The sequence below is a fragment of the Oryctolagus cuniculus genome, chromosome 1, assembly GCF_051225735.1.
Source record: "Oryctolagus cuniculus isolate XC-2025 breed Fujian yellow rabbit chromosome 1, ASM5122573v1, whole genome shotgun sequence".
Taxonomy (NCBI): domain Eukaryota; kingdom Metazoa; phylum Chordata; class Mammalia; order Lagomorpha; family Leporidae; genus Oryctolagus; species Oryctolagus cuniculus.
The window spans coordinates 211,375,238-211,446,140 of NC_142867.1; the positions used below are offsets into that span (position 1 = coordinate 211,375,238).

General features: G+C 48.8%; 1 protein-coding gene and 1 long non-coding RNA gene across 2 annotated transcripts; one reads left to right on the forward strand and one right to left on the reverse strand.

The window, feature by feature from the left end:
* Positions 1-20,891: 20,891 nt before the first annotated feature.
* On the reverse strand, positions 20,892-25,584 carry KLF4 (KLF transcription factor 4). The gene is made up of 5 exons (XM_051855992.2): positions 24,978-25,584; positions 24,750-24,870; positions 23,145-24,135; positions 22,881-23,045; positions 20,892-21,972 (listed from the first exon to the last, which is right to left on the reverse strand). The coding sequence occupies exons 1-5, from the start codon at positions 24,980-24,982 to the stop codon at positions 21,797-21,799; spliced, it is 1,458 nt and encodes a 485-aa protein (XP_051711952.1). The 5' UTR covers positions 24,983-25,584; the 3' UTR covers positions 20,892-21,796.
* Positions 25,585-38,521: 12,937 nt separating this feature from the next.
* LOC149128847 (uncharacterized) lies at positions 38,522-42,880 on the forward strand. The gene is made up of 3 exons (XR_016224751.1): positions 38,522-38,817; positions 38,969-39,109; positions 42,688-42,880. It is a non-coding gene; the product is annotated as an uncharacterized LOC149128847 (long non-coding RNA).
* The last annotated feature ends 28,023 nt before the right edge of the window (positions 42,881-70,903 follow it).

Consider the following 70,903-nt stretch of genomic DNA (forward strand, 5'->3'; position numbering starts at 1 on the left):
CAAATAAATGGGAAGGCATTCTGTGGCCATGAATTGCAAGACACATACTGTCCAAAGGTATTCAGATTCAGTCATGTTCCTATCAAAATCCCAATAACATTTTTTAAATAAGCAGCCAAAAAGTACTACAATTCATATGGAACCACAAAAAAACAACAACAACAACAAAAAAAAAAAAACAGAAGAACCAAAATGATATTGAGTTGGAGGTATCACACCTACTGATTTCAAAATATACCACTGTAACTCAGCAGGTTAAGCCACCACCTGCAAAGCTGACATCCCATAATAACACTGCTTTGAGTCCCAGCTGCTCTACTTCTAATCCAGCTGCCTGCTGATAAGCCTCTGAAGGCAGTGGAAGATGTTCCAAGTGCTTGGGCCCCTGTATGAGACCTGGATGGGGTTCCAGGTTCCTGGCTTCAGTCTGGCCCAGCTTCGACCATTGCAGCTATTTGAGGAATGAACCAGTGGATGGAAGATCTGTTTCTCTCTTCCCTTCTCTCTGTAACTCTAACTTTAAAAAGACAAAATATACTGGTATTACAAAGCTACAATAATTAAAATAGCAAAGTGCTGACATAAAGACAGATATATAAACCAACAGAACAGAAAAGACAGTTCAGAAAAGAATCTACTTGGTGCTGGCACTGTGGCACAGCAGGTGGCTTTGCCATAGCTTGTGACAACATCCCATATGAGCATCGGTTTGCGCTCCAGCTGTTCCACTTCCCATCCAGTATTCCTGCTAATGCGCTTAGGGAGGCAGAGATGATGGTCTAAGTGCTTGGGTCCTTTGCATCCACATGGGAGACCCAGATGGAGTTCCCGGCTCCTGGCTTTGGCCTGGACCAACCTTGGACATTATGGCCATTTAAGGAGTGAACAGCAGATGAAAGATTTCTCTCTCTCTCTCTCTCTGTCACTCTGCCTTTCAAATAAATAAATAAATATTTTAAAAAAAGAATCCATGCCTATATGGTTCACTGATCTTCAATAAGGGGAACCTTAAATACACAAAGAGGAAAAGATAGTCTCTAATCAATGATGTTGGAAAACTGCACACCCACGCACAGAAGAATGAACTTGGTCTCCATTTTATACCATCCATGAAAATCAGCTCCAAATGGAGTAAGTGTAAGTGTAAGGCCTGAAACCTTAAAACTGCTAGGAAAAAATATGTAGAAAACCTTATTAATATTGGACTTGGCAATTATTTCTTGGACATGGCACCAAAATCCCAGAAAATAAAAGTATATCAGTGATATTGCATTAACTAGAAAGCTTCTACATAGCAAAGGAAATGATGAACAGAGTGAAAAGGTGTTCTTCAGAAGTGGAGAAAATATTTACAAACCAACTGACAAAGGGTTAACGTTTAAAATATGTAAAATTTCTACAACTTAAAAAATGGGCTCTGGGGCCAGCACTGTGGCATAGTAGGCTAAGCTTCCGCCTGCAGCACCAGCATCCCAAACAGGCTGCTGCTCCTCTTAAATCCACCTCTTTGCTTATGGCCTGGGAAAGCAGTGGAGGATGGCTCAACTGCTTGGGTCCCTGCACCCACATGGGAGACCCGGAGGAAGCTCCTTGTTCCTGGCTCCTGGCTTCAGATCCACTAGCTCTGCCATTGTGGCCATTTGGGAGGAGTAAACCAGAGGATGGAAGGCCTTTCTCTTTCTCTCTCTCTCAAATAAATAAATAAAATCTTTTTTTTTTTTTTTTTTTTTTTACAGGCAGAGTGGACAGTGAGAGAGAGAGACAGAGAGAGAAAGGTCTTCCTTTGCCGCTGGTTCACCCTCCAATGGCCGCCGCTGCAGCCGGCGCACCGCGCTGATCCTGCCAGGAGCCAGGAGCCAGGTGCTTTTCCTGGTCTCCCATGGGGTGCAGGGCCCAAGCACCTGGGCCATCCTCCACTGCACTCCCTGGCCATAGCAGAGAGCTGGCCTGGAAGAGGGGCAACCGGGACAGAATCCGGTGCCCCAACCGGGACTAGAACCCGGTGTGCCGGCGCCGCAAGGTGGAGGATTAGCCTATTGAGCCACGGCGCCGGCTCATAAAATCTTTTCTTAAAAAATGGGCTTCATTAAAAAATGGGCAAAGGGCTTAAATAGGTATTTCTCCAAAGAAAATATATAAGTAGCTATGAAGAAGTACTCAATATGACTAATCATCGGGGAAATGCAAATCAAAACAGTCTCACCTCATAGCTGTCATGATAGCCATTACTAACACAGCAAAAGAAAACAAGACAAGGATGTGAGAAACTGCATCCCTTATAAATTGTTGGTGGAAAAAGGAGTTCCAAGCACCCAGTCATAAAATAATGTCAAAGAAGGGGAAGTGTTGATTAACAATTTTATCAGCATACATTGCATACACATATTGAAATGTCACATTGTAGCCCATAAGGATGTGCAAATATTGCTAATACCAAACTTAAAATGTTGGGGCCAGCACTGTGATGTAGCAGGCAAAGCCACCTCCTGCAGCGCTGGCATCCCATATGGGTACTGGATGAGTCTCAGCTGCTCCACTTCAGATCCAGCTCCCTGCTAATGGCCTGGGAAAGCAGTGGAGGATGGTCCAAGTGCTTGGGCCCCTGCACTCATGTGGGGGACCTCGAAGAAGCTCCTGGCTTCTGGCTTCAGCCTGGACCAGCCCCGGATGTTGTGGCCATTTGGGGAGTGAACCAGCAGTTGGAAGACCTCTCTCTCTCTCTGTATTCCGCCTTTCAAATATATAAAATAAATCTTTAAAATAAATAAATAAGTAAAATAAAAAGGCTTAATGCTAATCCCACAAACCACACACACACACATCCAGGGACACAGGAAGCATTTGGAGGTGATGGAGATGGTCGTGACGTTGACTGTGGTGATGGAACCATGGATGCATCTCTTGTTCAAACTCACCAAATTGCATGCTTTTTCCAGGCAGTTTTTTGGTTATACAAGTAAAGCTGATTTAAACAAAAAACAAAACAAAACAAAAACAAGAACAAACCTGGGCCAGGTATTTGGTGATTTGGTGCAATGGTTAGGACACCATTTGCAATGCCACATCCTGTATCTGAGTGCTGGGTTCGAGTCCCGGCTCTGCTTCTGATCCCAGCTTCCTGCTGATGTGCATGCTGGGAGACAGCAGATGACAGCTGAAGAGCATGGATCCCTGCCACTCACATGGAGAGCCAGGTTGAGTTACTCATTCCCAGGACACACACACACACACACACACACACACATTAAAAAAAAGAAACCTGCTGGGGCCGGCGCTGTGGTGTAGCAGGTTGAGATGCTGCCTGCAGTGCCAACATTCCATATGGGCACCGGTTTGAAACCCGGCTGCTCCACTTCCGATCCAGGTCTCTGCTATGGTCTGGGAAAGCAGAAGATGGCCCAAGTCCTTGGGTCCCTGTACCTGCGGAGGAGACCTGGATGAAGCTCCTGGCTCCTAGCTTTGGATCGGTGCAGCTCCAGCTGTTGCGGCCAACTGGGGAGTGAACCAGTGGATGGAAGACCTCTCTCTCTCTGTAACTCTGACTTTCAAATAAATAAATAAATCTTTTTAAAAAAATAAATAAAAGGCAGCACTGAGTCCCATGGCTTTGAAAGAGGAATTATATAGTTACTCGAACTTCCTGACTAATGATATGGACAGCTCAAACCTGAATTCAGATCCTGGCTACATTGTGAACCAACAAACCTCTTCCTCTCTCCAAGCCTCAGTTTATTCTCTGGAAAATGAGGCTTAAGCAATCCCCACCTATTGACAGCCTGTGTTGAATCAGGCTCTTAGCAATTGCTCCTTCTCACTGATGTGTCCATGGCCAGTCTCCCAGGCACCCATGAAGTGGGCACCGTGGCTGTCCCCACGTCACAGATGAGGTGACCACTTGGATACACTCATATCACACTGTGAGCCAACCGGGCAGCAAGCACAGAACCTGGCACACCATCACTATTTAGCAAATGCTTGGCGAACAGATGAAACCAACCAAGTAGGTGTGACCCACAGAAAAGCTAACATTTTCAACAGCCTGGTGCTCACCGGTTTAAAGAGTGGAGCCGGCTGACCTCTGCCTGAGGGTGACAAACCTTTGCCTTTTTTTTTTTTTTTTTTTTTTTTTTTTTTGACAGGCAGAGTTAGACAGTGAGAGAGAGACAGAGAGAAAGGTCTTCCTTCCATTGGTTCACCCCCGAAATAGCCGCCACGGCTGGCGTGCTGCGCCGATCCGAAGCCAGGAGCCAGGTTGCTTCCTCCTCGTCTCCCATGCGGGTACAGGGCCCAAGAACTTGGGCCTTCCTCCACTGCCTTCCTGGCCCACAGCAGAGAGCTGAACTGGAAGAGGAGCAACCGGGACAGAACCGGCGCCCCAACCGGGACTAGAACACGCAGTACCAGCCCCGCAGGCAGAGGATTAGCCTATTGAGCTGCGGCGCCGGCCAAACCTTTGCATTTTTAACCATGGTCATCACCTGATAGTAGCTTATTTTTGCTTCCTGTGAGTCAGACAGCAAGAGGCACTGCCTCCAAGCCACCAGGGCAACTTTTAAACAAACGGCCCTATAATGAATAGTTTCGGCGGAGTAGCAGCTGTCGCCTCCCTTGTCATAATACAGGAAAGCTCTCTAATTTGTTCAGTGCTGTGTGTTAATAAACTCTGTGTCCTATCATTTCTAAAGAGTCTCCAGGAACGCTTGTTCCATGCCCAGGGACGAGTCCTACGTCACTGCCTGGGAGAACAGAACCTTGTCCAGCAGAATGGAAGTGCGGCATGTGGCAGGACTGAGAGCTAACTGTATGTCGTGCGTGGGACAGCTATGTCCAAAAGGACTTGGCTTCACTGAGCTACCTCCAGAAAGCCAGCTAGGCTGACAACTGCAAGGATACACAGAAGTGCACCATGGCCCCTAAGGCCATGTGTACAAATATCGGATACTGGTTTGGTTTCTTTTTCTGATCTCCCCACTGATTCACTTCCCAAATGGCCAGGGCTGGGTCAGGCAGAAGCCAGGAGCCAGGAGCTTCATCTGGGTCTCCCACAGGAGTGTGGGGGCCCAAGGACTTGGACATCTTCCTCTGCTTTCCCAGATGCATCAGCAGGAAGCAGGATCGGAAGTGGAGCAGCCAGGATTTGAACCGGCACCCATATGGGATGCTTTCACAATGCTGACTCTTTCAAGATTACTTTTTTAAAAAGCTTTTTTAAATATTTATTTATTGAAAGACAGAGTTACAAAGAGAAGCAGATACAGAGAGAGAAAGATCCTCTTGTTCACTCTCCAAATGGCCACAATGGCTGGAGCTGAGCCAATCCAAAGCCAGGAGCCAGGAGCCTCTTCCAGGTCTCTCACATGGGTGCAGGGGCCCAAGGACTTGGGCCATCCTCCAGTGCCTTCCCAGGCACATTGGCAGGGAGCTGGATTGGTAGTGGAAAAGCTGGGACTTGAACCTGTGACCATATGGGATGCCAGCACTGCAGGTTGGTACTTTAACCTGCTGCGTCACAGTGCTGGCCCCCAGGATTACTTTTAAATAGCAAACCCCTCCACACTCACCCAAAAGGTGTCACCCCTACCAAAGCCACAACCACTTTTATCTGTTAGGAATTTTGGAACTAAGTATCACGGAACAGGATTTAGAGGAGGAATATTAGGCCTTTCTCCATGGAAAGACCCATCCCTCTTCCTACATGCCAAGTATCAACCTTCAGGGAGAAGGTGGCAGTGGCAAGTCTCAGGACACACCGCTGGATGAAGCCAAGGACAGGGAGAATTCCAGGCAAGAGCTCCTAAAGGTGCAGACCTCTGAGAAGTGGGAGGGGCCATCCAATGCAAAACACAATCATAAGGGCATCTGGTTTGTGCTTGGAAAGGCATCTACGGGAGAGGTATTGGGGGGGAGGGGGAAGAAGGGTCCCAGAAATTACAGCCCCTGCAGCCCAAGCTGGCTGCTTACGGTTGGGACTGCCAGAGGTGCCCAAACTCTGCTGATTGCTGGGAGTAGGCAGGGCGTGCACAGAGCACCTACTATGTGTTGTAAGGAGAAATGGGGCCGGTGCTATGGCACAGCGGGTTAAGCTGCTGCCTGAGACACGGGCATCCAACCTGAGCACCGCTTCAGGCCCGTTTGCTTCACTTCTGATCCAGCTCCCTGCTAATGCGCCTGGGAAAGCAGAAGATGGCCCTAGTGCTTGGGCCCCTGCCACTCACGTGGGAGACCTACATGCAGCGCCTGGCTCCTGGCTTTGGTCTGGCTCAGCCTTAGCTGTTGTGGCCATTTGGGGAGTGAACCAACTGATGGAAGACTCTCTCTTTCTCTTGTAACTCTGCCTTTCAAGTAAATAAAGCAATCAGAAGGAGGAGGAGGAGGAGCAGGAGGAAAAGAAAGCCTCTAGGCCTGCTGCATACCATGTGTAGGGGCAAGAGTCTCCCACTGTACCTACTGTGCGCTCCAGGTACAGGTGCTGCCAGCCAGTACCTGGTTGCTGCTAATAGGGGGAGGTCTGCCCTGAGCCAGGAGCTCTGCATTTCTTGTCTTGTAGTAACTCTGAGTGGGGAATGATTGCAGCAAGAATACTAGCACCGAGGGGGTGACAGCCGAGTCCACAGCCATTGAAGTTAGTGGTGCTGAAAGGCTGGATCCTAGTTGGGTGCTTGGGTTCCTCATGCACCTGGAATGAAAGGCAAAGACCACTCCCCCCCCCCAATCTTCCTTCCTTGAAAACCACAGAGAAGCAGAGACCCCACTGAGAACCCCCACCCAAAGCCTGGCCAGCTAGAAATCAGAATCATACATAAATCATGATAATACATGCCTTTTACTATTACGGATTTAGTCAGCTTGTTGCATGCTCTCATTTAATTATTGCGGTGACCTTGTCCCGGATTTTTACCCACCTCCGCCAAAAGGAGGTCTCCAAGTCCAGAGATCCCAAGAGCCCGAAGTGACAGAGCCAGGATGAGGATCCGGTGTTTGCTAACCAGGGCAAGCTGACGGGCGCAGTCTCCCGCCGGCAGCCGACGCGCGGCGCCCGGCCGTCCGGCTGGGGTCGCTGCAGACCGCGCGGCGCTGCACCCGCCTCCAGCTCCGGGCGCCGAGAGCCGGCCGCGCCCTCCTGCACTGCCCGCGTCCCACTCCCCAAGGCCTCCCCGCGGGGATGTGGGACCCTGGCCCAACGGGACACTCTGCGGGTTGGTTGGGGCGCTGACGGGGTTCGCTGTACAAGGGGGTGGGTGCCGTGCGCTCCGCGCCGCGCCGCGCCCAGCCCTGCGAGATCCCACGAACGCCTGCACTGAGGGCTGCCGGGACGGGACAAGCTCTGGCGGGGTGGGGGTGGGGGTGGGGGGCCCGGCCCTGGGCCCCACTGGGAATTTGAGGACCTGGGCTCGTTTGACTCCTAACCCGGCGGGATCCAAGAAATCCTCCCCGAGAGCCAGGGCTGCGGGACGCTCCGGGTGCGCGTTCGAATGCCGGTGCGCTGCTTTTCCTTCCTGGGCTTCGGCGCCGAGGACCCATCCCCGCACCAGGCCGCTCACCTGATTTGTGACTTTGAAGCCCGAAGCGGGCAGGCGTGCGCTGGGCGCGGCCGCAACGCAGCAAGGCGCTGTGGCCTTCGCGGAAGCCGCCGCACTCCGGCACCACCGTCTCCGGGAAGACGACCCCAGCGGGGACCCACCGAGGCGAGGTCACGCGTCCTAAAGTTTCTCTTGGGCTACGTGAGCCGTGCCCGCTGACCTTGACCTCCCCGTTTTGTTAGTCGCCTGGGACCCTGGCATAAGGTGGGCGAGTTTAATGAGGTGCAAACGAAGTGAAAATGGCCCGGTGGCCTGTTGAGTTTGAAGCCCGGGTTGAGGCTTGCTTTAGAAAGCGGATTTTATGAATGGATGACTCTCCTGGAATTCTGTTAACAGCAGTGACCCCTGAATGTTAATTGGTCATAATTACCTTATTAGAAGTCCGTCGGCCATTCCAAGTTCTAAGAACATAAGAGCAAAGAATGTTTCTGAAATTTGCAAATGGGAGGGAAACATGGGATTACTTTCAGCATTAGGTTATTCATTAGCATACTTGTTGAACTGAATTTTCCGCTTTCGCTTTTTAATATCTTTCCAATTCTCAACTGCTCTCTGGAAATTTTAAAAGGGGCCGTGGGGAGGCTTGGTGCTGTGTATGCCACAGATGGAGGTGGAAGTGCTGCCCAGAACATGTTGACATTTATAAAAAAAGTTAACATCCCCACACACTTTAATACTGCAATATTAGGAACAGCGTAGAATGGCAAAAGTTACTCGCGGAACATCTGTTCTTCCAACGGGAGGGTTTCTTCCCTGCCAAGAATTTATGAATTTTATATAGGAGTTTGGTGCTGTTCGGGGAGGAAGAAGGAAGCTGGCAAAGCAGCTCTCTGGCTGCGAGGCACGCGGGGATCCTCTCTCCTGGCTTTGGGGCGGCTCTGGAAGCTGCTGATAGAGAAGCTGAGAATGAGAAGCATCTCAAACGACTACCCGTTGGGTTTAGCGTGCCTGGAACAGTGCAAACAAAGGCCAAGGCCATCCTGTTGCCTGTTTAGAGGCGGGAAGGAGAGGGTTTCTTACGGGAACCAAACCCAAACAACTCTTTATCAGCGCACTTCAAATGTCCCATTCATCTGCACGTTGGCTAGATAGGTGGCCATTCATTTGTCTCAAAAACTTCAACCCAGTCGTCCACAGTCAATTGTTTTGCAGTTACTCCTTTGAGCCTGGTGACTGGAAGGTTTATCTTCTAAAACCATCAGGAGGGTACTCAGAAAAGCCATTTAGGTGAATAGGACACTAAGTGGATTAGCAGTGGAACCATTAATGATTGCCTTTTGACTCAAAGCAAGTTTATCTAAGCAACTGAAAGACCTCTCCTGTTGCAGAAAAAGACAAAGCCCAGGAAAGGGGACATCGCTGTGAGGCAGTTTTTAAAGTTTTACTTATTTATTTGAAAGGCAGAATGAGAGAGAGAGAGAGAGAAAGAGAGAGAGAGATCCAGCCACTGGTTCACTCCCCAACTGCCGGGCTCAGCCGACGCTGAGCGAGGTAGAATCCAGGAGCCAAGAACTCCTGGTGGCAGGGACCCAAGTACTTGAGTCATCGCCTCCCAGGGGACTCAAACCCAGGGATGTCAGCATCCCAAGTCACGGTGTCTTAATGACACTGCCAAATGCCTGCCTCACCTTTTTGCAATTAAAAAAAAAAAAAAGATTTATTTATTTTAGTTGAAAGGCAGAGTGAAGGGGTCGGGAGAGAGAGCTTTCATCCACTGGTTCACTCCTCCAGTAACTGCAACGCCCCAGGCTGTTGAAGGCGCTGAAGCCAGGAGCCAGCAGCTTCATCCTGAGTTTCCCACATAGGTGGCAGGAACCCAGGCACTTGGGCTGTCTGTCATTCACGGCTTCCCAGGCACGTTAGCAGGAAGCCAGATTGGAGGCATTGAGCAGTCTGGACTCAGACCAGGACCTCTGACATGGGTTGATATTGGATGCGGGCGTTCCAGCTTAGCCTCCTGCTCCACTGCCCCCGGCCTCACATTTTAAAGTAGACCATTTTTAAGTTCTTGACCCCTAAGTGGATGGACAAGATTTTTTTTATTTGATGTTTTCACATGATGTAAGGGAGAAAAAATTCTAATCTATGTATGTATGAAGAATATAAATTGTGGGTTTGGTGTTGCGGGATAGCAGGTTAAGCTGTTGCCTGTGATGCCAGCACAAGTTCGAGTCCCGGCTGCTCTGCTTCTGATCCAGCTCCCTGCTAATGGCCTGGGAAAGCAGTGGAAAATGCCCCAAGTGCTTGGGCCCCTGCACCCACGTGGGAGACCTGGAAGAAGCTCCTGACTCCTAGCTCCTGGTTTTGGCCTGACCCAGCCCTGACCATTGTGGCCCTCTGGGGAGTGAACCAGAGGATGGAAGCTCGCTCTCTCTCTCGCTCTCTCTCTCTCTCTCTCTCTGTCTTTCCCTCTAACTCTGACTTTCAAATAAATAAATAAATCTTTTTTAAAAAAATCAAAATTGCTCCTGTTTAACAGTGAGACAGGGAAAACAACCACCAGCAACATTCGGGGTTCGGTGGATTCTTTGAAGTCAGTGAGTATTTACTGAGCACCTACTCATGCCAGGCACCCTGTTGGGCTTCTTGCTCCCTTCCTCCTAAGGGGAGCCAGGCAATACATACACCTGTGTGTTACCTGTCATGTGATGACAGGTGCTGGTGAAAGAGATAAAAGATAATGAGCAGGATGGGCTAGCTCTTTGACATTGAGAGGGCCTTCCAGAATTTCCCCAATGCAAATGTACCCCAAAGACATAAACACAGATATATTTCACCAAGGCGGATCAGAGCATATTAGCCCTCCCCCATTAACTTAGGAACATTCTCTAAAGAGTATGTAGCTCAAAAGAAGAGGTCTGGGTAGCATCAGGTTTGAATCCAAGCCTCATTGCTAGTTTTGAGATTCAAGGCAGGTTACCTAAGCTCATGTAGCCTCAGACTCCTCAACCATAAAACGGGTACCTCCTGGGGTAGGCATCTAGTCCCCTCTGGGGGATTAGTAAGAAGGCAGAAATGTGCTGAGTATAGGGACACCATGGGGTGAACCTTAATATGTGTGAGTCCTTTGTTGTCCATTCTAGGGATTTCTGAGCACGTCTTCCATAGTCAGTGCTCTCCTGGTGGACAGAAACAATAGGATTTAAACCCAATGGATTGGGGTCGGCGCTGTGGCGCAGCAGGTTAAAGCCCTGGCCCGAAGTGCCTGTATCCCACATGGGCGCCGGTTCTGGTCCCAGCTGCTCCTCTTCCGATCCCGCTCTCTGCTGTGGCCTGGGAAAGCAGTAGAAGATGGACCAAGTCCTTGGGCCCCTGCACCCACGTGGGAGACCTGGAGGAAGCTCCTGGCTCCTGGCTTTGGATCGGCGCAGTTCCAGCCATTGCGACCATCTGGGGAGTGAACCAGCAGATGGAAGACCTCTCTCTCTCTCTGTCTCTACCTCTCTCTGTAACTCTGTCTTTGAAATAAATAAAATAAATCTTTAAAAAAAAAAAAAAACAACAACCAATGGACCCTGTAAGTGAGTGAAAGCAAGGAAGGAAAACAGGAAGCCGACACGGACAAAATCGCTGTGAGAAGATTCCAGATCCACACGTGTTCTAGGAGAGACTCGTTGGTTTTTTTGGTTTTTTTTTTGTTGTTGTTGTTTTTTTGTGTGTGTGTGTGTGTACAATCCTTGGTGCTGGGCACGCCCACTTACACACCTACCACCTGGGTCTCACCGGGGCGCCTTCTGGGTCTGGCTTAGCGAGGCCGAGGCCAGGGAGTCCCAGGCTGTGAGATGGGTCTGCAGCAGCGTAACCCCGGGGGGCTCGTGGGCTCAGCTTTCTCTCGTGCGAAAAAGCACACATTGGGCGAGATGTCCAACCCTGGCCTCTGCTTGCCCCCAGCCCCTGCTGCCGTGCCTCGAAGCGCTGTCCTTGTCCTGGAGATCTGAAATGGCTCTCTGAGTCATTTGTTCATGCCCGGTGGCCCGTGCCCAGATCTATTTTCGGTTGAGATCCTGGTTAGGGGAAAAGGGATTATCTTCAGATATTGAGACCACGAGGAGAATGTGGGCATCGCATTTTTGGAAGATGGGCAAACGAGTGGGAGTGTTTCCCAAGGGCCCTGGCTGAGAATGTGGGCTCAAAGCACAACCTGCGAACGTGCAGCTCCCGCGGGCTGGCCTCCCCTTCCACACTGTGCCGTGAAGGGGGCCTCGGAATGTGTGACCTTCAGCAAGACTTCCTTAGGCTTCTCTCCAATAGGCCCCACGATGAAAAGGGCGCTGGGCCTTGCTCTAATTGATTGAGTACACGTGTAAAATGCTTTGAAATCTGTGAATGAAATACCCAGGCAGAAAGGCCTGGGGCTTCTTGACTCCTGGTGAATTTGTAGAGGTTTTTGGGGGGCTAGGAGGCAGAAAGGGATTGCCTTTTCTTCAGTCATTGTCCCAGCTCCAGCCTGCAGGAATGTGGTGGATTTTTCATAGGGTGACTGATAAGATTACTTGTCTCCATTAGAAAAAGGGGATAGGTCAGGCCAATCTTGCCCGGGTAGCTTCTTGTGCACCAAACATCTCCACTGTTTAGATTTAAAACAAGCAAGCATTCCAAGGAAGAGAGCAGTTGATAACCCCCCCCCAAATGAAGTTAGCGTTGCTTTATCTGGAAGATGGGGTGAGGAGGCAGTTGGAACCTGGGCTTCTGAGTCAGGATTCTGGTCACAGCTGTGTGATCTTGGGCCACTCACTTGATGCCTCTGGGCCTCAGTCTTCTGCCCTATAAAAGGGGAACAAAAGCAAACTCCTAGGCAATGGACAAAGCTCTTGGCATACCATAGGTGTTCTCATCTATCTCTAGCTCATTCAACTGACAACTCCCAGTCCATTCATCCCGATATGGAAGAAATGTTTTCCTGTGGTCCATGACAAAGGAGAGAGCCACTGAAGAGTTAAAAAGAAAACAAACAAACAAGTGAACCACATGACCTAAAGCCACAATCTGAGAAACTGTCCCTCACACAGGTTCTCTTCCAGGTCTTATGTTGCTCCCCTGGGAACTCTGTCAAAGCAAATGTTAGTTAAAAATTGTTTACCAAAGGACAGGTAGTTAAATAACGTGTGCAGATGAGACTATTGTCGTGGCAAACCTCAAATAATTTTTCTCAAACTTTTATTTATAACAGAAGGCATTGAACAGAGTGTTCACGTATCCCCCGAGGCGGTCACAGGGTTTTTCCTTCGAGTTCCTTCTGCAGATCCACTCTGCTTGCTGTTTCCAACAGTGTGCTCTGCATTCTAATTAAGGAAATCAATGACATGTGCAGGTCTCTACCTATGAGTTATTTGTCAGTTGCCAAATAGATTGCTGGCTCAGTATTGCTGGAGCCCAGGTAGACTCAGCATGCAAGAAGAAAACCAACCTATCACATATCCTTAATCAGAGTAAACACTCAGCCAAGCAGCTTTATCAATTTTTTTAAGAGTATCAACTGTGTATCCCCACCAGAAAACACAAATAAAAAGAGAACTAAACCTTGAAGAGGTCACCTGTTTCCAAATGCAAATTGAGATCCAAACATTTAACAATGAGGATCTTCTAATCCTTTCACAAAGGCACAAATTGCAAAGCAGACTCCCCAGCCAGAGTAGCTTTGCCTAACAAAGTATTTAATGCAAAGTCTCTTCTGTTCCTTCGGGCTTTGACACCACAGGAGTCCTGTAAAGTCAGGTGTGCTCCCTGGCTATAAAGCTAATTGTGCTTAAAACACAATCGGGTTGTTCCCTCGGTGGTCTGGGTATGCAATCCACAAGTCGTGGAAACCCCAAAAGTGTCTTGGTTAGACACCCAAGAAAGCGTAGGCTCCATTCTGCGGAAATCGTTCATTCCAATAAGAGGCTTGTGAGATTTTGTTGAATAAGGCCCCAAACCTTCACGTTGAACCTGACTAACGTGTTTTAACGTGACTTAACATGCACCTGATAAACAAGTTGGGTGTATCTAAAATAATAAGCAATCAAGAAAATTGTAGAGGGAAAAATGGTGCACACGGGTGCAGGGAATGTGGTTGAATCTCTCAAGGAACCAACCTAACATTTTCCAAGAGGTAGCAACCTATACTGTGGTGAGGGTGCCGATTTTCATTGAATTTACTCCCGATGCTCCCTTGTGGTGCAGCAGTGCTAGGGAAAAAAGTATCCGTAGCCATGCATATTTACATATCCTTATTCATCTCTGCTTCTCCCTCCCTTTGCACAATGGCGATAAGGTAGGCCCTGGAGTAGATTGCATGTGTTTGAATGGAATTACATGGAAAGAGAAAGCAGGACAAAGCCAGGGGATATTGTAACTTTGAGGTACTAGCTTTTAGGCTCTCTCTAGAGGGCCCCCAGTGATGACAAATGAATAGTACCCCCCTTAGCTGGCTGGTAGCAGAGCACTGTAGAAAAAGTACGAGCACCATGAAATACTCGTCTAACACTGGATTTAGAACTTGGTTTTCAAAATCGGAATTTTTGCATGGTGTTTTTAATTTTTTTAAAATTGTATTTGAGAAGTATAGGGACAGAGACAGATAAAGCTTCTAGCTACTGGCTCGACCCCCTCAAATGTCTACAACAGCTGAGGCTGGGCCAGGATTACCCAGGGCTAGGGCCCGGGATCAGGGCCTGAGAGCATTATTGAACCCCACACACTCCCATGTGGGATATGACCTTAACCACTAGGTTAAATGCCTGCTCCTGTGTGTTTTTAATCCTCTCTTCCCCCTTGAAGCTTCCCTTGGGTGTCAGGATGGCGCCATCAGCTGTTGGCCCATTCGGCCAGATTAAGGCATGGGTTTGGGCTTAGATCCCAACTGGATGCAAATCGAGCAAGTCCAGTCCTTCATCGTTCATCAGAGCCTCCGTGTCCTTGCACGATGGCCTCAGAGAGCCTTTCCGGCCCGCACAGCCAGCCTGTGTCATTTGACAGCCTCAGTCCTTGCAGTGTGGCCGGTTCCTCCGTGGGGCAGTAACCGTGCTTCAGAGGCAGGGGCCTTTAGCAGTTCCACGGGCTGGTTTCTAGAGGTACTGTACTGAAACGTGCTCAGAAGTCTGCCAACCGACAGCCAAGCGGTGTGGTTGCTCTCGGGCTGCACGGGGAGCAGAAGCAGGTGGATGAACTTCGCAACCACCACCAACAGCTGACCCTTCCCCGGCAGACTCAGTGGCCTAGATTGGAGAGTGCTTTCTTTCAGCTCTTAAAGTTCAAGGTTTTTTTTTTTTTTTTTTTTGAACCTTCATTGTCATATGTTCATAGTACACATACTGTTTCCCTTGAAGGAAACACAAAAAGGATCAAATATCCCCTCTCCCCGAATTCTGGCATCCTGGAAGACACACCCATCTGCCTCCCCCAGCACAGAACGGATTCCCCACATGAACAAAACTCTCTCCAGAATCAGTGCAGAGAGGTCACGTGGCAAGGAAGTGCCTTCTAAAAAGAGGCATCTGGCTTTTGGCTAAATATGCAATAAGTGATTAGTTTTATTCAGTTGAGGCCGGTAGCTGTGGATATTCAAGGGCACACAAGGAGAGCTCCCCCGGACCTTCTGAAGTTCATCCGTGATGGGAGTGCAGACCCACAAAGCCTTGTAACATAGAAGCATAAGTGTTTTACAAAAGATCTAAAGTGAGAACAGTGGAGGCTTTTTAAGAGCAGGACTTTGAGGGTTCTGTAGGCACTTGGCAGGGGAATTGTGCATCTCCAGAGAAGCACACCAAGGCTCAAAGGCTGGAGTGGGCCTGGTGAGTGGAGGAAGTGAGAGTATGCAGCATGGCCAGTTACCATGGAATGACCAGAGAGGATGCTGGGAAAGCATCTGGGGTGACTATATTCACAAGACACTGGGGATCATGGGAAATGAAGGAATGGGAGGGACTCAGTAGGCTCTGGCTGGCCACAGGTGAGGCCAGAAAGAAGAGCTTTCTCTTTCCTCTCGTAACTAAAAGCACAGATGGTGTGCTCATGGCTGAGTGACCTGCGCACAACAGCTGTAGTGGAGCCAGCCTTTATCTAAGCTGTTATCCCACATGGGCGTACCTGGGTTCATTACCAGGCTCCACTCCGGGTCAAGTGTCATGCTAATGCAGGTGCTGAGGGGCAACAGTGATGACTCAGGTAATTGGGCTCCTATCTTAAACTTGGGATACCTGCACTGAGTTCCTAGCTTCTGGTTTCAGCCCCAGCCAGGGAGCACTGAGATGCACTTCAGGGAGTGAAAAAGCTTTCTCTCTACCTCTCAAATAAATAAATAAAAAGTTAAAACACAAGAAAAGAAAACAACTGCAGGACACTCCGACTTCCCCATCGAGCTTCCTTGAAAAAGGAAATGGCACATGGGTTGGATGACAGAAAGTCTGGGGCTTTTGACTCAGGTTTACTGGAGGAAGCTGGATGTTAGCAAATCTTCTTGAATTAGGGTGTATCCATGTTGCCTGCATTCTTATCTGTGCAATAGAGTGAAGACAAAAGCGTTTGAAGTGCTTTGGGTATGTCAGCAAGAATGAGAAACGAAAACAAAATGCCATCCTCTGAAAGAAACCTTAGTTTCTTCATCTATGTAATGGGAGAGAGAAATCCCACCCATAGCTCTCATGATGAGGATCAGTTGAGGTGATGGAGGGTGTTAATACGTATGGACATCACAGAGCTATACTGAAGTAAGGGAAATGGAATTAAAACACATTTTTCTATGATTTCTTTTAATCCCTGGTCTACCAGTCAAAGGTGACCTAGATCAGACAAAAGGGATATTTGTCCCTACAGATAAGATGCTCCCAGTGGCCAGATCTACAAGTCTGCTTTCATGGCTTGCCCCAGTTTACTTATCCTCTGGGCTTCCAGCAGGTGAAACCAGGACCCCTTCATTCCTGGGTGAAGTTGTTGGCCACTTTAGCTCTCAAGTGGGTATGCAGCTGTAGCAACTGAGTGCACTGGTTTTGCAGTATGGAGATCGGGGCAGTATTTAGCAATGTGTTGATCTAGTGACAGTTCGTACAAATATACATAAGAACAGAATTCTATAACCCCACTAGACCTCCCGACCACAGGTATAGTGGACTGGCCACATTTGATTGTCCTGAGTTGATTTAACTAGAGAATTGTCAAGCCACCCCACCAAGGTCTTTATTCTACTTACTATCTACCTATTTCTCCACAAAGCTACTTTTCTTGCTTTTTGCTCTAGTTACCTGATAACACACAACCTAGACTTGAATGATCCCAACACTCCTAGACGTCACTGTAATTATCTTGTTGTATCAAAGAAAACAACTTTGTTAGGATGAGCTGTTGAAGGTTTGCTCTGAGTGTGAATTGACTGCTGGCTGTTGGTAAAGTGGGTTTCTATGTATTTCCTCCTTTTCCTTTAAGAACAAGTGGAGGAGGACATTTGGGCGGACCAGTTGCAACATGCTGACTCATCCAGGGTGTCGAGAAGACCAAGCAAGTCAAAAAAGTGTAAAGTGTTATTATATCAAGGGCATCGCAGACAACAATGGGGAAGATGGATTCCAGATGTTAGTGATTCCAGAGAAGCAGTCTCGCTGAAGTTCCTTCTCCTCTCCAGCCCCAGCTAGGTTCTCTGGCCATGGCAGCCTTGACAGAGACTCAGAGGTTTTCTGCTTATGCTGACGTCCCAGCAGTAGGTTTCCCCATTTTGGCCATGCCCAGAGCACTGAAGATCCAAGTGTTTCAAAAGGATTTAAGAATATATTCGTTTTTCAGAGGTGGTGAGAAATTTACTTTCAGATTGCCTCTTGTGTGTAAAGGAAAGGCTTCCAAAAGGTGTTTATTTACAACTTTCATTGTAGTTTTACTTTAGAAAGACTTCATTTAAAAAAATTTTTTTTAATTTATTTATATTGAGAATTAGAGTTACAGAGAGAGAGAGACAGAGAGAGGTCTTTCATCCTCTGGTTCACTCCTGAAATGGCTGCAATGGTCAGAGCTGGGCCAATTAGAAGCCAGAAGCCAGGAGTTTCTTTTGGGTCTCCCCTGCAGGTGTAGGGGCCCGATAATTTGGGCCACCATCTGCTGTTTTTCCAGACCATAGCAGAGAGCTGGATCAGAAGAGGAGCAGCTGGGACTCGAACCGGTGCCCATGTGGGATTTGTTGGTGCCACAGGCGGAGGCTTAGCCTACTACACCACAGTGCTGACACCAAGAGAGATTTTTAAAGTATTTCCACACAGCATTCTGATAGGGACAGTTTGTTAGTTTTTCCCGGGTAGCACATTCCATGAACTATTCCACAGCCTGAATTACGCAGACCGATCTTGGTGGCTTTATATGAAATAATATTGAATGACTCTGTGTGTGAACAATGAACGATAGTTTCATAAACAACCTTTAGGAGGCAGACATAGCTTCAGCTTAGCACTATAAAACCATGTTATTATACAAAAGCCTGTAGAAGGTGCTAAGAAAATACAAAGGAATAAAGCAAATACATAAAATGTAATGCATAATTAACAATAAATAAAAGGATAAATACATGACATAAAAGGGTTTTGTGGGACTGAGTGGTGTTTGTGTATGAGAGGGATAGGAAGGTGTAAGAATTTCTAGGCTACCAATCCATCAGTGCATGTGTGTTGTGTTGAACGGGAGTTTTAGAAGCTAGAACACAGAACAGGTGGCTGACACAGGCTGCTAAATTTAGATACACCCATATATCAAAGTCGACCAGGTACCACCACTGCTTGTTTTAATAATTTCCCCATGGCTTGCTTCCATAGCATACCAACTAAACGCCTCACCTGGACTTGCCTCCACCTAGGTAAAGAGTGTATGTCAAAGTTTTTCTTTTAGCTATGAAATGCCATTCCTATCTCCAAAAATTGGAACACTAGAATTATTTCCCCGGACCATCCTATTTGAGACGGTGAAGGCACCTGTTTTGGTTTTTACAAATCAAGACAGGATTGCAAAGATCCAGTACAGGTCCAAGTCCAAAGAACATTTTGCCAGGAAAGACATTTTGGTGGGAAGGAATGGAAGGGAAACATGTTGCTGTGTAGGAAACACTATTGTCAATCCTTTGTATATACACAATCCTTTGTGTATACACAAGTTAAAACCTAGGACGCATAAAATTAAATGTCGGCGCTCAGCCCTCTGCCTCTATGCTGAGTTGCCCGCCTGGTCTGGCCAGGTGTAATCTCTCCACCCAACCATGTAACCTCGCTCCTTCCCCCCACTCCCAGTCCGAGCTACTGGGCACTCTCTCTCAGGCTCTGTCTGGAGAGGTGCCCATCCATCCTTACAGATGTCCCTTCCCTAATAAACCTTGCTATTTTACCTCCCACAAAAAAAAAAAAAAAAAAAAAAAAAATTAAATGTCATGAGGAAAATATAAGCAGGCATCTCAATTATTAGGTACTCTTTATTATACGGTATATGTGGCTCTAACACCATAATGACAGTACACCTAGGAAGCCAGAACTGATAGGTACTAAAGCAAATAGCTTAGTTATCTGTGTGTGTTGAATAGTGTTTTGTCCTGTTACATTCTGGGCAAATCGTCCTCATTCGTTAGCTAGCTATCTTTCCTAGGTTAGAAACAGCTAATGAACAGTGATATTTCCTTACAGCATCAGAAACATTTAAATGAATTTAGAATATCTTGATAGTTTAAGCATGTTTCTTCTAATTTAGATAACAGGCACTTAGCCAAGAAGATGGCCACAATCATTCAATAGGCCTTTTCATATAACAAGTGTGTGCCCAAAGGTTGAGAGCTGTTCTAAGACCCACCACAATGGATGCAAAGACAAAATGTGCTAGGATGAGAGTTTTTAGTTTAAATAAGTTTGTTTTTTTTTAAATACTATTTTTACCTTCATTCTTAGTTTCTTCATAGTTATTATACTTGTTTCAGAATACATTGAAACTGCAAAAAAGAAAATTTCAACTGAGAAAATCAGTATTGAGTTTCCTTCCAGCCTTTTCTCTTAATTTTCTTCTTACCCCCCTCTCTCCTTCAACACGCACACACATTTAGAGGACACAACTGGAACCATACTGTTTATCGTCTTATTCCTGCTTTTTCCACTTAACATACCATAAGCATTTTTCCATGTCATTAAATACGTTTTGAGTATGTTCTTGGCCACATAAAATTCCATCCTATTGATGCACCTGTTTTCTTTTAAGCAAAGACACATGCCATGTTTTCCAGTCATGCTGGACTCTGAACAGCCAAAGAAAATACTTTGTGTTGATCCACCAACGAACCTCTTAGGAATTCCTATTTTTTATTCCGTTTATAAAATGCACCCATGATACAAACACACCTGTGGACTCTAGACATAATAGACAGTTAATAAGCACTCAAGAAAATGCCAGTCAGCTCCCGTCCCCTTGATGATGTGAAATATTAGTCACCCACATCATCATTACACAAAGTGTCAACAAGTGTTGCAAAGGCTTTTTCCATTTTGTGACAGCCACAAATGAACCTCAAGGCCTTGGGCTTCCCCCTCAAAACACTTGTGACTATAATAGTGCAGTTTAAGACTTTTAACTCCAGACATATAAATGCTACCAACTTAAAAAAAATTACACATTTCAGACTTACAGTTAGTTCGGTTCCTTTGAGTAATTTTTAATGACTGTGTCTCAGGGGGACCGATGAGGTTTAAAACCCACCTTCCAGTTCTGACTTCCTTACCTACACCAATAGAAACAATGTATCTGCAACACACACACACACACACTCACTCACTCACACATAGGAATAAACCTTTCTAATCCTCAGGAGGGCACTGTGGAACTACGCTCCTAGGCTGCCTGCCCTGGGAAGAAGCTTCTTTTCTTTTGTTACTCCAATTCTCTAGTGCAAGGCCAGGCCTCCGCTGGGAGGACTTTTCTATTTTCACTTGCTTTTAATTGAAGACACCTTACAAACGTCTTCTAGAATGGGAAACTGGAATGTCTGTCCGGCTGACTACCTTTATGTTAATTAAACTCAGCAAAGTGAAGGGTAATTGACTTCCTTCCACCGGGAAAACCACTCAGGTAAGGAAACTGCTTTTGTGTAGCTTTATGTCCGTTTGTCAGAAGGCTAGACTGACTGGTTAACTTTATAATTTCCAATACTCAGAGCTTTCGCCCGACGGCACCTACATACATTTGCTGTGACTAAGCAGCTTAGGCAAGTCTTTGAACCTCTGCTAAGGGAAGCTGGCTTTTAAAGTGTGCTGCTCTCATGTCCCACCTTCCCAGATGTTCCAGCTGAACCCTGTTACATGCTTTTCCAGGACAAAAACGAGGATACCATTGTTCAGATAAAATATTATAGGTTTATTTAAAACTTAATTCTCACCTTGAGTATGCAAAATACAAACTCCACAAAATGTTCATTTTACTTTGTAGTTTACAAATATACAAAATAGAAGTTTGCTTAAATTTATATTACATATTTATTAAGGCAAGGAACTATATAGAAAAAACATTTGTTCTGCTTAAGGCATCCTTGGGAATAAAACCATTGTACAAATTATTGCACATCTGAAACCACAGTGCATAACAGACTGTCTGCATCAAAATGTTAAAGTTAAACCAGGTCTATTTACCTGACTTAGGTCATACATGTAGATCGGAAGACAAAAATAGATTTTCCTTGTCAAAGTATGCAGCAGTTCGAGAACTTTGGCTTCCTCGTTTGGTACCTTTACAACCAACACTCACCAAGCACCATCGTTTAGGCTATGAACACACGTTTTCTGTACCTGAATTTCTTCCCTCTTCTAACATGGTAATAATGGCTTTTAGAAGGCAAATAGAATACAAGGTGATCTTTATACTTATATTGCATCAAAACACAATTCAAGGGAATTCTGGTCTTCCCTCCCCACCCCCCCCAACTCATGGATCTAATCGATACCCTGATATCCACAACTTCCAGTCACCCCCCTGGGTGTTCCTCGTTAAGTCCAGGAATATTCAAGTTGGATTTGGAATTGGAATGGTAGAAGATCCAGTCACAGACCCGAAATGTCCTTTGATTTTTGTCTTCTGGATTCCTCTTTCCTCCTGATTATCCGCTCACAAGCTGACTCGCGGGGAACTTGACCATGACTGTAGTGCTTTCCGGCTGCGCTCCCCCCTCCTCGGGAAGACAGTGTGAAAGGCGACAAATACTGAACTCGCTTCTGGCAGTGTGGGTCCTGTCCACCGTGTGGGGTTTAAAAGTGCCTCTTCATGTGTAAGGCGAGGTGGTCCGACCTGGAGAAGGCCCGGTCGCACTTCTGGCACTGGAACGGGCGGTGCCCGGTGTGTTTGCGGTAGTGCCTGGTCAGTTCGTCGGAGCGGGCAAACTTCCACCCACAGCCGTCCCAGTCACAGTGGTAGGGCTTCTCACCTGGAGAGAGAAAGGAGAATGCCACTGGGGCCGCTGCTTTAACCCAGGCCCTTTTCAAAACCGGAGGCCCGATAGGAAACCATCTCCCCACCTGCCCCCCACTCGGAAAAGCATCCAGGAACTTGGGTCGCTATGCCACTGGAAGGCCGTGTCCAATTTCTGGTCATAAGCAGCAATAATACACCGCGTCTTATGCATTTGCTCTTGTGTTCTCCAATGGCTAATGCTTTCATTTTTTTTTTTTTTTTGAGCCAAGATTATCAGTGGTGGAAATGAAATTTGGAAAATGATTGGTGATGTCTCCTGCCCAAACCCAACGGTGTGAGATCTTATCTGAAAGGCCACAGGTGGCTTTGTTTTTTCCCCCTGTCCTTTTCATAAAGGCTGAAAGACCTCATGTATGGACTTGGAGATTAAGGGACCATCTTAAAGCAGAAGCTCCCAGCAATGACAAACATTACTGAGGTCTTGGAATTAATTATTTAATCGTGACCAAGAGTAGAACTAAACAGCATAAAGGAAGGGTGAATCCCCAAAAGCTACATGCGAGATTTGAAAACTGATTTAAAAGAAGCCACCGCGCTTTCACAAAGTATAATTTCTTGATTACAAGGGCAAGGCTTTGCGGGAGCTAACAGCGGCCCACATACTGCCTTTAGACTCTCCCAGCCTTTTAAAAGCCTAACAAAATTGCACATTCAAATACAGATACCATCCCTCAGCACAGGGCTCCTGGGCAAAAAAGTAGGCGCCAGTCTGCTCTGCTCTCCCTGGACTGCGGGGAAAGGAGGCAGGCTGGGCTGGCCGCCCAGGGAGCCCTAATAAAAGTGTCGGAGGTTGGCCATCGGACCCAGTCAGGACGACGAGGACACTTTTAAGAGGATTTTCCGCGTCTTCCGCCCCCCTACCTGTGTGGGTCCGCAGGTGGGCCTTGAGATGAGAACTCTTTGTGTAGGTTTTGCCGCAGCCCGCGTAATCGCAAGTGTGGGTGGCTGTCCTTTTCCGCGGCCACGACCTCCTGCCTCTCTTTGGCTTGGGCTCCTCCGGCAAGCAGGAACCCGGTGGCATGAGCTCTGGGGGAAGGTGAAGAAGGCGGGGTCAGCACCGTCCCGTGCGCCCCGGAGGGCCGGCACACGCGCCCGCGCGCGCGGCTCCCCAGCCCCGACACTGACCTTGGTAATGGAGCGGCGGCACCTGCGGCTGCATCTGCTCCGGCAGGAAGGGCGGGTAGTTGGGCCCGGGGTGGGGATGGAAGCCCGGGGGAAGCGACAGGGCAGGGTGACAGTCCCTGCTGCTCAGCAGTTCCTCGGGACCCAGGGTCGGGGTAGTCCTGCTGGGGAGCTGCCGCCCCAGGGGGAAGTCGTGTGCGGTCGGCCGGTGGCCGTTGCTGAGAGGGGGTCCGGCGCCCAAGTGCGCCTCCAGGGGCCGACCGACGGTGCACGAGGAGACAGCCTCCTGCTTGATCTTGGGGCACAGGCGCGGCGGCCCGCCGCTGAAGGGCGCCACCACCACCGGGTGGCTGCCGTCGGGGCTGCCTTTGCTAACACTGATGACCGACGGGCTGCCGTACTCGCTGCCGGGCGCGCTCAGCGACGCCTTCAACACGAACTTGCCCATCAGCCCGCCACCTGGCGGCTGCGGCTGCTGCGGCGGGATGTACACCGGGTCCAATTCGGGCCGCAGGAGCTCGGCCACGAAGCCGCCGGTCGGGCTCACGTCGTTGATGTCCGCCAGGTTGAAGGGAGCCGTGGGAGGGGGCGCAGACTCCCGGCCATAGAGCAGGCCGCCGCCCGCGCCGCCCGGCGCCACGCCCGGGTCGCCGCCGGCGCGGATCGGGTAGCTGAAGCTGCAGGTGGAGGGCGCGCTGGCAGGGCCGCTGTTCGACGGGGAGGACGAGGAAGAGGCAGACGCCGACGAGGACACGGTGGCGGCCACCGACTCCTGATGGGACAGCGAGTTGGACAGAATAAAATCTAGGTCCAGGAGGTCGTTGAACTCCTCGGTCTCCCTCCGGGGCAGGAGTGCCGGGTTGCTACCGCCGCAAGCCGCGCCGGCTCCGCCGCTCTCCAGGTCTGTGGCCACAGTCGCCGCCGCCAGGTCGTAGGGGCGGCCGGGAAGCACCGGGGGGAGTCGCTTCATGTGGGAGAGCTCCTCCCGCCAGCGCTGTGGGGACGGGGAGGGGAGGAGAGCTCGTCAGTGGCGGTCCCCTCTTGTCACCCACGGTCCTGACGCTCTGGTGCCCCAAGCGCACCAGCGCCGCCCAGGCCCCGGTACTGGGCAGGCGTAGATAGGGCTCCCCGGGGACTCCGGGTGCCAGCGCTGCAACCCCAGCCCACACCTGGGTCGGGGGACGGGGTATGTGTCTGTCCGATCGAGCGAGAGCGAGCGAGCGCCCGATCCCAGGGACTCTCCCGCCACCCCCAGAACTAGGACACCGAGGCTCTCCCTATGCGCCTTCGCCACGGGGCCGCCCACGCTCTGAGCTCCTTCGGGCTCGCTCAGCCGGCGTCTAGGGACTCAGCCACCTCGCGCGCGCGCCCACCCTACCGCCTGCGCGCCCTGGGACATGTGAGGGCCCGCCGTGCGCCCCTGGCGGCTCCGCGGTGCCGGGACCACACGCACAGACACCCCGGCCAAGGGCGCTGAAGCCATCCCGGCATCGCAGCGCAGTCGGTGCGTGGTGGCCACTCCTTCCCCTCGCCCGGTGGCTCTAGGTGACCCCAGGGCTCCGCCCGCCCCCAGCCCGGGCGCTGCGGTCGGCTCGCGGCGGCACTCACGTTATTCGGGGCACCTGCCGGACGCAGTGTCTTCTCCCTTCCCGCTGGGCCAGACGCGAACGTGGAGAAGGACGGGAGTAGCGCGTCGCTGACAGCCATGTCAGACTCGCCAGGTGGCTGCCTGCGGGCCGGGCGGGGCGCCCACGGAGGCAGGAGTCAGGGGCCACTCGCGGCTGGCGGCCCACCGGCCCTCACCCCTCCCTGCCCCCAGCGTCCCGCGCCTCTTACCTCATTAATGTGGGGGCCCAGACGGTCCTCGGGAGCCCGAAGCAGTGAGGGTACCCGAAACCCAAAGCCAGCGAAGGGTGGGGGTAAACCTTAGAAACGAAGCTAAAACCAAAAACCCCGAATTGCCCGAGATGCTTCTTCTTCCGATTAAATATAAATTGAAGACGTTTCTTTTTAAAAAAAGTTCCTTTGTATACAAAAGTTCTTAGAAAAGTTGTAAACTCTTATATAAAAATAGACCATCAGCAAGGCGAGTACGTAGGTCCGGTGGCCAGGCTGCCCTCTCGTCGACTCAGCAGCGTCCCCCGCCGCTGTCGCTGCGGCTGTCGCCGTGGGCGCAGGGGCTGTGGCCGGGGCGGTGGGCGGGCGGCGCCGCCAGGTGAGAATGGCCGCGGTGGCGCGGAGCTGCGGGCTGGGCGGCGGCGCAGGGCGCGGAGTCCTGGGGGCTGCACCGGGCGCGCGCGGCCATGGGCGCGGGCCGCGGGCGGGTGGGTGGGTGGGGGGCCGGAGGGGCGGGGAGGGGCGACTCGGCGGCTCCCGGTGCCGCCGCCGCCCGCCACCGCCTCTGCTCCCCGCGCGCCCGCAGCCGCGCTCGCTCTCCCGGGCCGGGGAACTGCCGGCGGCCGCCGCGCGCGTCTTACTTATAACTCCTCGGCTACCACCTCCCCGCCTCCTCCCCGCCGCGCGCCAGGCTCCGTCGTCAGGCCCCGCCCCTCCCTTTCTTCTCCCCGCCCCCCCGCGCGTTGCCATGGCAGCTAAATAAACAAACTCGGCGCACGTGGGGGCGGGGGCGAGGGAGGGGCGCGGGCGGGGCCGGGCCGGGCCGTGACGCCAGCCCGGCAGCTGGCGGGCTGGAGCCGCGCTGACGCCGGCGGCGGTGGCGGCGTCGACCCGGCGCGGGGCGCTGGGACCGCGGCGCAGGTCCGGTCGTTGCGAGACTGGGACCCTCCGCGCCGCCCTAGTCGGGCTGCTGAGTTCGAGGCGCGCGCTGGCGGAGGCTGGTGGAGGGGAGGGAGGCAGGGGGCGCCCCCACCCCAGGTCGGGTCGGCGCTCGCCGCGCTGTCTGCGCGCTCAGAAGAGCGCGATTATCCGCGTGACTCATCCCAGCCCTCCCTCTCGCCCCTACGCACGCAGGAGCTGGGCGCCCGGCCCGCAGCGCGCCGGTGCTGGCTTGGGCCTGGCAGCTCACGGTCCGCGCGCCGCCTCCTGCCGGGTGGGGGTGGGGTGGGGACGCGCTTGGAGGGGCGGCGGGTGCCCTGCGCCGTGTGGCCGGGGACTGGGAGCCCCAGAAGGCCGGAGCAGAGGCTTGCGCTTGGAATACCGGTGAAAAGAGACTGGAATGGGGGGCCGGAGTTACGGCGTGCATCGTTCCCGGAGGCGGAAAAAGAGTGAAAGGGCTAGAGATTTGGGGATGGGAGTGAGGGATGGGGGCTGTGAACGCGGAGACACCTTCTCGCCAGGCGTCTCGAAGCACTCGACAAGCCACGCACTCTGCTGCCCACTTTAAGGATGAGAAAACTGAGTCATAGAGAGGTGACATGGCGAGGCAAAGGTCACGAGCCACATCTGCGCTCTTCGGCTCGGGCTCCGGGCAGGTCGAGCCCACCCGAAATGGGCGAAGGGGACTCAGCCATGGGGAAAGCGGCCGCCGCTGGGGGACCTGGCTCCCGGGAGGCGTGCGCCGGCCCCGGGACGAGCCGTGCGTGCCCGCCGCGGAGTGGCGGGGAAGCGGCGATCGTTCCCGCGGTCGGATCCGGCCGCCTCCCCACCCCCGTTCCCCCGAGTGTGTGATCAGTAATTTTCCAGCCGGGAAATGTTTTCGCCCTCATCTCTGCAAACAGTCTTCTTCTTTTTTTTTTTTTTTTTTAAACGTGAGCGTGGTGTTCGGTATCACTCGCTAAACGTAGGCTTGCGAGCTGTTTACTTTGGACCGCGGCGCGCGGGGCCGGCTCCGCCCACCCCTCCGCCGAGCCCCCGGGCCGGTCCACGCCGCGCTCCCCGCCGGGGGAGGGGGCTGGGCGAAGGGGTCGCTGTTTGCGCCCCGGAGCCGCGTGTCCGCCCTCCTGAAGCTCCGGTGGCCTCATACTTTTTTGTCGTTGTCACCTGTTTGTTTGAATCGCGCGACTCTGGTACCTATTAGGTTTCCTCGGCGTATTTGTTAGCCCTGATTTTTCCACTCCTCGCCGACCACAGAAGCATTCGTGGAATGCAGCGCGCCCCGAATGAATCGACTGGCCTCAGTCTGCCAGCGCCAGGACGCCCGTTCGGAGCCAGGGCGCTGGGCGCCTTTAACTTTGACTTGCATCCTCTCGCCGGGTTTGGACGGGAAACCCCCGGGCCAGGCCTACGGTGGCACGGAGGGGTCCAACGCCGCCTCGGGGGGCAGGGCCTGGGGACCTTAAGTCCGAACACGATGCCCTTTTCACACCGAGAAACCAACGCGGGAACACACCTGCTCCTCCTGCCTGTGTCCCTTTCGTTGAGATGGGAAACCGTCTTGGGATGCGAGGACTTGAGGGTTGCGTGGAAAAGTTAACTCACTTTTGCATTAAGGCCAAGATCCCTAAACCCTGGTATATTTGTGTGAGTCCTTGATTGGCAGCTGTCAACCTTGGGATTCCCCACCAGATGCTTTCTACTTTTATTTAGTTAAGGCAGTGGCCCTTCCCTGGGGTGTGTGTGTGTGTGTTTGTGTGTGTGAACACCTCACCGTAACCGCCACAATGAAAAAATATTGCCCAGATGAATTGGAGAGCCCCTATTATTATGTCATACAATCTAGACAAGATTCTGAAACTCAGTGGAGACAGTTGAACTTGTACGTCCCAAACAGCTTTCCGAAGGGGAGAAGCCAGTGTGTCCCCGTGGCCGGCCACGAGCTGGTTAGTCCTGATTGCATCACAAAGGGAAATGTCTAGATTCACCCCAGATTGCTAAAAGAAGAAAGGAACTGCAGGTTCCTTTCAAGGCAGGTCTTGCTGTGACAACAGGGTTATGACCCTCCCTTTCCTCGGAACAGGTAGGGCCAGAAGAGTTAAATCCCTGCCCTATATAATTTATAAACATGAGGCCGAGTAAACCTTTCATGACTCAATTGCACTCTAAAATAATAATAATAGAAGACACCCTTTACAGAAGAATTAAATACTTACCGGTGACTTTATTTCAGCAAACCGATATTACAAGTTTTGTGGTATGGAAGTTAATTATTAATGTCCTTGGAGTTATAAAATAATTTTTTTTGCAAGCACAGCCTGCATTAGTTGGCAGGAGATGTGATGGAAGCTCCTGGTGCTAGGGGATTAATGTGGAGTCACGGAGGGGTGTGATCTGGTAAAGAGGCTCCAAACGTCGCCAGTGAAGGACTCTGCACCCAAGCTTCCGCCTGAGCCCGGCACATTGTGTGCTCCCAGGGGCCTGGGCTCTAGGGGTGGCGTGGGGTCTGTGGCTCACTACTGCAGGACTCAGGAAAAGCTGCTTTTTATTAATGCAAGACATTATTAATTTTTTAAAAAGTGCTTTAGCTTCCATTTTATTTGAAAGGCAAACAGAGACAGACACAAGAAACTCATCCACTGGTTCACTGCATGCGTGCCCTCAACATCCAGTGTTGGGCCAGGCTGATGGCAGGAGCTTGTAACTCAACCTTGCAACCTTGGTGGTACTTGAGCTATCAGCTAGTGTGCATTAGCAGGGAACTGGAGTTGGGAGCGGAGCCGGGAGACTATCTCAGGAGCTCAGGTGGGATGTAGGTGTCCCGAGTGGTATCCTAGGTGTTACCTTAAATGTCTGCCCCAGGAGCTGATTTTAAGTATCCAAATTGCTTGGGGTAGGGACTCGCGTCTTTCACAAGGTGAAAACTTTTCTTAGCTTCCACTCCCACCGCCTCCTTTTCAGCTGAGTCTTGGGTCGTACAGGGTAAGAAGGTGGACGTGGTCCCTGGGTCTCCCAACCTGGCTCGGCTGCTTTCTAGATGGGCTAGCTGCTGATTCACTTTGCCTGTTTCCTTGTGGAATGGGGGGGGGGGGGGGGGCGTGTTAGTAGTACCTGTTAGGAAACTGGTGCAGTTTTAGCCAGGCTCCACCCCCATCCTAATGGGATTCCCTGCTCCTGCTTCCCTGCCCGCCCCCAGGCAAAGTTTTAAAAGGGCCTGTTCCTGAACACGTGCTCTCTTGGCTTGCGCTCTCTCGCTCGCTCTCTCGCTCTCTCTCTCTCTCTCTCTCTCTCTCTCTCTCTCTCGGCTCCTCTCTGCTCTCTCCTCTCTCTTGGCTCTTCTCCTCTGTTCTATCTTCTCTCCTCACTAGCTCCTCTCCTCTGTCTCTCTCTCTTATACTCTTCACTCCGGTCTGTTGGGTGTTCCCCCAATAAACCCTTTCCCTTATTCCAGCGTTTGGTGTGTTTTGTGAGGGCTAACATTAATATATAGCTACCTACTTCTTGTGACGAGGATGGAGTTGATCACCCCAGTGTTTAGCACAGGCCTTGACATTCCTCGTGTGAGCCAGTATTCTCCAGGGTGCCGTAAATTAATGTCACGGGACAGGGCTGTTTTGTTCACTGCTGCGTACCTACGTCCTACTGTCGTCCCTGCCACCTCATGGTAACGCTTGATGTGTGTTGAGTGAAAGACCCGCGGACTTTTCCTTAGGGAAGCTCGTCTTTCAGCTCTGAGCTGCAAGCTCATGAGGAATCCCACGATTGACCCAGACTGGCACCCAGTTCCCCAGCTTCCTAACCCAGAAACCTAGGTATCCCTCAACAACACAGTTTTGCCCTGGGCCTCCAGGCATCCAGCGGTCTCTGTCACCCATATCCATTCTTGAACCCCTCCAACTCCCTTTCTGCTCTGTGCTGCCTCCATTCAAGCTGCCCACATTCCCAGCTTTTAACTGCAGCTGTGGCTGCTCGCACAGTCAGCCCCCTCCCCCGTGGTCCCACTAGAGTGCCCCCCCAAGTCCTGCTTCTCCTCTACTCCCCCCCCCCAGCTGGTCTTTCAGCCACTCCCCACTGGGGCTTCTCCCCTCTCCGGCCCTAGCTGCCCTTCCCAGAACCGCTCTAGGGACTGAGCCCACCATCTTTCCAATCCCTGGATACACTGTTTGTGTTTTCCGCAGCTGTGTTTCCTGTCTGAAATGCCCTTTCGCCAAAGGACCCTCCTCATTCGGGAAACCCAGAGTCCCCTATGAGTGACCTGGGCTATCGGAGTCGCCCCCTTTGAGGTCGGTCCTCTAGGCTCTAGGGTGCCTCTGCTTGTGACATTGACCCCTTGGACTTCCATTCCTGGTGACTTGTTGGTACCTCTCTTCCTCTGTGACATCTCCAGGACAAATGAATGTCCAGGGACTTTTCATGGTAGAATGAATGAAGTGAGCCAAACTGACTTGCAGACTGCATTGGGGCTGGCAGGGATCCTGTGCTTACCTTGTTAGTACCAGTTTCCTTAGCCGAGCAGTTACTCACTTGGGGCTTTATTTTTCAACCTTCCCCTTCCTCCACCACCTTCTTTTCTCTCTTTGAAAAGTTCTGGGAGGAGACAAAAACTCCTTCCTCTGTCTTCTCAAAACAGTTGGACAAAGTGAGAGAACAGCTCTGGCCAAGGCATTGTAATAAGACAAACTTGAAAACACAAACAAAAATAACCAAAAGCCAAACCAAAACCAAATGGAGAAACAGTCGACTCTTTTCTGTAGCCAAATTCATTGCCTTTCAAAAAACCCAAACGTTGGGTATTGAAGTTTTTAGAGCAGAAAATGAATCACAGACATTTAAAAATCAATTCTCAGAAATTTAATTAAAATCTTTTTCGTGAACCCTTAGGTTTGATCACTTAAGTTACATTCTTAGCACAAAAAACTGAGGCTCAACACATCAGTTAACCTAAGAAGAAAATCTGAAATTCATGGGATTACTTTAAAGACCTTTCAACTGTTCTGACAGTAATGTGTTACAGTCAGCTGCCCCATGTCCTCAGCCTGCTCTGAGATGTTAGGATTTTTTTTTAAAAAGTTCACAAAAAATTCTTTTTAAATTGCTCATTTTATTTTATTTATGTTTAAGGATTCAATTATTTCTTTGAAAGGCAAGAAAACAGAGCAGGATTCAGGAGTAGCTGGGATTGATTCTGATATGGGATGATGATGTAGCAAACAGCCCCTTTCACTGGCTGTGTCACAACACCAGCACCTTTTTTGTTCATGGGTATTTATTTATTTATTTGTAAGTCAGAGCTATACAGAGAGATGAGAGGCAGAGAGAGAGAGAAAGAGAGTTCTTTCATCTGCTGGTTCATTCCCCTGATGGCTGCAACGGCCGGAGCTGCACTGATCCAAAGCCAGAAGCCAGGAGCTGCTTCTGGGTCTTCCATGTGGGTGCAGAGGCCCAATGAGTTGGGCCATCTTCTACTGTTTTCCCAGGCCATAGCAGAGAGCTGGATGGGAAATGGAGCTGCCAGGACTCGAACTGGCACCCATATGGGATGCTGGTGCTTCAGGCCAGGGCGTTAACCCACTGTGCCACAGTGCTGGCCCCTCACATGTTTGTTTTTAAATTGTATTTATTTATTTGAAAGAGAGAGAGAGCAAGAGATCGCCCTTCTGCTGGTTCACTTCCCAACTGGCCATAATAGCTAGGCTGTTCCATGCTAAAACCAGGAGCCAGGAAGTCCATCCAGGTTCCCCACATGGGTGTCAGGGACCCACGTACTTGAGCCATCATCTGCTGCATACCAGGCACATTAGCAGGGAGCTGGAATTAGAAGCAGAGCGAGCAGAACTCAGATATGAAATGCATGCTTCCCAAGCAGTGGTTTAGCCCACTTGCAACACTAGTCCCTGGATTGCTTACTTTGTTGAAGAAAATGGTAGTGTCTTCTAAGAGTTGAAAACGTTGCAGTAATACTTCTCTTGACAAAAGAAATGAACAACAAACATTTGCTGTGGTTCTCTTGGGTGACATTTTAAGACCAGGAGAAAAATCCTCCAGATACTTGCATTTGAAACCACACTTAAAAGTAAATAAGGGCCGGTGCTGTGGCACATCGGATTAAAGCACCGACGTGCAGTGCTGGCATCCCATATGGGCTCTGGTTCGAGTCCTGGCTGCTCCACTTCCAATCCAGATCCCTGCTAGTGTGCCTGAAAAGCAGCAGAGGATGGCCCAGGGCCTTGGGTCCCTGCATCCAGGTGCGGAGACCTGAAAAAAATTCCTGGCTGCTGACTTTGGATCAGCTCAGCTCTGGCTGAGCAGCCATTTGGGGGAGTGAACCAGCAGATGGAAGACCTCTCTCTCTCTGTCTCTACTTCTCCCTGTAACTCTGTCTTTCAAATAAATAAAATGTCTTTAAAAAAAAGAGTAAATGAACTAGCAAATGTAAAAATATTTAAATTTTAAATGGAAGATTTTAGGATATTTATTTAAATGCTAGCAAAGCAGCCAAGTGGGCAGAGAGGTCCCGGTTCTGGAATTTTCTTGCCGTGGCCCACCAAGTTCTGCCTGCTTCCGCCACCCCCTGGGAGAAAGAATTGCTCTGCAAGTAGAGGTAAGACATTAGGCTCCACAAGAGTCTGTTTCCTTGCTTTAAAAGCTTCAGTGTCTCAGGTTCTTAGAGTAGGACAATGTTCTCCTTATGAGGACCACACAGTTCCCTGGTTTAGATTTTACCTGCAGGTGAATTTTGTGCATTATGGAAAGGGTAGGAATTTTGAGGGTTTGAAAATGAATGCTTCACACCCTGAGAAATGCAAACAAGAAGCAAACAATTCTGTGTTTAATTTTCTTCTCGGTTTGTGGGCCGGGGACAAGAGGATAGGTCACTTTTGCCAATCTGACGTTATGTACTGTGAGCTAGGGAAATGATTTTAAAAACATTAACAATGCATATGATTATACTGTGGTTGACTCTTTTTCATAAACGTTGTGTTTGTTCATTTCAGTGTACTGGCTTGTGGGAAGGGTGTTAGAAGGATGGCTAGTGCCAATGTGAAAAACAAAGCCCCAACAATTCTGATAGCACTTGAACATCTCATATTGATTTGATACTGTTTCAAAGTCAATTACTCAAATCTAGGACCCATCCTTCTTTCATTTCCAGGGACTTCCAACAGTATCTTAGAGGGGGAAGTCCCTGGGATAGCTATCTAATCTTAGAAGAATTCCCAACATTATATAGCTATTCAAAAAGATAATCTGTTTAAGAGTTAATCTATGTAATGAGTAGCTGATGGCTTTTTCTGGTTGCTCTCAGAGCCAGATGTTGTGGGATACACTGAAGCGCTGAATTGAATTTCAATGTTCTGATGTTTCACTCTGTGAACTCCATTTACATTGAAATAGAAACTAAGGTGGTGCTGTGGCACAGCAGGTTAACGCCCTGGCCTGAAGCACCGGCATCACATTTGGGCTCTGGTTCGAGACCCGGCTGTTCCGCTTCCTATCCAGCTCTCTGCTATGGCCTGGGAAAGCAATGGAAGATGGCCCAAGTCCTTGGGCCCCTGCACCCATGTGGGAGACCCTGAAGAAGCTCCTGGCTCCTGGCTTCAGATTGGCACAACTCCGGCTATTGCAGCCGATTGGGGAGTGAACCATCGGATGGAAGACCTCTCTCTCTCTCTCTCTCTCTCTTTCTGCATAACTCTTTCAAATAAATAAATAAATCTTTAAAAATAAATAAATAAAAAATAAATAAAATAGAAACTCAATTGTGCTTCTTAAAGATGAGACAAAATCTTTGGTCTGAGTGCAGATTGGAGTGTCTCTGAGTCTGGTTCTTTGGGCCATTGTTTTGGAATGCAATTCAGGAAGGAGACCTGACCGAATTCCCTGGACTTGGGGACTTGAAGACATGGCAGGGAACAAAAGTAGGCCGAGAATGGGGGAGACAGGTGGACTCTGCCACCCAGGCATTTGTGCTCCAGGCTCTGTGCTGCCTTTAAAGAGCTTTGACCTTGGGCAAGTGACATCATCTAATTGCACTTTGCTTTCCTTGTCTGTAAAATGGGTGTATGAATGTACCAACCTCATAAGGCTATTGTGTGTGTTAAGTGAGATATTGGGGGATGGTAGGTAGCTCTCAAGGTTAATTTCTTCCTTCTACCAATGAGACCTGGCAATAGTCAATAACTTGAAAGTAGTTTGGCAGTCCCCAACATCAAGAGGTGATGCAATACCTCACTTGGAGACTGGAATGCTTTGGCACAGTATTTTCTTTCCCTTCATTATCCTGGTGTCATTGCAGGTACAACAGCCAGGGAAGAAGCTCATTGAACACCTTGGAACGACACTATTTTCAGCAGGGTCAGGTACACATCAACTCGGGAATCACATTTTCTGGGTTCATGCCATGGCTTCCAAAGGCCGTTTTTTTTTTTTTTTTTTTTTTTTTTTTTTATCTTGTCTAATCCAGAAAGATAACCACCTCGGCACTACATAAACCAGACAAGAGTTAGGTTGGACAGAGGAGAGACTCAAAGGCAAGGTCGCCATTAATGAATTATATAACCATTGGGCGATGTTGGCAAAGTCCTCACCTGGTCTCTCTCTCTTTCTCTCTCTCTCTCTTTCTCTCTCCTTCCTTCCTTCCTTCCTTCCTTCCTTCCTTCCTTCCTTCCTTCCTTCCTTCCTTCCTTCCTTCCTTCCTTCCTTCTTTCAAGGCAGAGTTACAAGGCAGAGGCAGAGAGTGCTGGTTCACTTCCCCAAATTGCCACAATAACCGGGGCTGAGCCAGATCAGAGCCAGGAAACAGGAGCTTCTTCCAGGTCTCCCACTTTGGTGCCGGAGCCCAAGGACTCGGGTCATCTTCCGGAGCTTTCCCAGGTGCATTAGCAGGGAGTTTCGTGGGAAGTAGAGCAGCCAGGACTCGAAATGGCACCCATATGGGATGCCAACAACACAGGTGGAGGCTTAACCTGCTACCTACAAGGCCAGCCCCTCATCTTTCCTAGAAGGGTATTGGAAGGATCCACTGTGTTCTCCCTCCGGATGTCAGAGGGAGCGGGTCCCTCATTAAGTACCCCCATCCCAGCAGATGCCGTATCAGACACTGTGCTGAGCACGGTCCTCACAACCTCCTGCTAAGGTTGGCGCCAGCAGGAGAAGGCAGCCTTTAAGGGGCAGAGCCCCAGCCTGACTCACTGTGATTCTAGAAGGTAGTGCAGCTTGCTGGCACATAGTAGGTGCTCAATACGTATTTGTATAATAAATGAACCCCATTTTGTAGTTTACAAAAGCTATGCTGTCTAATAAAATAAACTGAAAGTATGTCATTGTGGAAAAAAAAAAAAAACACGCTGTAGTCTCGGGTGGCCAACTGACTGGCCTGCCTTTTCCTTCTTTGCAGCTGACCTCAACTGTGCTACACTTCCCTGAGTAGAGGCCCTGGGTCAAGTTCTTCAGAAATAAGCCTCAGCTCTGCCCAGGCTGCGGGCAAAGCTGTTGCCCTGCCTGTGGGGCCAGGTAGAAATAAGCCTGTGCGTGTGGCTGGTTGGATGGAAGTTCTGACTGGTTCTTATAGAAGTTTTTAGTAATCCTGCTCCCACTTCCGTTGGGTACCCCACTTTCTGAGTGCCCTGAGCCTCTCAGGGGTCCTGCACATTGAAATCACTCTGCCCTGTGTTCTGTTTTCTCTGGTCCAAGTCGGTGGCCATGGAGCCATCTGCTTCATAGCTTCCAGTCTGTCCTGGTGTGTTTTGTGCCTTTAGTGCCTTTATAATCATTTCAAGGTGGTTTCAATGAAACATTAGAAAGTGTGTTAGAATACCATGCTTAACCAAAAGTTTCTTTCTCTTTTTATTTTCTTTTTTAAAGATAAAGTATTTTCTGGGATCAAAAATTCATGCATGCTTCTTTTTAGAAAATCAATGCATAAAAGAGTGCTTTGGGTAAGAATATATCTACATCCCTTCCTCCTCATGTACCATGTATGACAATAGGTAATAGTTTGGTATATTGGGGTTGGTGTTGTGGCATACCAGGTTAAGCCGCCATCTGCCATCCTGGAATCCCATATGGGCACCAGTTCGAATCTCAGCTGCTCCACTTCTGATAGAGCTCCCTAATAATCCACCTGGGAAAGCAGCAGAAGATGGCCCAATTACTTGGGCCCCTGCTTCCACTGGGAGACCCTGGAGAAGCTCCTGGCTCCTAGCTTCGGCCTGGCGCAGCCCCCACCACTGGGGCCATTTAGGGAATGAACCAGTGGATGGAAAATCCCTTTCTCTCTGTCCCCCCCCCCCCTTTAATTCTGCCTTTCAAATAAATAAATATTTAAAGAAATAGTTTGGGATATAAATTTCAGAGTTTTATGCATAAACATTAAAATTATTTTTTAAAACAGATTATGATTCACACGGAGCTTTGTACATTTGTTTTCATTTTCACCTAAACAAATGCATCGCTGGCATCTATTCATGTTGATAACGAATGTGGCGAGATCACTGTGGTCATTTGGTCCAGCAGTTAAGATGCCAGTTAAGGGGCAGGGGTTCTGGTGAAGTGGGTTAAGTCAATGCTGCCTGGGACACCCTCATCCCATATCTGAGTGTGGGAGCCTGGCTACTCCACTTCCCACCCAGCTCTCTGCTAATGTGCCTGGGAGGCAGTGGCCAATGGAGACCCAGGTGGAGGTCCTGGCCCCTGGTTTTAGCCTTGCCCAGCCCTGGCTAATGCAGCCGTCTGAGGAGTAAACCAACAGGTGGAAGATCTCTCTTTTCTCTCTCTCTTTCTCTCTCTGTCACTTTGTCTTTCAAATAAATATTGAAAGAAAGAAAGAAAGAAAGCCAGCTAAGCCATCTGTGCCCCGTATCAGAGACTGGGTTTGGTTCCTGACTTCGACTCCCAATCCCAGCTCCCCACCAGTGCAGACCCTGGGAGGCAGCGGGTGATGACTCAAGTAGTTGGGTCCTGCTGGCCACGTGGGGGACTTGAGTGCCTCGCTTCCAACCTCCAGCTTGAGCCCCAGCTCAGTCCTGGCCATTGTAGACGTTTGGCGAGTGAACCAGCGGATGGGAACTTTCCCTGCCTGTTAAATCAATCAATCAATTGCAATAGTAATATAAATATATTTATACATGTTTTGTAATATTTACTAATATTGACATTTAGCCAGCTCCCTTTTAATGTACATTTATTTCCAATTTCTTCATTTTCACAAAATTTCCGTGTATACCCTTAGACATATGTGTTTATGTCCTTAGAGTTAAATGTTAGAAGCTGATTTACAATACATGTCAGCCATTCCCATGTCCATCAGTTTCATTCCCAGCAGAAGGTGCCAAGGTATTTCCTTCCTTGCATACTGCCCTGGACTGAACACTGGGCTCTTGTTCTTTTATTTTGTCCTTTAAATATTGGTGTTTACATATATCAATTTTTGAACAAATCCAAGTTTTATGGCCATTAGATTGTACTTCCTCCAAATTCTTCATGTATAAAAATTGTATAGTGTTAGAATGGGACCAGAGGCCCCCACTTTGCACATATGGAGACAGGGGGTTTGGAAGCAGAGGTAACTTGCCTAGGCTACATATTGGCAGAGCTGGGCTGAGATAACACTTGTCTTGACTGCAGGCTGAGTCCTAGCCTCCTTCCCCGTATCAAATAGCACTGACCCAGGAGCTCCCAGAACTTGTATTTCCATATATCAGCCCCTTTGCCTTCTGAAATCAGAAGCATGGCTCTCAGAAGGGGTAAAAACCAACCAAGCACCTTGTAAGAGCCTGAACCTGCCCTAGATACTTGGTGTAAGTTATACCCAGGGTGATCCTGCAAAGTAAGTATTATGAATTCCATTATACCATGGATAAAATGGGAGAACTGGAGCTGGAGTTGATCATGTCCTGTGCAGCCAGTGCACAGAGCGAGTGAGCGTCGGGGACTTGCAGTCCAAAGCAGTGTGTGAGGTGGATGTGAGGGGCTGTTGGGTCATCAGAAGCATCAGTCTGCCCTGCCCAGTTAAGGGAGAGATTTCCTGGGAAGACTGAAGACCTTCTGATAGCCTCCTCTCCCCTCTCATGCTCTGACCCCAGCCTAAGAATCAGTAGAAGAACTTCTCTGGACACTCTGTGGCTGTCTCAGAATCTTGTGTTGCCCCGGGTTGAGCACCAGTAGAACACAGTCCTGGCTGGCTGAGCCCCTGTTCTGGAATGACTGAGCTGTCCAGCATGGCCAGTGAGTAAATGTCAAGTAAACACCAAATTCAAGTGCAATCTAACTATTGTGCTGGGACTGTTTGCTTTAGATATAATAGTGGGCAGGAAGAGAGAAGGAGTGGGAGGAGGCAGAATATATGTCACTTCACAAGGCAAAGCACGGACGTGGCAAGCAAGCCTTTTGGCTACCTTGAATGTCAGAGAGTCTAACATCAAATAAATAAAAGAGCCTGCACTCCACACTGCAAAAATAAGCATGTCTCTTGCTTGAAAAAAAAAAATAATTTCGGATGAGAGAACATTTTCCAGTCAATCACTCTGCAGCAAAGTCATCCTGTTGAATTTGTGACTCATAGGCTCTCTGTGTCAATAGACAGAGCAAAGCCGACGTTATGACTTCACTGGGAGACGAAGCAGAAGCTGGGATGAGCCGGGCCAGCTTTAAAACAGGGCTCTAAGCGCTGACGAAGAGTAGCAAAGGAAACACGGACCACTCGCAAGCTGGGCAACTGTTCTTCCCTTTTATGCTTTGCTTCTCTCCTGGGAAAGAGCCCTTGACTTCATCCTCCTGTGGTAGCAACACTGAGACAGGGTGTGGTCCCTCCGAGAGCTGCCGCTGATGGGCCACCTCCTTCGCCTGGTGCTCAGTACATATCCTTATCTCCCTCTGTCCTCAGAGCAACTCCCGCAGGTAGTTGGTATGTGTGCTTTTTTACAGTCGAGAGTATGGAGGCCTACAGAGGTTAAGTCACTCTGTGAGCTTCTGCCCATGGATTCCAACCCAGTTCCCTCTGGCTTCAGATTCAAATTCTGTGTGAGTTTCATTTTTGATGTCTTCCTGTGAGACAGGCATTAAGCTGGGCACAGAGACCTCAGGCGAACAGGACGAAGTTCAAGATGATCGGGGTCACTCTTGTTTTGGAATTCACCTGGAAACCACCTGATACCTATAAAAAGAGGGTACTGAGAGACTCACTGCTTGTCTTCCAGGTAGGTACTGCTTGCAGATGCTTAGGCAGGCCTTTGGGGACAGAATATACCGTCAGGAGATGAGACCACAGACCTGCGTGTGTGTGTGTGTGTTTGTGTGTGTGTAGCCTGTGTGTGAGTGTGGCTGATCTAAAAACAGAGCTTGCAGCCAATCAGCTTTGTTTGGCAAGCTATAGAGAGAAGACCAAGCTTGGTGCTTGGTCCTCTCCCGCCACAGAACAGGGTGTACAGTGCCAGGGCCTGGGTTCTGGTCTGGCGCTGACTATCTCACCCCTTGAGCTTGGGTCAGTCAGCCACCCTGCCCTCACCCGAGCCTCTCCACCTGCAGCCTGAAGGCGAGAGCGGACCAGACCGTTGTGTTCAGAGTGCCGGGGTTCACCCGGAGGTTCGATCAGGTCCCCGAGTTTTCCTGCCTGGAGAGCTGCAGCCTACTTCTCACTGGAAGAGCCTTGGCTGTCTGCTGCTCTTGGTGCCCTAGCTCATCTTGACTCTCCTTACAGCCTGGCTGAACATCAAGCTTGAAAAATCGCCTTGAGCCCTTAACAAAGCTGTTGTCTTCCTAGACAAAAGCAGGTCTTAGAGCAGCTTTGCCTTCATGGTTACAAGATGCCCGTTATTTCTTCTGACTTTCCATGCTTCAGTGTAGTCCCTGTTCTGGGAAGCCATCAGCATACGTAATAGGTCCTCTTAACATTTCAGTCCTTGGGTTCTCGTGGCTGGGAAAATTCTTGAAAGGACAAGGTCAATACTCCTCTGCTGGGGTATACTTTTAAAAATTTATTTTGGCTCTGTGTTGTTTGTCAAGCCTTCCTTGAGCCCTGCAAGTGAGAGTGCTCCATTTACCATTTTGGATTTCTCCCCTTCAGCTGGCAAGCCTTGTGTTTCTTCTGTGATCTGCCTGCAAAGCAAACAGCAAGGTTTATGCCTAAGGTCTCAGTGTCAACCACCTGCTTCCCTTAGAAGACCAGCTCTGTGTGTGTGTGTGTGTGTGTGTGTAGGGCTACAAATTCAGTCTTTCATTCATACTGCTCATATTTAGGGAGCGCCAGCTATGTGTCCAGCTGATGGCTTGGCACTGGAAAAAACCAATGGTCAATGAAAGCAGATGCAGTCCCAACCCACAGGGAGCTTACAGTCTATTGCTGGGAGAAGGATATGAGCCAAGTAACCATGACAATAAAAAAAAAAAAAACCTGCAGTCATTGCTAAGAAGGAGGCTGTGCAGTGTAACAGAGCTTATGGTAGATTAGTAGATGTACTAGGAGAGTAGCATGAACAGGAAAGTAGTGTTCTCTTTGTGACCTATGAGCCCCAATCAATGATTAAGACAAGTATTTGTGCCTTTAAGTTTTTAAACCTCCTGTGGTCTCAATGCTGTTTTTATTTTACACCATTGCAAGCTCTAAGCTAGGAACTCAAGGCACACAGATAAATAAGAGATTGCCTAGGAGGCATTCCCTGGAAGAAATGGGACTACAAGTGCCCAGTGTGATAATGGCAAGAATGGCTCATAAGGTTATGTGAGAACTCAGAAGATAGAGGGACCGGTTCTGCTTGGGGTGTGCCTGGCAAGGGGGCACTGAAAGAGTGTCCTGGCCAAAGATTTGGGGTGACCAAGCTGTACAGGTCAGAGAGTATGTCTTGTGTGGTTGAACACTTATGAAACCCAGTGAACCAGTGTGGTGTGTGTAGGCAGAAATGGGTGAATCTTTGGAAAAGTCATTTGGGTCCAGAAACTGAGGGACCCAGGGTCAGATAGTTAGTTGCTCAGACACACGTTAAAGGGGTATTTTCCAACTTCAGTGGTTCTAGAAGTACATTCAGCTTTTCTTCAGTGTGTTCTACCAGTCATGGTATAATTAATATTTTTCTTAAAATCCACACATTTTAAAAACATCTTGAAACTTTAAAACCTATTTAATAATAATATGTGTAGTGCTGCAATTTGGGTGTTCTATAATATACAATGGAATAAATGCCTAACAGTTAAATAGCAATGGGGCTGGCATTGTAAGCTGCTGCTTACAATGATGGCATCCCATACTGGAGAGCCAGTCTGAGGCCTGATCTAGCTCCCTGCTAATGTGCCTGGGAAAGCAGTGGAAGACAGACGAACCAAGTGCTTGGGCCTCTTCCACCCACATAGGGTACCAAGATGGGCATGACTCAGCCTCGGCTGTTCTAGCCATCTGGAGAGTGAATCAGCAGATGGAAGATCTCTCTGTCTTTCCCTTTCTCTGTCACTCTACCATTCAAATAAATAAAAATAAAACTTAAAAAATAAAATAGGGTAATAAATATTTCTCAATTCTTGAATCCCTTCAGTGGTAGTTGTATTCTATTGTGGTCAAACCACTCTACCAGAGCTCTAGGGCAATTTAGATGTTAAAACTCACAACTCATTTAGTTGTTCCATTCCTCATGTGCTACAGGCAGGGATGGAGCAGAATATGTTCCATTGGAAGTGCTGGTGTCCGTGAACAGTGGACAAGGGCCATTACTTCCTTCTGCTTTTAGCCTTGGACTCTCTTCTTTCAAAGTCTTATTTTCTCCAGTTTCTGCCATTCTGAACAGCATGGATGGTTCATCCCAGTAACACCCAGGTACCAACTCCTCCAGTGCTCCTCATTGGTACAGCTCTAGGTGGTCAGTTACCTGTTTAAAATGTACACTGCTACCCCAAACCCATGAATACTTACAAGCAAAAGGAAAGTGATTTTCAATATGAAATGTCTTGTCTCTGAATTCATCTTCAAAACATTCCAAGATGGTAATGAGTGAAGCCCCATTTTACAGGTAAAGACACTGAGGCTCATATAGATCCAAAGAACTGCCCCTCTCATTGTGACTAGCCAAAGCCGGGCTTGGAGTCTAGGAATGACTTTACCCAAAGTCTGATGACTTCTCTGGCTTCCAGTTGCATTCACTTGGGTAAACTTTCTTTGCCATCCATTTGCTAGACATTTGCTGAGTGCCAGTTATGAAGAAGGTACTCTGCTATATGATGGGAGATTCAGGAAAGAACGTGGATGGTAAAAGCTGGGTGATCTAGAAACTTCTGGCTCCTGGGTGTGGCAGAGGGGGCTGTCAAAGTTAGAAATTGTTATCCTTTTAAAAGCTCAACAATTATTTTTAAGTTGAAAGGTGAATTAGGGAGCAGGCACTTAGCCCAGCAATGAGGATACCCATGTATCACATAGAAGTACCTGGATTTGATTCCTGGCACTAGCTTTGACTCCAGTTTCCTGCCAGTGTAGACCCTGGGAGGCAGTGCTGATGGCTCATGGGATTGGGTTTCTACCACCTACATGGGAGACCTGGGTTGAGTGCCTGATTTCTGTTTTATCCCGGCCCAGCTCTGACTAGGATATTTGGGAAGTAGACTAGCAGATGGGAGCACTCCAGCACTCCTCCCTCCTCCACCCCACTTGCACCCCCCACCACCATCTCGCTGCCTTTCTTTCTGACTCTAATACAAATTTTAGGGGCCAGCGCTGTGGCACAGTAGGTTAAACCTGTGGCGCCAGCATACCATATGGGCACCAATTCTAGTCCCGGCCGCTCCTCTTCCAATCCAGCTCTCAGCTATGGCCTGGGAAAACAGTAGAAGATGGCCCAAGTCCTTGGTCTCCTGCACCCACGTGGGAGACCCGGAAGAAGCTCCTGGCTCCTGGATTCTGATCAGCCCAGCTCTGGCCTTTGCGGCCATTTGGGGAGTGAACCAGAAGATGGAAGACCTTTCTCTCTGTCTCTCCCTCTCACTGTCTGTTAGTCTACCTGTCAAATAAATAAATAAATAAAACTTTTTTAAAAAATAACATTTAAAAAATTGTTTTAATGTAATAATTTTGTATTAACTCATATATGAACATATAAAACAATTCAACACCTAAGATTAGAAGCAAAACCTTGGCCGGCGCCGTGGCTCAATAGGCTAATCCTCCACCTTGCGGCGCCGGCACACCAGGTTCTAGTCCCGGTCGGGGCGCCGGATTCTGTCCCGGTTGCCCCTCTTCCAGGCCAGCTCTCTGCTATGGCCAGGGAGTGCAGTGGAGGATGGCCCAGGTGCTTGGGCCCTGCACCCCATGGGAGACCAGGAAAAGCACCTGGCTCCTGGCTCCTGCCATCGGATCAGCACGGTGCGCCGGCTGCAGCGGCGGCCATTGGAGGGTGAACCAACGGCAAAGGAAGACCTTTCTCTCTCTGTCTCTCTCTCTCACTGTCCACTCTGCCTGTCAAAAAAAAAAAAAAAAAAAAAAAAAAGAAGCAAAACCTTTTCCTCTTACTCCCAAATACTAAGCTTGTTCTTCAAATGAAATGATCACGAACAACTTCTTAATTTTTACTCTTCATTCTGCCATTTTACAAATACTTTGAAGCAACTCACAGTGAAGACTATGTTTTCTTTTCCTTTGTAAACTTAGTAATATAGAAATAGAAAAAGTCCATTAAAAAGAGAAGGAAGCTAGCATGTGATGTAGTCACTGGGATTATTACATTAAATCTCTTAGCTTCCTCGCAGGCAAGACAAAAGGGAACAAGCTAAGTTCCATAGCTCTCATTATCAGAGAGGAAGAAGCCCGTCTTTATTTTGGTACCGAAACCTCAAGTTCACTTCTCACCTGACAGCCAGCCTAGGGACATCAATAGACACAATAATTAATGTTTTTGGCAACGGCCTTACCACAAATGCCAATTTTTGTCTGCCATTTCTTGGGAAGGCCTTTAATTAAGGTCAAGGGCTTAACACTGAAGCAGACATCAGTGAGGGCTTGGCTAACCTGGTTCAACAGCTGGGACTCAGAGCAGAAAGAAAGGGCTAGTGAGCTCCATGGGTGTACCATGGCAGCTGCTCAGGGGGTCGTGCAGTGATTTGCAATGGAGATGGCCTTGACGGAGAAGGGGACTTGAAGGAGTAGGGGTCAGGCAGCAAAGAAGGGGGCAAGGGTGAGGGTCTTCCATGTGTAGGGAGCAACGGCAAAGGCCCGGAGGAATGGAGATGCTCGGTGTGTTTCAAGAAGGTCAAGCTGTCGGGTTGAGAGAGAGAGAGAGTCTAATAAGGCTTCCATTAACAAGGCTGGATGTGCTACTTGGACATTTTCGAGCTCTTCCGAGACAACTTTTTGTCGAGTTAAGCGAAAATGAATGAGAATCAGATGGACCACATTTTTCCCGAATACACCCGGGCATAAAAACGCAGGGGGAAAAAGAACTCGACAGAATGTGTCTTGGCTTTTGCCAAACCCAAAATATTCGAAAAATCACACAGGACACGTCTCGAACCCAAACACATGCCTGGGTGCTCCCACTCTTAATTGCAGCTGCAGCCGTTAATACAATGAGTTGTGTTCAAGAAAATAGGGTCGTTAAGGAGAGGGACGATGCGGGGCAGTTAGCCGATTGGCCTTGAGGACCTCAAGGTCACCTCATTGCCTCTGCAGAGAAAGAGGGGCCCCGTGGCGAGCCGGCTAACCACGCTATTGACTCGCTGTCTTGAGGAGGACAATTAAAACCCCACATTATTGAACTTAATTGGATCATCTATAGAAAGAATTCAGAGTCTCCTCTCTCTCTCCCTCTACGTCTCTCAGTTTGACATTCCAAGGAGTAAAAAAGAAATATGGTTTGCATCAGTGTCCATTCGCATAAGGCGAGAGCAGAGGAGAGCTGGTGGAAGAGGAGAGCGAGGCTGCTAACGTACTGTTTACTCGCGTCTTAGACACGCGGCTGGAGGATCGTGAGCATTTGGAAAGTGGAAGGCGTCTGAGGGCTTCCGTGATTTGTCGATGGTTCGTGGCTGGCCAGGTGGGCCTCAAACCTGGATTCCTGTTTCCCATTCTTGCCTAAGAAACACGTTTTCTTTGGGTCAGGCCCAGAAAGTGAATTCTGTCATGTTTTCCTCCCTTTCTCCCTTCCTTCCCCACCCCCTCTTGTCCTCCTCTGCTCCTTCCTTCCTGTTGAGTGCTTAATGATGACAATGGGATGCACAGCCTCTTGTGCTGCCACTCGCTCTGGGGAGATTGTCCTGGGAGCTGTGCTGTCGCAGAGCCTGGAGGTGGAACAGGAGCGTCAGCTGACAGAGGGTGCAGTAGGGGTGAAGGATGGGAGAGCCGAGCCTTGGTGAAGAGGAAGAGGAAGCCTGGGAGGGGCCCGAAGCCTCAGGGACGATTTGCTGGAGGCACCTGGGAGGAAGCTGGGGAAGGCGTGAGCACCGGGACAGGTGGATGAGGATGGGTGAGCAACAGAGACTCAGCCGACCAGGGCTGGATTGAGGAAGGAGACAGACCTGGTGGGACAGGCAGCAGACGACAGAGCTGAAGTGGGCAAGGCCCCACCCCAAACAGTCTTGAGTCCCACATGAAGTGGGCTGATTGGGCATAAGGGTGCTGTCCCACCCAGGGGTGCACAAAGCCTATTCTTCTGCAATGGAAGCTCTCCAAGTGCAAAGGAGTCTGCCTCTTGGTTTTTGTTTTGTAAGGAAGAGAGACAGGGACAGACAGAGAGCTCTTCGAGCTTTGGGTTCACTCCTTAGTTGTCTGTTATGGTCAGGAGCCCCAAACTCAATCCTGGTCTCCCACATGGATGGCTATCTGAGCTACCTGCTACCTCCCAGGGTGCCTGTTAGCAGGAAGCTGGAATTGGAAGCAGAGCCGGGCCTTGAATCCAGGCACTCTGATATGGGATGTGGGTACTCCAAGCAGTGTCTTAACCATTGTACCAAATAGCTACTCTCACTCTCTCTCCCTTCTTCCCTTTGTGCATGTGTGTGTGTGTGTGTCTAGTGTCTTCAACACAATCAAAAGGGCTTGCTTGTTGACCAGGACACGTAGAATTCACGCACCTTTCTAAGTGTAGGTAATACCTCAATAACCAAGACTGAGAATGCCACTCTGGATAGAATCTTCAGCAACGTTTAAACTACTAGGTCTCTCTCACACACACACACACACAGATATCCTGGGAATGTAATCAGAATCCATCTACTTATTTTTCTTTTCCCAGGGCTTGAAGAGTGTGACTCACAGCAGACTTCGAGAGAATAAAGATGGGTCTGCACCATGGGCAAGTCCTGCCTACGGGGCATCTGCTTGGCTGCTCCAGGGACTCCTTCAGCTTAACACGTCCCTGAGAGTCCCCCCCCCCCCCCCGACCTGCTCTTGCCCCTCAGCTTCTGATCTTGGTGACTCTATCACCTCAGGTTCCTCAACCCAGAAACCCGGGACTTCACCCTCACGGCTCTTTCTGCCCGACTGAAATTTCCAGCCCCACTAACCTCCGTGTTTCTTGAATATGCCTCTTTCTCTCTAGGCCTAAGCTAATGTTGGCCCTACTTGTCTTCCTCTCACTTTCCCACTTAAAGAAAACTTTCTATTTCAAATGTACTCCACCAGTTCATGTTTTTGCTTCCTCACCATGAACCTGGACTCTGGGATCTTCCCTTCACAGGCTCTCTGCCTGCACTCTTACCCTGGAAACTACTCTCCCATCCTGCTGCCCGAGCAGCTATTTTGACATGCAAAGAACCTGCCACCACCTGCGCTTGGCTCCCTCTGTGGCACATCCACGTCCAGCAAGACTGCTCGTTATTCATTCCTCCAGGAGCCCCATCTCTGGCTGCATCCAGACTTGAACTTGACGTTGAGCACAATGACAACTTGCACCTTCCTGAGGAAGACAAGCTGTTTCTGCTTTGTTTGCTTGTGCTTCCTTTGGCTTTGGCCTCTGTGCGTTTGCTTATATTGTCCCTTCCATGGGAGATGGCCTTCCCATCCATCACTTCCTGCCGCAAGGAGGACTTCCCCGAGATCCATCCTTTCCAAATCAGTATTTCATCCTCAGCCTCAGTATGCAGACAGACATAGTGCAAGTTTCAGTAAGACATTTACTGGGGACCGGCGCTATGGAATACTGCCTGCAACATGGGCACTCAATATGGGTGCTGGGTTGATTCCTGGCTGCTCCACTTCTGATCTAACTCCCTGCTAATGTGCCTGGGAAAGCAGTGGAGGATGGCCCAAGTCCTTAGGCGCTTGCACCCATGTGGGAGACCTAAATAAACCTCCTGGCACCTGGCTTCAGTCTGGCCTAGCCTTGGTCATTGTGGTCATTTGAGGAATGAACCAGTGGATGGAAGACCTCTCTGTCTCCCCACCCCTCTTTATAACTCTGCCTTTTCAAAGAAAGTAAACTTTTTTTTTTATAAAAAAGGACATTTACTAGATGAAAGCGTTCTTTTTAAAAGTATTTATTTATTTATTTGAAAGGCAGCATCCCAGAGAGAGAAGGAGAGACAGAGAGAGATCTTCCATCCACTGGCTCACTCCTCAAATGGCTGAAATGACCAGGGCTGGGACTGGCGGAAGCCAGGAGCCAGGAGCTTCCTCTGAGTCTCCCACATGGGTGCATGGGCCCAAGGACTTGGGTCATCCTCTGCTGCTTTCCCAGGTGCAAAAGCAGGGAGCTGGATCAGAAGTGGAGCAGCCAGGACTCAAACTGGTGCCTGTGTGGGATGCTGGTGCACAGTGCAGGCCATGGCTTTAACCCACTACACCACAGCATCAGCCCCTAAAGGTTTATTTATTTGAAAGGCAGAATGACAGACCCCTAAATGGCTTGGTCCAGTCTGAAACCAGAGCCTGGAACTCCCTTTGGGCCTCCCATGTGGGTGGCTGGGGCTCAAGTACCTGGACCATATTCTGCTGCATCCCAGCCACCTTGGCAGGGAACTGGGTCGGAAGCTGAGCAGCAAGGACTTGTACTGATACTTTGATACGGGACGCCAGTGTGGCCGCGGGTGGCTTAACCTGCTGTGCCACACGTCGGCCCCACTGAGAACACTCTTGGCCCGGGAGCACTTCCCAAGATGCCTACTCATTCGTGCACTCCTTCATTCATCCATCTGCATGACCTCCGTTTTCAGGAAGCCCACCGGGAGGATGTCATTCATGTGATAGACATGAGCAAAAGTTGTGCTGCTGTTACATACCAGTATTGTGACAGTCAGTGGATAAACAGTCTGTGTCCTGAGCCCACAGAGGGACCCCACCACACTGTCTCCTCCCTAGGAGCCCCCTGAGCTGCCCTGGATCCAGCAATGACATGGTTCGCTCCAGGTACTGTGGGGCCCGGGAAACCTATTATAGTACCCTGTCGCAGTTCCGCTGCCACATGGGGTGCTTAATGTGTGCACTAGACCAGGGATTAAGAACCTCGCACCTAACACCGGAGTGCCTGGGTTTGGTTCCTGACTCCAGCTTCCTGCTAATGCAAACCCTGGCAGGCAGCAGGTGATGGCTCACATGGGAGACTTTGAGCTATCAGCTCTTGGCTTTGACCTTGGCACAGGTTCTGCCAAGTCATGGGCATCTGGAGAGTGAACCGCTGCATGGGAATTTCCCTTTTCTCTGTCTCTCACTGTCTCTCACAGCAATCAATCAAAACTTTAACCCTACCCGTGGTGGGGCATCATATGCTCCACTTCACACCTCGCAGGGTTGGTGACCTTGCCAAGGCTGCTCCGCAGGTGTGCAATTCTCCTGCCTGACACGGTCAGGCCATCTCTCCTTCATTACCGTCCTGGGCAATGTCGAGGCTCTTGGCTGACCAGAACCTGCCCCAGTTTTGACACATTCCTCTGTGTACAGGGTGAAGCTCAGGGTAACCAAATGTGAGGGATTGAGTATGGCCTCCTAAATTTACCCGGGCTTAAAATATAACACTGAGCAATGGGGTCTTTCTTTCTTCCTCCCAGGCAAAGGGCTGTATGTGTGAGTGTGTGTGTTGCAAAGTCAAGATCAGCCAAACAAATTTAGTTCAACTTGTTCAAACAAAATTACATTCACACTGAGAGATGGGGGTGGTGTTTCTGGCTTGAATGCATAATTATTTTCCTTAGGTTATAACTGTTTCCTCTTCTCTCTCGCTCTAAAAAATAGAGTCCCTTTTTCAGCTTGCACTTCACCGGGCTAGAGTGGGCAGCTGGAGACAGAGCACAATATTCATTGCTGCTACTGGACGTGGGATCCAAACATTCACACATAAATCAAATAAATCAAAGCATACTTGTAAGTGCTCTGAAGCTCAGGGTCTCTGCCTGATTCGGCTGGACATCAGGCAACCTGGACGAGTTCACGTTCACCTCCTGTCTGCCCTGCAACACCCGCTTTCTGGTTTTCACTTCCATGAGAAGCCCAGGACCTGCTCTGAGGCCTAGTCATGCGTCCTTGCCTTCAGCTCCTCTGGAATGACCGTCTATAACCTGGCCGAACTGCCAGCCTCTGATTCTGTCTTGGACACCTAGGAGAAGCCCAGGGCAATACAGCTGTTTGCTCACTTGTCCGTTTTCTCCACTGAGAAGGACATGCATTGTCCACTCCCCCTCCATGGTAGCATAGCATACAAAACTTAGAATTTTAAGTACTTCTAAAAATGTTTGTTTGTTTGTTTTATTGGAAAGCAGAGAGACAGAGACAGACATAAGACAGAGATGCAATTAAAGAGAGAGAGGCTGGCACTATGGCACAGTGGGTTAAAGCCCCAACCTGCAGTGCCAGCATCCCATATGGGCACCGGTTCAAGACCTGGCTGCTCCACTTCCAATCCAGCTCTCTGCTATGGCCTGGGAAAGCAGTAGAAGATGGCCCAAGTCCTTGGGCCCTTGCACCCACGTTGGGGAGACCTGAAAGAAACTCCTGGTTCCTGGCTTCAGATCAGCTCAGCTCTGGCTATTGTGGTCATTTGGGGAGTGAACCAGCAGAATGGATGACCTCTCTCTCTCTGGTTCTACCTCTCTCTGTAACTCTGTCTTTCAAATAAATAAATCTTAAAGAGAGAGAGAGAGAATGAGAGTGAGAAAGAGGGAGAAAGAGAGAGATGCATCTCCAATCTGCTGGCTTACTCTGCGAAGCCTGAAACAGCTGGGGTTGGATGAGCCAGGCTAAAGCCAGGAGCCTGGAACTCAGTCTGGGTCTCCCACATGGGTAGCAGGGATCTGAACAGTTGAGCCATCTCTTGCTGCCTCCCAGAGCATGCACCAGCAGAAAGCTGAATCAGGAGTAGAGCTTGGACCAGAACCCAGGCAGTCTGGGATGGGTCGTGGGTGTCCCAAATGGTCCCCTCACCACTATGCCGAAGCCTACCCCTATTTTAAGTCTTTCTAACAGTTGAGTAGCATCAGATACATTCACATTTTTTATGCTACCATCACCCATCCATCTCCAGAGCTTCACCAGCTCTCCAAACAGAAACTCTCTCCACATGAAACACTAACTTCCCGTTCTCCCTCCCCTCTCCCTTCTCCTTTCTGCCTCCACGGATTTGACATCTCCAGTTACTCCAGGTACATGGATTAATGGATTTCCACAATGTTGGTCCTCTTGTGACTGGCTTTTGGCCTTAGCAAAATGTCTTCAAAGTTCATCTAGAACGCAACTAGTATCAGAATTCCCATCCATTTCAAGGCTAAATAATATCCCGTATGTCTGTACCATGTCATGTTTATCTGTTCCGTCCTTAATGGACACTTGGGTAGCTTTTCCGTCCTTGACTTATATCATCCAGAATTCTGGCAATGTGTTCTGATTAAGGAATGAATGAGCCTGGAATGGGACTTTGGGGAGGGCCGGGGTGGAACAAAGCTGCAGAAAGCCCTGCTCCTGAAGTAATGAGGGCATCCAAGCTGTCCCAGCTGGAGGATGCTGATGAGTGGATTTTTCCAGATTCTGAAACCCCTGCTCCATATTGGCCTCTCCGGTCCCCTGTTACTAGCAATAATGTCCTCAATCCTCCAAGGGTCCCAGGATCTGTTTTTAGGGAACACAAGGAATTGATGATAGAAGCATGCTCATGGCATTCCCAGTCTGCTACAAGGAGAAGAGGAGCCTCAAGGTCAAGTGTAAGAATTTAACACATTTTTTTATTTGACAGGTAGAATTATAGACAGTGAGAGAGAAAGACAGAGAGAAAGGTCTTCCTTCCATTGGTTCACTCCCCAAATGGCCACTATGGCTGGCACTGCGCCAATCTGAAACCAGGAGCCAGGTGCTTCTTCCTGGTCTCCCATGCAGGTGTAGGGGCCCAAGCACTCAGGCCATCCTCCACTGCCCTCCCCTGCCACAACAGAGAGCTGGACTGGAAGATGAGCAACCAGGACTAGAACCAGGTGCCCATATGTGGTGCCGGCACCGCAGGAGGAGGATTACCCAAGTGAGCCACAGCACCAGCCCAAGAATTTAACACTTGTTCAACACCTGTGGATGCCAGGTGTCACACTGGCCAGCATCCTTCATTCTGATTTCACAGGTCTACATTCACAAGCCTGAGCCATCAGGCTGATCACCTTCCAGTCTCACTGAAGTCTGGCGAGGGTTAAAACTGGCCCCAGGTCTCAAGGCTGTCAGAGCTGGGCTTGGGCTGCTGCCACAACCTGCGTTCCTACCCCCAAGCCCCGCTGTGTCCACATGGGTGGAGCCATAGTTTTGGTTAGTGTTGGAGAAGTATTTGCCCAGCTCTAGGATGGAGGGAGGCAAAGCCTGACCACACAGAGCTCCCATGGTTGGTGTAGTTGGTGAGAAGGGTTCCTGCACATCGGCTCCCAGAGTGGTCAGCAGCTACAGCCAGGCCCCCTCAGCTCAATCCTGCTAGGTTTGGTTCAGAGGTCGGGGACCTGAATTTTTATTTTTTTTTTTAAGGATTTATGTATTTATTTGAAAGAGTTATAGCGACACATACACACACACACACACACACACAGAGAGAGAGAGAGAGAGAGAGAGAGAGAGAGAGAACAAGAGATCTTCCATCCTCTGGTTCACTTCCCAAATGGCCACAATGGCCAGGACTGAGCCAGACTGAAGCCAGGAGCCTCCTCTGGGTCTCCCGTGTGGGTGTAGGGGTCCAGGGACTTGGGCTGTCTTCCATTGCTTTCCCAGGTACATTAGCAGGAAACTGTGTCAGAAATGAAGCAGCCGGACAGGTGGGGCAAATGTATGTGGCCTCCAGTCATGCCATCAGCTGGTCCACGCTCTCAGGAAGATGATTTGCAGCTTGAACCTGGAGGGGAATAAAAGTGAATGTAACGGTGAATATTTGGAATTCATCTTGGGAACATATTTAAGAACAGTCAGAAAGCTTTGGCTTTTTGTTAGGTTGTATTTCTTTATTTGAAAGGCAGAATGGACAGAGAGAGAAAATCTTCCATTTGCTGGTTCACTCCCTAAATGGCTACAACAGCTAGATGTGGGTAAGGCAGAAACCAGGAGCCAGGGACCCATCCAGGTCTCCCACATCGGGGGTAGGAGTCCAAGTACTTGGGCCGTCATCCACCTCCTTCTCTGGCGCATTAGAGAGGGCTGGGTTGAAAGCAGAGCAACCAGGATTTGAAGTGGCACTTGATATGGGATGCCAGCACGGCACGTGGTGGCTTAACCGTCTGTGCCACAGTGCATGCCCCGGGGTTTTGCAGAAGGAATGGACCACATGTTGTTGCGAGTATGTGCCTATTTGCTTCACAGACAGGAATGTGGGCACCTAGCCTGGTCATTGCCGCAGAATCTAGAGAGGGGCCAAGCAGAGAATGTGACTTGGAGAGAGTCTGAGGCCCGGGTAACTGAGCAGAGAGAAGGAAAACAGAAGGCAGAGCTTTCTGTCTTGTGCGGAGCGAGAGACGACTGTCCACAGCTTACGGTGCACGTGTTGCTGGTGACAGCTGTGGATGTCATGCAGGCCTCTTTCCACCCCAGTCTCTTGCCCTGGAAATCAGACAGGCAAAAATGTGGATAGATTCTGTTCATTTACTTTCTGGACTTCAGTTCATCCAGGTTTTTAAAAATTTCTGTGGATGGACCAATATATACTCCCCTCAATAGTGTGAAGAGTTGAGTTAGTCCACGTTCTTGAGAACACTGTTACCTGTCTTTTCATTTTCAACTTCTCTCCTCATTGTGCAGGTGTCTCAGGGTAGTTTTAGCTTGCCTGTCCCTTATGCACCCTTTTTTTTTATGTCTGTGGGCCACTTGGTATAAGATCTTCCCTTAGTATTCATGAAGGATAGGTCCCAGGACCCCCCATTGTACGGCATTCTGCTGCAATGCTGAAGTTCCTTATAGAAAATAGTGCAGCATATAACTGAACATCTCGATTACTTACAATGATTTCTACAATAAAACACATGTGTTGTTACATGAATAATGACAAAAAAAGAGACAATTCTACATGTGTTCTGTACAGATGCAATCTTTGTGCAATATTTTTGTGTCCCCAATACGGAACCACGGATATGGAACTGCGGATACTGGGGTCCAGCCCTACTTTGTGTTTGAGAAGTGCCCACCTTAGTTCTCCTCCTCCTCTCCTCCTTTCTTCTTCTTCTTCTTCTTCTTCTTCTTCTTCTTCTTCTTCTTCTTCTTCTTCTTCTTCTTCTTCTTCCTCTTCCTCTTCCTCTTCCTCTTCCTCTTCCTCTTCCTCCTCCTCCTCCTCCTCCTCCTCCTCCTCCTCCTCCTCCTCCATCTTTTTTATGGATCTATCTTTTGTGAGCCATTCATGAGTGGTCTTTCTATACTCTATTTACAAGACACACCTTTGCAAATATCTTTCCTGAATCTGTGCTCTGTATTTTTAATCCCTTAATGGTATCTTTTGAGGAACAATTCTTTAAGAAACAGATTTCTTGGCATATTTATTTGAAAAACAAAGTGACAGAGAGATGGAGATTCTAGAGACAAAGGGATGGAGATCTTCATCAAGTAGTTCACTCCCCAAATGTCTACAACAGCCAGGGTTGAGCTAAATTGAAGTCAGGTCACCTATATTGCTAACAGGGACCCACGTACTTGGGCCATCACCTGCTGCTGTTCCATGTGCATTTGCAGGGAGCTGGATCAGAGGTGGAGCAGACAGGACTCTGGTATGGGATGCTGATCTTGCAAATACAAGTGGTGGCTTATCCCATTGGACTGTGTACAGCTGTGCCACAATGTTGGCCCTAAATGAGACTAGCTTTATTTTTAAAGATTTATTTTTTTCTCTGATAGGCAGATTTACAGAGAGGGAGGGAGAAAGAGAGAGAGAAAGAGAAATATCTTCCTTCCATTCCCCAAATGGCTACAATAGGCAGGGCTGGGCCATGCTGAAGCCAGGAGCCAGGAGTCTTTCTGAGTCTTCCACATGGGTGACAGGGGCCCAAGCACTTGGGGGCCATCTTTCACTGCTTTCCCAGGGGCATTAGCAGGGAGCTGGATGGGAAGCAGAGCAGCCCAGACTCAAACTAGCTCACATATAGGAGGCTGGCATCGAAGACCGTGGCTTAATCTGCTACAGCACAACGCCAGCCCCTAGACTACTTTTATTTATTTATTTTCTATTTTTAAATTTTAATTTTAGGGGCCAGCACCATGGTTAATCTTGGTCAATCCTCCGCCTGCGTCGCCGACATCCCATATGGGCGCCGGGTTCTAATCCCGATTGCTCCTCTTCAGTCCAGCTCTCTGCTGTGGCCCAGGAAGGCAGTGGAGGATGGCCCAAGTGCTTGGGCACCTGCACCCGCATGGGAGACCAGGAAGAAGCGCCTGGCTCCTGGCTTCGGATCGGCGCAGCGCCAGTCATTGGCGGCCATTTGGGGGGTGAACCAACGGAAGGAAGACCTTTCTCTTGTCTCTCTCTTACTGTCTAACTCCATCTGTCAAATAAAAAAAATTAATTTTAATTTGTTTTTTTTAAACAAATCAATGTGATTTGTAGATAGAATTCTAAGAACATAATGATTTCCCTACCTTCCTCCTATCCCGCCTCCCACCCTCCTTCCTGCTCCCTTTCTTTCATCTAGACAACTTCTGAAATAAGAAATTAGAAGCCAGCGCTGTGGTGCAGTGGGCTGAAACCATGGCCTATGGTGCCAGCATGCCATGCACGCACCATCAGAAGCACATGGCAGGATGGGGTGGGTGGGTGGGGAAGCCCGTATTGTGGTATACTAGATAACACTGCTGCCGCATGGGCTCCCAGCTGCTCCCTGCTAATGCTCCTGGGAAAGCAGCTGAAGATGGCCCAAGTGCTTGGGCCCCTGCACCCATGTGCGAGACCCAGGAGAAGCTCTTGGTTCCTGGCTTTGGCCTGCCCAGTCCCGGCCATTGTAGCCATTTGGGGAGAAACCAGTGGATGGAAGATCTCTCTCTCTCTCTCTCTCTCTCTCTCTCTCTCTATGTCTCCTCTCTCTCTGTAACTGCCTTTCAAATAAATCTTTTTTAAAAGTAAGAAATTAGACCAGTTATAAAATAAGAACTGTTGGGGCTGGTGTAGTGGTGCAATGTGTTATGTTGCCACCTGGAACCCCGACAGCCCATGTAAGCATAGTTTCGAGTCCCAGCTGCTCTGCTTCTGATCCAGTTCCCTGCTAAAGTGCCTGGGAGAGCAGCAGAGAATGACCTAAGTACCTGAGCCCCAGCAACCCACATAGGAAACCCAAATGGAGATCTTGGCTTCTGACTTCAGCCTGGCCCAGATCTGGCTATTGTGGGCATTTGGGAAGTGAATCATATATGGAAGATGTTTCTCTCCCTCCTTCTTTGATTCTACCCTTCACATAAATAAACAAATCTTTCAAAATAATAGTAGTCTAATTTATCAATATTTTTCTTTATGGTTGCCACTTTGTCCTATTTAAAAAACTTTGCCTATCCCAAGTCATATTCTACTATATATATTTTTTCTACAAAGCCTTATTGTTTCACTTTTAACATTTTAACTATATGGATCTATAATGCATCTGGAATTGATTTTAATGCATAGTTAACTTAAACTGTATTTACCCACTTGATCTGGCTATCTGGCTCCATTTATCAAAAATATTATCCTTTCCTCTCTGCATTATAATGTTACCTATATCATAAGTCAAGTAGCAGGGTCTGGTGCTATGGCATAATGGGTAAAGCCTTTGCCTGCAGTGCCAGCATCCCAAATGGGTGCCAGTTTGAGTCCCAGCTGCTCCACTTCTGATCCAGCTCTCTGCTATGGCCTGGGAAAGCAGTAGAAGATGGCCCAAGTCCTTGGACCCCTGCATCCTTGTGAGAGACCCAGAGGAAGCTCCTGGCTCTTGGCTTTGGATTGGTGGAGCTCTGGCCATTGAGGCCATCTGTGGGTGAACCAGTGGATGGAAGATCTCTCTCTTTCTCTCTCTCTCTCTCTCCCTCCCTCCCTCCCTCCTTCCCTCCCTCCCTCTCTATAACTCTGCCTTTCAAATAAATAGATCTTTTAAAAAAATAAGTCAAGTAGCCTACATTTGTGTGTTTGTTTCTGGAATCTCTCTTCCAACACATTGGTCTATGTGTTCATGTGTCACTGTCATGATTGCCGTAGTTCATGCAAATGTATAGCAGAGGAAAACCTTTCGCTCTATTCTTCAAGATTGCCTGGGTTTTAGTGCCCTTGTATTTTCATAAACATTTTAGAATAGGCTTGTCAATTTTTAAACCTCTTTCAACACGGTTTGGCTGTGTCTTTGGAAAATAGTTAACAGAAGGAAGCACCCAAGAATGTTCATATCAGTTCAACTCACAAGAGCCTCAGATTAGAAACACTCCAAATGTCCATCAGCAGTAGAATGGACAGATAAATCAGAGCAGCCGTAGAGTGGAATGGTGTAAAGCCAATGAGAAGAAATTAGCCAGGGCTGTACAAACCAACCTGGTTGAAGCTCTCAAACATAAGTTTTAATGCAAAGCGTCCATACCAAGAGAGTTCAGAGTGTGATTCTATTTATAACAAGTTGGAAAAATTAATTTATGGTGTTTAGAAGTCAGGAAAGGCCAGGGTGTTACGGGGTGGAGAGTTGAACCCCTGCTTGGGATATCCTGTAGCTGAGTGCCAGTTTTGAGGCCATCTTTTCTACTTCCAGTCCAGCTCCCTGCTAATGCGCCAGGGAAGCAGTGGATGATGACCCAAGTGCTTGGATTCCTGTCACCTATTGATGTGGGAGACTGGGATGGAATTCCTGGCTCCTGGCTTCAGCCTAGCACCGCCTCGCTGTTTGTGGGCCTTTGGGGAGTGAATCAGCACATAGAAGCTCTCTCTCTCCTCTTTCTGTTCTCTCTACTTAGGTCAGTGTTTCAAATAGGTCTTTAAAAAGATGTTTGGAACTCTGGGGATCTGCAAGGGCTGGTCACAGTTCAGGGCCTCTGGATACATTCCTGCCCGGTTGGTGAACATCCAAACACTTGGGGGCCTGTACCTTTCCACCTGCATGCTATAGTTTGTTTAAACATGCATACAATGTAACCACAGGCGCTGCAGGCTGACTGCTACAGGGACGCCCATCCTGCATCTGTGCTGGGCTCCTTGTCAGGACAGACTGGAATACAGGGGGCTTGCTGCCCTGGGGGAAGATCGGGGCTGCAGGGAAGTGGTAAAGGATGAAAGAAGAAGTTTCCAGAAACAAACCATTGTGGGAGCCAATGGACCCGCTCCATTGGCTTTGCCCGGGGGCTGGGGATTTTGTGTCAGTTATTGAGTGTTAAGGAGGATTTCAACTCCAGCAGTCAAGGAGCTGTTAGTGTTTTTGAGCCCAGGAAATAGAAACATATGAAACTAATGTGCTAAATTGTATTTTTAATTTGAAACAAGGTTAAAGTTTAATTTAAGCCCTGACTAAATTTTTTTTGGAACTCTGGGATAGTGGGAATGTTGTAATCTGGGTGGTGAATTTAAAACCTCTAACATCTCTAAAATGAAGAAAAGGGATCTGTTTACCCGAGCAAGTTCCTAAGTGGTGTTGATGGTTAACGTTGGCTTCATCTGTAGTGAGATGAAGTAGTAGGATGCAGTGACTTTGTTAGACCAACCGCTAAGGCAAACATTTTCTCTGGATAGTAAGGAATCACTAAAGGAGCTCACAGGAGAGGCATACTCACAGGTAAGACAGGGACAAACGATGGATTCCATGAAGCAACCAAAGAGAGGGAGATGGAATTTTCTGTCTAATTCGTTGGCAATTTGGGGAAATCTCAAAGGACCAAATGTTCTGGAAGAAATTTCGTGTATTAAGAAAGTCCCCAAATTAGACCTCTTCGCTTAATTCAGGCCTTGTGGATCCTCCCCTCCTCCCCAGACTCCATGTAGAGTAGTTTGATTGCTTCCTTAGAAATGTAAACCAACTCAATTTCACCAAGTGCAGGTCGGAGGCGGGCAGGGGAGGACTTGGCTGCTTCCACACTGCAGACTGGGGCCCCACAGCCGGAATGAACTGCGATTTCAAAGCCACTTTTCTTGCAAAGGGATTTCAGCCTCATGGAAACAGGGGTGCACTGGGAAGGACTCTGGAGGTGGACAGATGAGGGTTCCAGTCCCACGCTGGCCGTCCCCCGGTTCTCTGGCCAGGGAATGCTGCATCCCCTCTTCTCTGTTCATCCCCACTCTTTGCCCCTGAAAAAATCAGGCACCTTGAATCACACACACCTTGTTGGGAGAATGAACTTAGGTATAGTGGAGTCGCTCAGCGCGGACTCTGGCTTCCAACAGGCTTTCACTCAATAATCATAATATTATTATTTTCGCAATGCTTTCTGGCTGATGTCATGCTGGACAATAAATGCAGCATTGAATGTCTCCTTTTCTAGGTCACTGTGTCCACAGCTAGAGAGTTGAGCCAAATCACAGCTGACTTGGAACCAGGCGCAGGCCTTAGGCAAACAATGGGACAGAGACAAGGGGGCAGGGAGAGAGTTTGATCCATCTGGAGAGACTGGAACGTGCAATATTCTCAGGATGTTTTGAGCTTTTCCCCCTCTCCTCTCTCACCCTTTTAAGATTTATTTATTTTATTTGAAAGGCAGACTTACAGAAAGGAGAGAGAGAGAGAGAGAGAGAGAGAGAGATCTTCTATCTGCTGGTTCACTCCCCACATAGTCACGATGGCTGGAGCTGGGCCGATCTGAAGCCAGGAGCCAGGGGCTTCTTCTGGTTCTCTCACATGGGTGCAGGGGCCCAAGGACTTGGGCCATCATCTTCCATTGCTTTCCTAGCCTATATTAGCTGGGAGCTGAATTGGAAGTGGAGTGGCCGGGACTTGAACCGGCGCCCATACGGGACGTTGGTGCTGCAGGCAGAGGCTTAACCTACTAAGCCACAGTGCCAGCCCCCCCCCCCCTTTTTAAGAGCAGCCCACAGTGAGAAATATTGTGTATTGATATGAGTACATACATTTCACAAGGTAATGTGTCCTCATTTGCTGTAGTGTACCCTGGAATTTTATATTCTGAATTACTTCATTTCACTTAAAAAAAATCTATTGATTGCTGGGGTGGGTATTTGGAGATGTCGCTTGGGATTCTGCATCTCCATCAGGGTGCCTGGGTTCGAGTCCTGGCCTTACTTCTAATTCCAGCTGCCTGTGGGAGATCTCGTGCTCTCTCCAACTTTCAGAAAGAAAATTATTTGTGATTGCCACCCATTATCTTGATTTTATGATCTATCAAGGGATCAAAATTGGCAGTTTGAAAGACCTTGCTCTCTGGTGCCAGCGCTGTGGTGCAGTAGGTTAAGCCTCTGCTTGTGGCACCAGCATCCCATATGGGCGCCAATTCGAGTCCCAGCTGCTCCACTTCCAATCCAGCTCTCTGCTGTGGCCTGGGAAAGCAGTAGAAGATGGCCCAAGTCCTTGGACCCCTGCAGCCATATGGGAGACCTGGAAGAAGCTCCTGGCTCTTGGCTTTGGATCAGCTCAGCTTCGGCCATTGCAGCCAATTTGAAGTGAACCAGCAGATGGAAGATCTCTCTCTCTCTCTTTCTCTCTCTGTTTGTAACTCTACCTCTCAAATAAATTAATAAAATCTTTTTTTAATGACCTTGCTGTCACCTAGGCCTACAGATTGCAGATGGGGAAACTGAGACAGAGAGAAGGAAAAGAATGAGCAGCCTAGGACTACACTCCGTGCTCTGGCTGTTTTCATAAACCACCGGACCCAGCGGAGCCTCTAGTCTGTGCTGTGTAAATGGTGGTGCACCCCCTGCCCTGGTGATGGGCTAGATGGGACTTTAAAAATTCTTTCTTTTTTATTTTTATTTATGTATTTATTTATTAATAACAGCAAGGTCCACAAGGGCTCCTCGTTGTGAGATCTGGAAGAAGGCCCATTGCTGGTAGGTAACCCTAGAATCTTCCCCCTGGAGTTCCAGGCCTCGCTTTCACCCAGCAACTGTGAGCAGGAATCTCTGGTGTGGCCAGGCGGCCTCTGGTCGGCCCAGGCTGTGGTCAGAAGAACACGTTGTTCTTCTCAAGATCTTGTCCTCCTTTCTGAGGACTGCCAAGCTGCGCTGGCGGGAAGCAACGTGTCCGTCTGCCCCGTCTGGCCCTACGCCTGCCACCCTTTGTGGTGCTAGAGAAAGGAGGTTGGATCCTTTTTTTTTTTTTTTTTTAAAGATTTATTTTATTTATTTGAAAGAGTTATACAGAGAGAGAGAGAGGAGAGGCAGAGAGAGAGAGAGGTCCTTCATCTGTTGATTCACTCCCCAGATGGCTCCAACAGCCAGAGCTGCACCGATCCAAAGCCAGGAGCCAGGAGCTTCCTCTGGGTCTCCCACGCGGGTGCAGGGGTCCAAGGACTTGGGCCATCCTCCGCTGCTATCCCAGGCCACAGCAGAGAGCTGGATTGGAAGAGGAGCAGCCGGGACTAGGACTGGGGCCCATATGGGATGCTGGCGCTTCAGGCCAAGGCTTTAACTCACTGCACCACAGCGCCGGCCCCAAGGAGGTCAGATCCTAAGGCGCCACCTTAACCTTGACCACGGGGAGGCTGGGCTATCTTTGTTGTGGATTTCCCTGCAGGTTGCACTTTTCACTTCTGCACAGATCCAGCGCCAGGGTCCTCCCTGGTCCTCCCCTGTGCCTGGGGAACTTGGGTACGTTATGACCCAGGCTCTGTTCTGTGTCACATGCATCATTCCCACTCAAGGCCTGGCTATGCCATGAGATAGACCATTGACTCGTGTTCAGCCATTTTTTTTTAATGTAAGCATTTATTTGAAAGGCAAAATTACAGAGTGAAAGGGAGAGACAGAGAGACATCTTCTACCTACTGGTTCACTCCTCAAGTGACTGCAATGGCCGGGGCTGGGCCAGGCTGAGGCCAGGAGCCAGGAACTCCATCAGGGTCTCCCATGTGGCTGGTAGGGGCCCAAGCACTTGGGCCATCCTCTGCTGCTTTCTCAGGCACATTAGTAGGGAGCTGGATAGGAAGTGGAGCAGCCGGGACTGGAACTGGCACCCATGAGGGAGGCTGGTGCTGCAAGAGGTAGCTCAACTCCTTGCGCCACAAAGCCCACCCCTTGCCCTGATATAGGACTTGACCAAGTGGAAATGGGCTAAATCAAAGTGAGCTATGAGATCTCCCAAGAATTTGTTTCCCTTAGACCAGAGTTTGTCTTTGGTTTTTTATTTAGGAGAGGACAGACTTTGGCCCCCATATCCACGGCTGTGCCAGGCATCTGCTGAGTGGCCATGTTTAACCAGCAGGCTTATACCTACAGATATAAAGGAATGATACCATCCAACTTCAAAGGTTTATGCTATTGGCAGGTTTTTGTGTTTTTCGTGTTGACATTTTTTGGTTCAAATATTTCCTCTTCTTGATGATTATTTTTTCATTTTCATTTACTTGAAAAGCAGAGTGAAAGAAAAAGAAGAGATCTTTCATTCACTCGTTCATTTCCCAAATGCCTGAAAAAGCCAGGGCTGGGCCAGGCTAAAAAGCCAGAAGCCTGGAACTCTGAGTCTGCCACATGAGTGCGTCTGCCTGTGTTGCGTTAACAGGAAGTTGGATTGGAAGCGGAGTAGTCGGCACTGTAATATGGGGTGTTGGCATTCATGCAGTACCTTAACCTGTGTGCCACAATACGTGACCTAGGCAGGTACTTTTTATACCAACTGGTTCCAGTGCTTTGGCCCAGCCTGCCAGTTGCTCTTGAATGTCTGAAATGGCGTCCAGGGGTGAGTGCATGCCTGCCCCTCTCCCATCTCCTCATCATTTGCAATCAGCCTGCATTCATTTGTTCCTTTACTTTAACTGTGTATTGGGACACACACACAAGGCCAAGTGAAGCAGTCAAGATCCTTGGTCTGATGCTGCTTATCTTCTAGAGAAAGAAAGACACTCAGAAGACACCTAAATGAAAGAGATAACTTTAGATAATGTGCAGTTCTAGGAAGAAAAGGCAAGAAAAGGAATGATGGGGTAGAATGACAAGAATGAGTGGCAGGAGATAGCATTGACCGAGATCATGGCGGTAACCAGCAGAGCCTTGCTCTGCTTGTGGGGAAAGGAGCCCGGGGACGGAGGCCTGGGTGACAGCCCGCTGGCAAGGCTGGTGGAGAGGCAGCCAGGAGGAGAGAGCTGGGTGCTGAGTCCTCCTGAGTCCTGCTATCTTCATGGAGGCGCTTTTAGGCCCCAGGAAGGAGCATAGGCTTTATCTCAAATGCAGTGGGAATCTATCGCTCTCTCATCTTTCTGACCTTTCTACCTGCCTCAGGCTTCCGGTCTTTAAAGCATCCACAGAGGCAATGGCTACACACTTCAGGGCAATGCTTGCTTTTCCTTTATTAAACCAAAACCCAGACCAAATGATGTCCTGTGCAAGATCAGCCTTGTGACAAGAAATGAAGGAACTAGCAAGCCAAGTCTCTTTTTTCTACAGGACGGCCCAGTTCTTGCCAGTATATGGTCACTTTTATATACTTAGGTGAGACTGACCTGTGGCCTGGTGGAAGATAGAAATCACTTCCCAGCTAATGTATTCACTCCCTTCCTTTTTCCTTTTTTCCAGCCCACTCGCCTACCAACAACAGCCATTGTCCAAGGAGCACTGAGCCAGGCATTGTGTAAATTGTCGTAAGTGCATTACCTAGAATAATCAACATAACAACCCTGTGAGGTAGGTGCTATTATTGTTCTCATTTTACACAAGAAAAACCAGAGACTCAGAGAGATTAACTAAATGGCCCGAAATCATGCAAATTATCACCACTAATGATGCATGCAGGACTCAAACTGAAAATCTCCAAGCTACTGTGCAAAATCCCAAAGCTAAACTGTGATCTAGTCTCATGCCCTGAGGCTCTTTCAATTACTGGAAGTCTCATCCACCCTGGACTCTGATTTGATTTTTGTCCCAACAGGAACTGCTGCCTAGCAGGTCCCAGGAATGGACTCCCACTGGGTTTCCTTCACATGGGTCTCACACACTTACTGTAACTAATGCTGGACAGCCACACGTGCGCAGTTTCGTAGACAGTTAGCAAAGTTGTCAAATACACGCCCTCCCAGGATGCTGGCACAATACCCAGGGCTCTCCTCGGGTCTGCAGTTGACAGACGAAGAGGGAAGGCAGGAAGGGAAGTGGGCAGGCTAAGGCCCTTCGACTGCAGGGACCTGCTGCGGCCAGCCCAGGCGGAAGAGGGTGCAGGTTGGATGAGTGGTAGCTTGTAGTATGAACAGATACCGAAATTCTTTTTTCCTCCATTGGTGGATCTTGCTGTGGCTGATATAGCATGGGAGAGGAGAAACAAGTGTTCTCCATTTGTTTCTGCAAAAACACTGTATGCTCTTGAGTGTCCCAAACGCTTGTCCCTGACGCAACTTTTGGGAGCTGTTGACCATTTCCTCTGCTACCATCTTCCAAAGAATGCTAAGAAGTAATGCAGCCATCCTACCCTAGTGACCTGGTGAAGTAGGCGGGCATACAGGTTAAAATGGATCAGATTTGTGAACTGGAAGACCACGCCTTCACCACGCCCCTGTGTGGCCTCATTCCCCTACTTGGCCACACCTGGGTGCCCACCAGCCAATCAGGTTAATTAACCACTCCCCTTTGGAAGTGGGTTAAAAGCCGGACATGGTGTGGCCTGGAAGCGCTCTTCTTCCCTGGCCTCTGGTCAGGAGGGGGCCTTGCTGTAGCCCGCGCCTCCAGGGCGCATGGCCTTCGGGCCATGTGCTCTAGGCTTCCCAGCCCAGATACAGGCCTAGATGCTCTTCCACGTGGCTGGTTCCTGGTGCTTAGTATGAACCCCTACTCACCTCTCTCTCTCAAATAAAGCACTTACTCTTCTATGCATCTTTCTCACTAAATAAAAGCTTAAAATGTACCATGCTGCCTCATTTATCTGTGCCGATATTTAGAATTCTTCTCTAAATATTAGGCAAGAACCCTCTTGGGCTTCTTAATATTGGGGGTTTAGTAATAAGCTCGTGGTGAAATCGTAAGGCACCCCAAATTCTTGTAGCACATGTGGCACCCCAGATAGCATTTCTAGGGAACTTTAAGGGCCACATTTCAGTGTAAATTTTAGGGGTCTTGTCTGATTTCACTGGGAGGGTCAAGGCAAAGGGAACACTACTCATCACTAATTTTCTAGCTGAAAACATCAATACTACTGGCCACAAACAGCTCCATTCACCATTTCAGCAGTGGCAGCAGGGCTCACGAGGGGCTCACAGCAGTCACTGTTCACCAAAGGGCTTTCCTGTCTACTCTCCCACTGATCCCAGTGGAGACAGGCAAGCTTGCAATTTGCGCCCATTGTATAGATGGGGAAACTGAGTTTCAGCAAACACACAGAGGAAGGGACACCGTCAAGATTACAGTCCAATATGAATCCAACTTTAATTCACTCTATCAGGCCTTTTATTTCCCTAAAAAAAAAAAAAAAAATGGAGCTGAAAGCTTCAGCCACCCCAGCACTGTTTGCTCAGCGCAGGGCTCCCTCGCTGGGCAATGTCCTGGGAGATCTGTCCTCCGGGCACCCTCTGAGCATCTGGCAAATGGCAAGAGCTTTCCTCTCGGCAGCTGGAAACCAGCGAGTCAAACATTCACCAGGTTATTGACATAATGGGACTGGGTGTTTGTTTAGGTATCAGGCAGTTGTAGATTGCTTTTTAACACTGTTTTGACATGAAAATAAATGTGAGAATAAGCACAAAATGACCCTAATAGAATGCCCAGCACAATCAATACTTGAGTGAGATACATTTATTGCTCTGGGAGGGACCTCAGAGGGGGAGCCCTTAGTTCCACCTGAGTGTCATGGGCTTAGGAGGAGGAACTGGAAGAGGGGGCTGGAGCAGGTGAGGGGGCCCACAATCAGCAGGATCTCTGGTGACCCCCAGGGCAGCAGCATATCTTGGGCACTTGTAAATGAGGTTACTTTCTAAAAGGTGAACTATAAGCCAGCACACCAGGAATGGGGCCAGAGATATGCAAAACTGAAAAAAGAGATAGAGGGAGGGCTGCTGGAATTTCTGCATTTCTAAAGAAGGATTCAGTCTATCTAAATAAGAACAAAGTCATTCCTAGAATCTGAACTGCAGAGCTGATAGGATCTTGGTATTGAACTTGGGAGTCTTGGTTAGAAGTATGTAGAACTGAGAGTTCTACATGAGAGTATTTCAGGCATGGAAAGCTAAGACACTCTGGGGGAAAAAAAAACCTAAATGAAAGATCTCCACGAGTGAGATCCCAGTGCAAAGAATGGGTCATCAAAGAAGGAGGTACCTTTCTCTGAAGGGAGGAGAGAACTTCCACTTTGACCATGGCCTTGTCTAAAAATGATCAGAGTCAGTGAACTCAGGGGGCTTCCATAGCCTTGGCAGCTCATGACAAGAGCCTAGGGTGATTACTGATGCCATAAACAAGAGTGTCAATTTGTTAAGTCAACAACAGGAGTCACTGTGCACTTACTCCTCATGTAGGATCTTTGTCCTTAGTGTGCTGTACATTGAGATTTAATGCTATAACGAGTACTCAAACAGTATTTTTCACTTTATGTTTCAGTGTGGGAGCAAACTGTTGAAATCTTTACTTAATGTATGCTAAACTGATCTTCTGTATATAAAGAGAATCGAAAATGAATCTTGATGTGAATGGAAGGGGAGAGGGAGTGGATAAGGGGAGGGTTGCGGGTTGGAGGGACGTTATGGGGGGGAAGCCATTGTAATCAATATTCTGTACTTTGGAAATTTATATTCATTAAATAAAAGTTAAAAAAAAAAGAAGTATGTAGAACTGAGTATTCTGGGACAGGCACCAGAAAATCTGCTACAGATTCGGGTCCCCTGGCCATATCCCACATCCTCCTCCGAGACTGTGATGTGGTTTCTCATGGGCAGGTCTGTCTATAGGGAGAACAGGGACAAGTTCAAGGGGCCAGGGGCTTGCTCAGGCTAGGATGCTGGGGGAGCCATGAACATCAGCTATGAGCAGCGGGGAGGTTGGGTGTTCAGATCTGACACCTGGGTTGGCCAATGGATGATCACAGCGGCCTTGGCAAGAAGCGACTAGAGTAGCAGAATGGGCCTGATGCCGCCTTGTGGGCTCTGTAGGAGAAGAGAGGGAGAGAGTGAAGCCACGGCAGTGGGAGCCAAGGCCACAGCCAGAGGGGAGCCAGGGTGAAGGGATCATTGACTTCTTTGTTTACTTACTTTTTAGCAGGAGAGATGTGAGGATGTTCGCATGTGGACTCAGGAGCTGGCGGAACAGACCTGATGAAAGATACTGCAGGGGCCAAGGTGTTGCGCTCAGGCTCAGCGGGGACCAGGGCTGCGGGCTCAGAGGTGGGAGGCAGGGCCAAGAAAGTGGGGCCGCACAACTTTGCTGAGGGTTGGAGGGGTAGCCCTGGCCAAGGAAGGCAATCTCACTGCTCTTAGTGATGCTGTCATGGGTAAAAATCAACCAAATCCTTTGTGCAACGTAAGAATGAAAGCGATCTTAGAGACGGAGCCATGGCGACATCTCGATACAACTTTCTTGTCTGCTGTATCGTGCATTTCACATTTTAATTGACTTGATTTATTTGGAATATAGATAGATAGATAGATAGATAGATAGATAGATGTAGAGTAATCCCTCGTCTGCTGGTTCATGGTTCATGTGGCTTTGTCAGCCTGGGTCTTGATTTGCTGGGAGGTGGGCAGCTCCCAGCAGGTCTCTGCCCCTTGCTTGGCTCACAGGCTGGGCCCTTGCCTCTACAGTCTCTGGAGGAAAGGAAGCTAGATGAGGCAATGAGGCATCAACGCCAGGTAGTGAGGAACCGGGAGAGACATAGCCAAGAATTCCGGACTCAGAGAGAGAGAAGAAGGAGCCGACCGGTGCTTCTTGCAGAAAATTCATCAGTATCAATGAGAGGAACAGAACAATTATCCCGGGGCCAGCTATTCTTGGTACAGAACTTTTACTTGGTTCCATAATTGCTAGGAGGGCTCTTCTGAAAGCCAAGCTTCTTAGTGCATTTAAAGCCAATTCCAGGAACTTCTCCTGGACATGATGAGCATGTGTGACTTGCATGAGCCATTTCCCTTGGGGGACGGCTTGAGATGAGAACGGGGGTTCTTACGCCTGGAGATGTGGGAAGCAGCTTTCCTGAGCCGGGGACTGTCTTCTCTGGCAGGTGGATTTGGCCCTCTCCTTCCCCACAGCTTGCTTTGGAACGGGTAGAAGGACAGCAAATGCTCTGACGGTCCTGGCTTAGAGAAAGGCGCGAGCATGGTCCAGAGTGGACTTTCGGTGACAGCCAGTTAGAAATAGCAGCTCGGAGGTGGCTGTTGGTGCAGAGGTGAACTTGCTACTTGAGACTCCCACGTCCCAGTCTGGAGTGGAATCCTGACTCCTGCACTTCTGCTCCAGTTCCCTGCAAAGCACATCCTGGGAGGCAGCAAGTACTCGGTCTCTGCCATCCATGTGGGAGACCCGGTTTGAGTTCTGGCTTCCTGGCTTTGGCTTGGCCTGTTCCTGGCTGCTGTAGGCATTTGTGGAGTGAACAAGAGAGTGGGAGATCTCTCTCCATCTGTCTCTCTGCCTTTCAAATATGAAAATAAATTGTAAAAAGTCAATAAAAATTAAATCTTATATATTACTATACTTCTGATGTGCATGGTACTATGTGAAGAGTATGTGATACATGTAGATTTGCATGCACCACACAGGAGCCGGCAATGCCGTGGAGAGGGAGTGGCCAGCCAGCCAGGATCCCATTTCTTCTTCTCCTCTTCTTCCTCCTCCTTCTCTTTTTCTCCTTCTCCTCCTCTTCCTCTCCCTCCTCCTCCTCCTTCTAAGATTTTTACTTATTTGACAGGCAGAGTTACAGAGAGAGAGGGAAAAAGAGAAACAGACAGAGACAGAGATAGAGAGATCTTCCATCCATTGATTCACTCCCCAAATGACAGCAACAGTAGGGGTTAGGCCAATCCAGAGCTGGGAGCCAGGAACTCCATCCAGGTCTCCCATGAAGGGGGCAGGGACCCAAGCACTTGGGCCATCTTCCACTGCTTTTCCCAGGTCATTAGCAGGGAGCTGGATTGGAAGTGGAGCAGCCAAAACATGAACTGGCGCCCATACAGGATGCTGGCATAGCAGATGGCAATTTGCCCCACTAGGCCACAATGCTGACCCCTAGAGCTGATTTGAGAGAGAAAAAGCTCAGGCAGAGGGACCAACAGAGGGACATGGGCAGCAGGCTCTCAGGAGAGCTTGCAGGGAAATCTACACGTTCAGAGCCTGGAGTGTTCTGAATCCTCACCTTCCTCCCCATTTTGGTTTCTTTTTTTACTTTTTTCAAGGCCTGCCTGGGACGGTGATTAAAGATCTATCTATCTATTTATTTATTTAATTTATTTGAGAGGCAGAGTTAGAGAAAGAGAGGGAGATACAGAGATCTTCATCTGCTGGTTCATTCCCAAATGGCTGCGAAGGCCAGGGTCTGGGGCAGGATGGAGGCAAGCCCTTGTACATGTCAATTGTCTACATGTGAGAGGAAAGCTGGCTCCATTTGCTGTGGAAAACACTTGGTGCTTGAAAATTTAACTATAATGTTATATAAACACAGCAATAGTTCTTTTGCTTGAAATCCAAATACAGTTGACATTTAGGTGTAGGTGCTTGCTTGCTCTTATACCCTGAAACTCAGTGTTCAGCCCAAGGCAGCCAGCACATGAGGGCCACCTCATTTTAGTTCATCTTTATTCTAAAAGGTTTTGGATTTTTGTATCCCTGAACCCTCTGCTACCCAAAATCTGTGTATAATGACACATCTGGATCACTCACAAATTCTTATTTCTTATGATTCAAAGACCATCTTACTTGTATTGATGGTACCAGGCTGAGAACATAAGAAGATCACGCTTGAGCAGTGGAAGAGGCATAGCTCATGAACTTGGGGGCCATCCCAGCTCCTTCACTGGGGATATTGGCTATGTGATTTGATCTCCTTGGGTTGGGTTTCCTCACCAGGCAAACAGAAATATCAGAACCTACCTTATAGGCTTTTAAAGTTAAATGATCTATCAGATGTGGAAAATCACTCAGTCTACTTGGAAAGGAAGAGGACTTAGGATTGAATAGGTATATAATAACCATGGAGACATCTGTCTTCTCTGTAGTACTCTTCCTCTATTGCCAGATGGAAGAAGCTGTCTCAGGGATCAGTAAGGTGATAAAAGGTGTCACATTTATATTTCTTCTTCCAAGCCTCATGGCCTGAGCACATGAGCAAGCTGTGGGGATGGTATCAAATATTCAGAAATATTTGAGGAAGTACAGCATGGTGATGCAGACCATGGTCTACAGTGCCGGCCGACCTGAGTCCAAACCCCAACAGTTCCCGGCCTTGGTGAGCTGCTCTAAGCCTTTGCTTCTTTCATCAGGGAAATGGGTGTAATGATCAGGTTCCATGCTGTGCTTTTGACGATAGATAATATGCTGCCATGGTCAGAGTTTTGTATGGGGTTAGTGCTGGTCAGTTCACGTTGCAGACAAGCTATCTTCTTCATCCTCCTCTTCCTCTCCCTCCTCCTCCTCATCATCATTATTGTCTTTGTGAAAAATTTGTTGCTCAAAGTTTTTATTAAGTGGGCAGGCACTGTGGCGTAGCAGGTAAAGCTGCTGCCTGCAGTGCCAGCATCCCATATGGGCGCTGGTTCAAGTCCTAGCTGCTCTACTTCTGACCCAGCTCTCTGCTGTCGCCTGGGAAAGCAGTGGAAGACGGACCCTGCCCCCATGTGGGAGACCCAGAAGAAGCTCCTGGCTCCTGGCTTCAGATCAGCCCAGCTCCAGCCGTTGTGGCCACCTGGGGAGTGAACCAGTGGATGGAAGACCTCTCTCTCTCTGTTTCTGTCTCTGTCTCTGTCTCTCTGTCTCTGTCTCTCTGCCTCTGCCTCTCTGTAACTCTGTCTTTCAAATAAATAAATAAATCTTTAAAAAAGTTTTTATTAAGTGAGATTTATTTGATGACCTGGAAGGCTGATAACTATTCATGCCTTCATATATTCAATAAATAAATGAAGAGTTCCTGCCGGGTACCTGGCGCTACATAAAGTATCTATTAGACGGCATTGGTGATCATCCTTCTAAGTGACTACAGCACTCTTTCTGCTCTTAGAGCCCTTTCTTAAGTTTCTGTTGCTTTAAATCCTTTTAAGCCCCTATTGAGTTTAGAAGATAATTATTGCATTAAGAAAAGAGTTAGGTGCAGGAGTCTTCTCTTATCTACCTCTAAATAATAAATAATAAAATGATTATGCTCTGATTTTATTTTTCCCAAGGAGAAATTAGAAGTGACCTAAACTAGATAAATAAAAATAAAGAAGAAAGGTTAACAGTCGTGAAATGTGTGAGCAAAGTTGGTTGACTCAGATGTGAGGGTAAGAATGTCTATTGCAGTAATGCACACAAGCTAGAACTGAGTTTCCTAGTAACCAAGGGAAAACAAGAAGGGGTGAGTTAAAGATCTTTTTGGACAATAAATAGAAGTCAATTTTTTCCTTTCAA

Excerpts from the sequence above, each read along its gene's own strand:
- KLF4 (XM_051855992.2), bottom strand. Across the intron at positions 24,136-24,749 it reads CGGCAGGTGCCCCGAATAAC|CGCTGGCGGGAGGAGCTCTC; the intron begins GTGAGTGCCGCC and ends CCGTCCCCACAG. Across the intron at positions 21,973-22,880 it reads CCACCTGCGGACCCACACAG|GTGAGAAGCCCTACCACTGT; the intron begins GTAGGGGGGCGG and ends TTCTCTCTCCAG.